This window comes from Tasmannia lanceolata, unplaced genomic scaffold, assembly GCF_043159265.1.
Source record: "Tasmannia lanceolata isolate RefF3 unplaced genomic scaffold, GAP_Taslan_0.1 ptg000026l, whole genome shotgun sequence".
NCBI lineage: Eukaryota > Viridiplantae > Streptophyta > Magnoliopsida > Canellales > Winteraceae > Tasmannia > Tasmannia lanceolata.
The window spans coordinates 6,943,452-7,015,540 of NW_027518703.1; the positions used below are offsets into that span (position 1 = coordinate 6,943,452).

The following is a 72,089-nucleotide window of genomic DNA, read 5'->3' on the forward strand; positions in this document are numbered from 1 at the left end:
AATTTTTAAATTCTTTCCATGTCTTTTCTTACCATATTTGGCATTTCCTATTGTGTAGGGAGGGTCAGGTTCTGCAAAAGCTATATATCACGTTTGAGGATCTCACCATGACCGCAATGACCCTCTCCTACTTGTGTTATCTAGAACAATGAATAACCCACAATGTAGAGAAATATTTCTAGAATTTGCTGGCTCTAATAAGTTTCTATTGATATTACTATTCCAATTTACTAAGGGAAATTTATTTGGACCTATATTTCTATCCACCGGGAAGACGTCGGCGGTGCAAGTGAGTGATGTAAGTTTTGTGGGTGTGCATGGGTCTATATTTAGAAATGATCCCATTCGGCTCGAATGTAGTGAAAATGTTCCTTGCACTGGAATTGTACTACGCGATGTTCTGTTCAAATTGACTGATTCAAAACCAGGATTGCAATTATCATCAACTTGCATCAATGTCCAAGGAACTGCAGATGATCCAGTTTTTTCGAAGGTCCCTTGCCTCAAGGGTACTTAATAATTGATTGTTTAAAGAGATTAGCAAGCAAATTATGTATATATGTAGTAACTTCAAATTAACAATTCAATTTTTTTATCTCTTGTAAATAGTTAATTGGTTTTGTCTCCGTTTGTATCCTCATTTATCTTCGATATGAAGAATATCATAGAATATCTCTCTCTCTCTCTCTCTCTCTCTCTCTCTCTCTCTCTCTGTTTTATGGTTTCATCTTTTCATTTTTCTTTTCTATTTGATTCAAAGTATCAGTGGGCAACAAAATTCAACAAAATTCAACCAGGATTGCAATTATCATCAATTTTCACTGTGACAAATGAATACAAAATTATAAGATGTTAACCCAATCTCCTTTATTCACATCCCAACCACACTATCTATAATCCTCTCCACCAAATGACAAAAAGCCCTTCTCTCACACCTTTCTCTCATTAACTCATGTGAGATCCTGTGTGTAGTGTATGTGATTTTACAAGAAGCCTATAAGTTAGGTTCCCACTCAAAATCCCACGTGTAAAACAATCTATCTTAGATATAATAGGAAACCACCTCTCTACAATAAAACAAACAACTCTACTTCCTTTTAGGTCAGTATGCTTAACGTCTTTCTAATTCTTTAGTCAAATTGATAAGCTTTGAAGAGAGTTCCTCTTAACCCGCTCCCAAAAGAATCTTCTGGCTTTGGAGTTCAGTATTTTCTTGGCTTCATAACGGGAGACTTAGCTTAGAAATTAAAGCCTGCTTTTAGTATTATAGGATTGTGATCGACGGATAGATATACAAGACAAAACCCAACAAACCCGAGTTGAATGTTGACGTTTCACTTGAAGAAAGAAAATGGCATAATTGGGTTGTTATTGTGAATTAAAACTGAGTATTTGACTAAATGAAGAAGAATTTTGCTTACTCGGATTGGATATTAGGAATTGATTGTAACTCTAAAACTGATTATTGGACTCAAAATTGTGTTTAATTTTGAGTCCAATGATCAGTTTTGGACTCAAATCAATTCTCCAAATCCAAAATGAACAGGACATTAGTGAGATAGCGAGAAGCAAACATGGCAGCACATATTCGTTCTAAAGCAAGTTTTTCATTCCACAACCTTGATGGTTGCAACAGGGTTGAGTTTTCTCATATGTAACTTCTTAATCTTTTTCAACAAATTTGGCAGGTGTTCCACAAAAACCCAACTTACCTACAAAAACAAATAAACATTTGGGTTGTGACGATCCGACCCCATTGTGTTAATATTGTTTGGTTCTAGGTCTTCGACCCTCCCCGGTTTTGTTTTCCAGCAGCACTACCATGCCGGCCCAATCCATCCTGCAAGGTCCCTCCCCTTAGATACGCTGAAAACACATCTAAAGAGTTGACGAGAGATCAGTCCGCATAAATAGCCCACCAACTTTTCCTCCATTTCTGATGCGGGATCACACATGGGTGAATGTTAGGGCGAAGAAAGAATATCTTACTGTCATTTTCTAAGGAGATGTGAAGAAAGGAGAAAAAGGTAGATAGACCCAAAAACTATTCAAGATGAATCTAAGGATTGATTGTTTCGAAGCGTTGATCTAATGGATTAGATCCCCATGGGACGGAGTGACAAAAAGATTCTGATCACCAACGATAAGGAAAATGTATGGTGACTTATGCCCGTCCAAAGTAACTTATCTTTGAGGGTTAGCCTCACCTAGTAGGAAAGTGATCATACAAATGTGAGTCAAAGTTGGAACAATAGAGATGATAAGGAATTTTCCCCGAATAGTAAATAACACAATGAAAAAGGTAGAAGGTTTGTGGGCGCTTTCTCTGATATTTGACTGTGGATTTTTGACTAGAAATGTTTCATTCGTGAGGCAGTCAAGGACCTCCTAGCCATGTAACAGATTTTCGTTGTTCATTCCTAGTAGCCACTTTCTGGGCCCCAGAAAGTGGGTCCCAGAAATTGATTGTTGGCATTGATCAAGTTTTTTTTTTCAATTTACAGGTTTGTCCTTATTCCTAAAGTCAAATGAGAGTTGTAGTTTGTCCCTCACATGGGTGCAATCGAAGTCACAAAATGCCATTGTATGGTTTCCTTATATTTCCAGGTGGCCTCCATTGCCTTGCTCTTATTGCAATAAGAATATGAGATTTATGCTTCCTTATATTTCCACTGGCATTGGTGGTTGCTTCCAATAAGATAAAAGAAGAAATTGAAAATTAGATTTATGCTCTTTTTGTTTTGCCCCTATTTCTTTTACGGCCTTCAGATGTTGTAGACCAATTGTCATGGACTGGGAAATCACACCCCCAGTAGGATTATGCGGCCTCCTATTAACGTGATTTGACGTCAAAAAGCATTAAGTCTGGCCACAGTTCACTTTAAAAGAGTGCGCATAATCCTAGGGGCGAAAAAAATCATCTCCCTATTCTTTTCCTGTATTTAACCCACGCTCTTAATTTAACTACCAATCGAACGCATGCATTTACATAATCAAGTCAAGAACACAAAAGTGAATATGTAGCTGCCACAATTGCATCATAGGGCTGCTAGCAAAACAGGAATTCGTTTTGTAATTTTGTACAAAGGGGACCCTCTATTGTGACAGTGTGCGAGAAAATAAGGAAGAGAGCTTGAATCCCCACAAACACCAATATTTCTGCGAAAATATCCAAATCTTTGGCCATTTTCGCATTCGTTGTTTTTTTATATTTCGGAATGGATTTCCGTATTGAAAATGTTTTCCAAAGCAATATTAAGCATCATCATGACCATCCACTTACGAATTAGTAAATAAAAGTAAAAAATTACGAAGCCGCATAACACACTTAGCTCCGATTAAGAACTATATGACACACTTAGCTCCTCCTCATGTGGACATCTAATAAGGTTAATCCTGTCAAGATCTTATATTTTTTGCGTGGGATCCATCAACTTCATATGTTTTTTGTTGTGTCCCACTAGCCACCATCCTATTGCAGTACAGACATGCCACATGTATGGCGGAACCTACAAGAAAAAGAAAACTATGAAAAGGCTCTATAGGGAATTGCTAGCGTCCATCGCAAAAGGCTTTTCGTTGCTGGTCTGTTGCACGTCAGACCAGCCGCGAAAAGCCTTTTGCGACGGACCTTAGCAAATCCCTAATCAATATCATAAAATAGTGCCCCAATGTAAGAACATTACATGTACCATTCTGAAAAGGAGAAGAATGAGAATAGGGCGGAATGGAATCAAAGCAGTGATTCTGCATGGCTTTGCCATTTCTTCCTTTGTCAAATGCAATTCCGTTGATTCTTTTTCCAAGCTACACAAAAGTGATATCAGGGTTCGATTGTGTTGTAGTAACAAGGATTAAATATATAATCCGTTTGACTAAGGTGAACTTTAGGATGATTCGCACCACTGTTAGACCTTGTGTCAAGTGGTGCGAATCATCCTACATGGGGTGCGAATCTATCAGCTCCCAATAAATATCTATTCTGATAAAGGGTTCAAGAATGGCCAATTCGTGTGGAGCCCACAGACTGGGATATTATCGTAGTGGCCCACAAGATGAATGGTGGTATCTCTACTCCCATGGGCCACGTGTAGAGCTGGGCTAGAGACAAAATGATTCCTCCGCGACACGAAATGATATTAATATACCCTCAAAGGATTTCTAAATAACCAAAATACCTGCCGACATTGCCATTTGAAAAGTTGGGGGATTTCAGCCCGGATGGTATTTCCTTTAATTTTAGAACTCACCATGGGTGTTTTGGTCATTTGGATAAATTTTAGGCAGGAATTACTACGAGTACGACCCTCTTCATCCGAACAAATTTTCGGAATTGACCAGGAAATATTTCCGTCTTTGTAAGGAGATGACCATCTAGAAAGAAGGTGAACGGAGGGTACTTTGGTCATTTCGAAGTATTTGTTCTGTCTGATAAAGACACGGTAGCTTTTCGATCATTCTCTCGCCAATGGAATGTCCTCGTATCTGAAAAACAACCATGAAATTTCTAGAATTGACTTATTTGCCTTGCCAAATGACCATATTGCCCTCAATCACTATTGAAAAGTCCAGCGTAGGAGGCTGGTCGGTTTTGGTACAGAGAATGATATTTTCTGGTCACTCCCTTCCACCGTACGAGTGGCACGTGTTGGTTGATCGTAGCCATTGATCTGGTGGGCCAGCAATAAACTCCCACTTATTTGATCCAAGGGCTAGGATCAATCTCACAATCAAAGTACATCTGTCCAATGCTAGCAAATCTGGAGGGTGCTTCAGTCATTTCACTAGTGATGTTTCTAAAAAAGTGCTAGATAATTCAGAATGCTCTCAAATTGGATACAGCTAACGCCCATTTCAGCCCCCCTGAGGGATGAGGATATTTTCTGTCATTTCACGAGCAAATTGCTTTAAAATCTGACATTAAATGACCATAATCCCTTCATTAATGCGAAATGCCCAAGACTTCGGTAACGTTCAGGGGTATTTCAGTCAATTTCCATAAACAGAGAACTCAGATCAGGGATAGTTTGGATATTTAAGGGAAATAAAGGGCTATTTTTGGTGATTCTCCCTATGAGACAATAATGAAATCTGAGCAAAGCTCAATCCACCAAAAGCTATCGTAAATTCTAACACTCAATGTAAATTTAAAAAACAAAAAGCTTGCAGAAGAGAAAAAGAAGGTTTTGGGTTTGGTCTGTAAAACCAGTCTTCTACTCTTCTTCTCTCTTCCCCTTTTAATATTTCAAATTCTCTCTCTCTCTCTCTTTCATTTTTAAAAGACTTCTTTTTTTATTATTTTAAGAAATAGGAATCGTTTGTCTTCCCCAAACCCCATATTTTTTTTTTCTTGCACGCCCTTTTCTATCTCTTTCTTTCTCATTTTCTGTGTGTTATTTTTTTGGGGTTATTTGAGGAGGGTTTTAGAAATCTGCTTTATATGAAGGAGATCGAGCTACATGCACTTAGAATCTGATGAGAAGAGGAATTTCTGACATACATAGAGAGCCCTTTGAGGTCTAGGATTCGGAATCATGTCTCAAACGAACTGGGAAGCGGATAAAATGTAAGCTTTTTTAGCTTTCTATTTTTTTTTCTCTCTCTCTCTCTGTCTATCTCTTTTTGGTCTATTTTTTCTGGGTTCTTTGATTTTGGTTTTGTTTTTATTCTTGTTGCTTTTGGGAAAGGGTTTGGGTTTTGGATAAGCTCTTTTTGTGCTGTTTTTTCCTTCTATTTATTGGGTTTATGATTTAAGTTCTGTTCTTTCATGGGTTTTTGGTATTTTTTTTTTTGATGTTTCTCATTTGAGTGTTGCATTTTTTTTTTTTTTTTTTTGCATTTTAGGGTTTGGTATTTTGCACTTATTCTTTTTGGGTTTTGTTTACGTGCTTTGTTTTTGTTATTGTTGGGTTCTGTTCTTGCTTTGTTTCTTTCCTTTTTCTTTCTGTGGTGCATCTCTGTTTTTTTTTTTTTTTTTTTTTTCTGTTATTATATGTTGGGATTTGATTTATATAATGTTATTTCTATATTGAGGTTTTTAGATTTTATTTTTGTTTATTTTTCTGTAGTGTCTAGGTTTCATTGGGTTGGTTTATGTACATATGTTCTCTTTGTGTGTGTGTGTGTGTGTGTCTATATATATATATATATATATATATATATATATATATATATATATATATATATATATATATATTTCTTTTTTTTTTGCTTTTCTTACTGATTCTACTTTATTGGATTAATGAAAACAGGTTGGATGTGTACATTCATGATTATTTAGTGAAGAGGAATTTGCAACAATCCGCAAAGGCCTTTCAAGTAGAAGGAAAAGTATCTTCAGATCCTGTTGGTAAGATCGCTTCAAAATTTTCGTGAAAAATAGAGAATTTAAACCCTTTTTTGGGTCTATGTTTTTTTAAAAAAAAGGGTTTTTGGGTTTGTGATTCTTTTTCATTTGGATTGTTTTTGATTCTGTGTTTGGTGCGGGCTTTCAGCGATTGATGCTCCTGGTGGCTTTCTATTCGAATGGTGGTCTGTTTTCTGGGATATCTTTATTGCCAGGACAAATGAGAAGCACTCTGAGGTTGCTGCTTCTTACATAGAGGTGAGCTACAGTTTTTTTATTCATCATCTTACTTGTAACTTCATACTTTTGATAGGATATGTATTGTTTTTTATCTGTATGGGTCAAAGTTGCACTGATAAAAAATAGTACAACCTACAAGTTTTCTAGTCATTTCCCTTTCTTTTTCGGAAATAAATGTCAGAGATTGATGCAATTTGGTGGAATGGAAAATTTCAGTTGTATTTTATGTTCAAATAGCTGTTTCAGAAAGGATAGTACTAGAACTGTCTGGAATTCTGATGTGATTCTCGTTTCTCTACGGCAAAATTTTTCCAGTATGAGCACCTTCTTATGGGTTGAGTGATTTTTTATTGACATCACTTGCGAGCGCAGCATGTCATCTCTAGTATTCATTTTGTTGGCTATTTCTAGGATTTAGGATACAAATTCGTGTTTTTTGGAGGCAATTAACTTATATACAGGCGTAAAACAAAATCATCTGGTGATTCTATTCAGAGAAGTGGCTCGCCACCCTTTTTTTTTTTTGAAGCTTACATTTTTGTTCCGTTGGCTGTGAGGATGGGGGAACTTGTGACTTTTTACTGCCCATAGCGATTATTTAGGTAGTCATACAGAGGATTTTCTTTTCATGCTTATTAGCTACTGGAAGTAAAACTATATGGCCTTGCTAGAAAGTAAGTTTTTGACTATAATTCTCATAGTTTTAAAACTCCCCTGAGTCGACTCCCTTTTACCTTGGCTGCATCTGCGTTTTCGCCGAATTTGCCTTCTGGGTTTTGCCCTACAGAGTTAATAAAAACTCCTCCGACTATCCCGAATTATGATCGTGTCAACCGAGTACTCAGCCGCGTCAACTGAGCACTCGACTGCGTCGTGCTGAGTCAACTAGGATTTTCTTCGGCTGTGTTCCGCATTTTAAACACTGATAATCCTGTTGCTATGACTATTTATGAGAGAGTCACTTGTAAAATGGTTACAATGACAGACTCAATTAATCAAGTCTCGAGAGCAGCAGCAACAGCAACAACAACCACAACAGCAACAACATCAGCAACAGCAACAACAGCAGCAGCAGCAGCAACAAATGCAAATGCAGCAAATTTTGTTACAGAGGCAGCAACAACAGCAGCAACAACAACAGCAACAGCAGCAACAACAACAACAGAGGAGAGAGGGAGCTCATCTTTTAAACGGTAACACCAATGGGCTTGTAGGCAATGATCCTCTTAGACAAAATCCTGGTGGAACTGCAAATGCTTTGGCAACAAAGATGTATGAGGAACGATTAAAGCTGCCTCTTCCGAGGGATACTTTGGAAGATGCATCTATGAAGGTATTCTCCTAGTTGGTTGCCAGTTGTTATCTCTGAATTGCTCTTTATCACCCTCTTACTAAAGGTATTAATCTGAGAAATTCTATTACAGCAAAGGATTGCTGACAATGTGGGCCAGCTTCTGGATCCAAACCATGCCTCAATGTTAAAGTCAGCTTCTGCCACTGGCCAACCGTCAGGGTACCTTGCTCTTTAAACACTCCATAGTTCATATGTGTAGCTTAGGATCAGAAACCTTAATTGTGCCATAGTTTTGAATTTTGGCCGAAATCTGAAATTTCGGTTTCAGTCCAAACTGACTGAAACCGAAAGTACATTGAATCGGTTTTTGACATGATTTCGGCTTCACTGAAATTCCGAAATTTACAAGATTTCCACCGAAATTTCTGAAATGACCGAAATTTGAATACCATAAATTTTTTTTGCCAAATTTTACATGGTTTCTGCCGAAATTTCTACAGAAACTGAAATATTTCGATTTCGATGGTGGCCTAAACCAACACCGAAACCAAATTTTAAATCCTCGAATTGTACACATTATTTATGTCAATGTATTGACAAATCTAAAAGCAGACTGTTGATTGCAAATGATCTTATCTTGATTCATTTTAATATCTTTCTGCTATTTCTGGTTCTGTTTTGATTATTTTTTTTATCATTTGATTGATGTTACAATGCACTGTCTTCATCCGCTTGAGATGCGTAATTGCCTAGCCACTGAGTGCATTTTTCAATTTCAGTCAAGTGTTACATGGGACAGCTGGGGGTATGTCAGGGACTCTTCAGCAAGTCCAAGCTCGAAACCAACAACTTCCTACCCAGGTATGCATTTATGAGTACAGATACTTGCTTATTTGTTTATTCTTGTTATGTGTTGGTGTGACTGGAATAGTGAAACAGGACATAAAAAGCGAGATGAATCTGGCAATGACTCCCAGGGGGGGTGCAGGTCCTGATGGATCTTTAATCGGAGTTCCTGGTATTGATTATTCTACCTTGTGGAGTTCATATATATTTGAACATTTTTTTTTTGAATATAATTGCAAACCTTTATTGCAAAGAAATTATCTTCGTCTTATTGGGTGTTGAGCAAGAGGCCCTAGGATTTGGCGGCTGTGATTTGGTGTGATGATGATTGTAGTATATGCCATTTTGTTGTTAACTTGAGTTCATCCTTTTTATTTCTGTTCTCATCACTTTTTCTTCTAGTTCTTGTATTTTGTTTTTCCTATTGTTTTATATGTTCTTATAAAAAAATATGAGCAGTTAGAAGTACATGTGGGGCCCACTTGTTCAATGATCTAGACCATTAATCTGTTAGGCCTTGCTATGCAATGGCCATGTATCAAAATCCACTCCCATAACCCTCCAATTTGTGGCCATTAAATAGATGGTAGGAAAAAAGGAAGCAACAATCTGCATTCACAGACACAAATTGAAGGCTTACGATTGTCCGTTGAGAGTGGATTTTGATTCATGACGTTTCCACAATTTATTTGGATCATTAAATAAGTGGGCCCCACTTTTGTTTCCACCCACTTGTATTTTCCATTGGAAAAATGTGTGCATCAGTGCATCATATAAGAACCCTTATTTTATAACAAAGAGGAAGTTACAACCTGCATGTAACCTTTTGGGCTGTTATCTTCACGACTTTCATAGAAGTGTCAATGGTTGATGGTTATTGCCCTGTTATGGCAGGATCAAATCAAGGGGGTAACAATTTGACTTTGAAAGGATGGCCTCTCGCTGTAAGTTATTTGCGAAGCACTTCATAAGCCATTTCTAGTTGAACTCTCATTATTATTATTATTTTTTGAATGGTTAAACTCTCATTATTTTTTATTGAATGGTACTTGAAATCATATTATGATTACAACTTTTTGGATATTGCTGTCAATGTACAGAACCCATGAACAGTAGTTACACAATTATGGTAGTGCTAGAATAGGAATTTAAGCCAAGTCCGTTAAGAAATGCTCCTAACTCAGTTCTTTAGGAGATGTAGACATGTTTTTTCGCAAGAGAATATGAGCTGAGGAAAGTTTTGGGGTCTGTGTTCTCGTACTGAATTTTAATCTCAATTGTCAAAATTTTCTTGAGCTGAGGAAATGCTCCCTGTTCTTGTCTGCTTTGGATTTGATATGAACTGTACTTCAAAATGTTCTCACTCGTGCAACTTGCTTGGTTTTAAATTTCCACCGAAACTGACACAGAACGTCCGAAATGTTTCTGTTTCCATCCCCGTCGAGACTGAAACCCAAACGACTGAAATGCATATTTGCTTGCTAAATGTTTTTTGTTTTAAAGTTAAAACCTTGGTGACTTATTTTTGCCCTCACGAAGGTTTAGAAGATATTTTATCACCAAGCCTCTTTTCAAAGACTTTCCCTGGTATAAGATAATCAGATTGGGGAAGGTGTTTGCTAGTCTCTTATCATATTTGATTTGAGTCATGTTTTTGGGGTCTAAGACATTGATTTATACAAGTTGGACTTCAATATAGACCAATGATGATATGATAAAAAAAACAAATCCTAATAGCCAGTTAACATGATTAATAAATATAAATCATCAATCAAGCAAGAAACAAATACCTTTTTTTTTTGGTATTAACCAAGTGAGCTTCATGATGTATGGCCTAACGAGACATTTTCAATGAGTGTATACCTACAATCCGAAGTTTTGAAGCCATTGCTCGGATACATTTGGTGTAAAATGGACAACACAGTATAGAAACGTCCAAAAATCGGAGGGTTAGGATCATCCTATGGATATGTGTATTGGGCCACTGCATATCGACGTTAGGGACCAATAAATGAATGGTTTGGATTACCCAAGCATCCTACAATGTGGGCTCTACTGTACTTGTTGGCTGCTTATGTTGCTACACACACAGCCACCATATGAAAACTCAAAATTAAGTAATAATATGACACCTGTAGCAAAGATAACTGTGGCAGATCTGGGCTCGAGTTTCTCTTTTGAACTTGGGGCTTGCAATTGTTCAAGTGTTTGCACTGCAGCACTTTCGTTGCGTACACAATTCCTCCTTGACTTTCACGGATGTCCACTACCTTACCCTCAAGGTTATTGGCTCTTTTGTCCTTGCAAATTATGTGTTGAAGGAGAGACATTATTATTTAGATCCTCACTTTGGGTTATCGAGATGCTGGAAATTTGGGTTGAAGCCCATGCCCGTAGAAAAATACTGTTTAATTGCTGGCTGACTAAGTTACATGGGTATTTGACCAGCAACTTCAATACTGGTCAGCCCTCCTTTTTTCTCCTTTATAAACAATTTTAATATGTGGGGTTCCCTTACTGTCTTTTGCATCTCATATATCTGTATTTTTTGTTCTCCCCTTTCGTTCATAGTTTTCCATCTCTCTCTCTCTCTCTCTGATTGGTTAGTTTACAATCTCGTTGTAGAAAAATATTTAATTTAAGCACTTAAAAGGCAATAATTGCAGCTTTTGATATCATCTAAAGGTTGCGAGACCGGAAATGGTTGTAATTACCTGTAATTTCTAGTAGGATGCATGTGATTTTATAGTGTTTAATGGAAATCTAGTGTTAAGACTTCCTACTATATGACCAATGAAGATATGCATGTCAATGTAAGTTAATGTAAGTTAACTTTTTATCTTTTGCGTCCAATTCTGTTTACTTTGTCGCGCGTCACTTTTTGTAGGGCTTTGATCAGCTTCGCTCAGGGATTCTACAACAGCAAAAGTCATTTATACAGTCTCCACAACCATTTCATCAACTACATATGTTGACTCCGCAGCAACAACAGCTTTTGTTTCAGGCGCAACAAAATCTGACTTCCCCTTCAACAGGTGATGTTGACAGCAGACGGTTGAGAATGCTTCTAAACAACAGAAATATAGTTCTTGGGAAGGATGGTCATTCCAATTCGGTTGGTGATATAGCTCAGAATGTTGGATCTCCAATGCAAGCCGCATGTCCTGGTTTGCCTCGTGGTGACACGGATATGTTAATTAAGGTGCTCTTCTTTTATACCCGCCTTCTCTTTCTTGAATTGCTACTATTATGTATTAGTTTATGAGATAATTTGCTGTTGGTGTGTTCCTTTCTGCTCCCTCTTATCAGTTTCTGAGAGAGTAACCCTTCAGCTCGGTGAGATATCTTCGGAAGTAGTGCTGTTTTCATTACATATTGCATTCTTGGGGGTTGTTTGATTACCTCAAAGTCCTCATGTCATATGACACACGTAATAGGCTTTTGGGTGCCGAATGCCAGTTACAACACCATTGTACATCACTATATGATGTGATCTGCCATTAGTATTTATTTATTTATGGGCATACATGTTTTTTTATTTGCTTAGACTTTATTTAGGGACATAATTCATAATTTATTAAACCTAGATGCGAAGAATGTCCACATCAACATATGGCCCCACCTTTCTCACTTTTTTCCTGAGGCCTATCATTCATTAAATTCTTTTAAACCATTTAATGTCTTTTCTTAAAAAAAATATTTCTTTAATCCTATTGTCTAGCCCCCCCCGCTGGGGCTCACCATTGATCCCTAAAGCCCTCGTCCGTCTAAAGCCCTGAATGTTCTTTCATGGTTCAAATTCCACTCAGCTCTTCCAGACTTGTGTGCAAACCATCCTATCTCCAATTTAAGCTTAATTACCCTTATTTTAGATTATCCCTAGTGCCGTTGTGCAAACCATCCTATCTTCAATTTAAGTTTAATTACCCTTATTTTAGATTATCCCTAGTGCTGTTACCCATATATACAAAGACAGAGAATTTAGTTTATAAAATCTAAGACTTTGACTTAGACACTTCAGATCTTCAGGAGGTCTTCAAGTCTTCAAAGTATTTTCTCTCGAGCAAGGCTAACTTCATGGATCTTCTCTTGGTCTTAGAATCTTCAACTTAGGCTTCACTCTCCGTGGCTCCGAGTTCATTGCCTCCACATTTCAATGTGCTTCAATTTGATCTACAAATTGCTTTCTTAAAAAGCATTGAAACATTAATTTAATCAATTGATATAAGTTTCCATTTTGTGTTTTGTTGTCATCAGAACAGACTTGACGAAGAGACCAAGGTTGAACCCTAGGGCTAACAGTGATTTTTGTCAATTAGGACAGATAGTAGTTGTATAACTTGTATTTTTTAGCGATGCCCTAGGTCGTAGGGTCTATCTCAGGGCATTTAGGTGTCAGTTATGTTGTGCACTATCAATATATTTTTGTTTAGGCATCTTAGTGTCTTCCCGGTGTCCGTACGGTTGTTCTGCACGTCGAATTATCCATTTTGAACTATGGCTAATAGGTCGATTCTCCACATCAGGGGCATGGTTGAGTGCAGCCTAGGGGCATGGCAACGAAGTACTCAGCCTACATTGGATCAACACTCAAACATGTTGGCTAAGAGTGAAGTCACTATGGATTGCATTAGCGAACATGTTGGACTTAGGGCTCTCGGAAATGCAATGACCGCCCATCCTATCAACGTATGCTAGGCAAGGTGAGTTGAAAGGGCATTGATGGAGGCCCCATTGGTTCATCTATTATATGCCGTGGCCAGTCATCTGAACTCTACCCGCGTTCGAAGAGAACCACCAGTAGGTGTGACAAGCACATGGCGTAGATTTCTAAGATTCAAATATCAAAATACCACCTCCAAATATTTTTAATGTGATGAACAATATCACAGAATGCCTAATTGTCCATGCAGTACATTCGATCATCAAACCAACCTAACAAAACCAGTAAATAGCGAAGATAGAACTAACCTTGGTCCTTGAAGGAGGATATGGTCCCTAGATGAAAGTGCTCCCCATGAGGGGGACATATGAGCAATCTCATGCGGGCGAGTGAGCGAGCACGATGAGACCATACTTGATAGGGCTCATATGGGAATAATTTGTGTCACCCAATGCATGGTAAGTTAGCCCATTAAAAGTCTCAAACTCCCAACACAGTCATGTATTCTCTTACAGTCAGAACAACTAGGGGATATCAGTCCATTGTTGTTATGGTTTATAGGTTCCTTGATGTATCTCATTTCATGTTGATTTGTGTAGCTAGTTTATCCGATAGAATTTTTTGTAGGAAAATAGGGATTATATTTCAATTTGATAGTTGGTACCTGTCAAAAAATATTTCAATTTGATAGTACATACTTCAGATTAGATGGATGTACAAAGTGATCGGTCACAGGTTAGGGCATTCGTGAAAGTGCTTAGCCGGTGAGTGATATCATGGATGAAACTTCATTTTATCCATGACAGAGTTTACATACTGTAGTTCTATGATACCTTATATAGCCTTCCCATTCCATGCCTCCTAAACTATACGTCTATATCCTGTCCTAGGAAAGGCACTGCCGAGGCCGACCTGCCGAAGCCTTCTACTTCGATATTGAGGAGGTACATTGAGAGGTGCTAAAGAAATTGAGACAGTTTTGAAGTGAACGAGATGGCCACCGATCAGTTTTAGAGAGCCGGTATTCAATCAATATGACCGAATCATGATTGGAGGCTATAATTATCAGTACCTTGGAATTAAGAACTTCCTCCTCTGTGGTGTTCTCACATAATTTACGCTATACCAACTTTATATTTATACCGTAGTGGTGACCAATGGCATGTAAAGTTCTGAAAACATTTGAGTATGTAACATTTGATGAAGTTCATTTGATTGTTTTAGTAACTGTCAGTACTTATTTCCAGTCATTCCAAGGCCTGCAGGCTTCCTTGATATAATTGCTTTTATTACTTATTTCCAGTCATTATAAGGCATTCAGGCTTCCTTAATATGCTCATTTATGTGTAGTAGAAAATAGCTCAGATGCAGCAGCAGCAGCAACAACAAAACAGTAATCAGCAGCAACAGCTTCAGCAGCAGCACGCACTTTCAAGTCAGCAGTCGCACAGTTCAAACCACTATCTTCATCAGCACGACAAAATGGGCCCTGGCAGTGTCACAGTCGATGGCAGCATGTCAAACATATTTCGTGGAAATGACCAGGTCAGTCTTTTCTACTGGTAAAATGTGCTATGGCCCACATAGCATGTCACCCTATTTTGTTTGGGGATCACAGTTTGGAAATATTTGATTAATTTTGCATAGGATATATCTTTTTTTATCATGCTTTGACAGAGATCCATATTTTTTGTATCACTTTGGCTACTAATTTTTTGTATGCAATTTGAAGGCTTCAAAGAATCAGACCGGGCGAAAGAGAAAGCAGCCTGTTTCATCTTCTGGTCCTGCAAATAGTTCAGGAACTGCAAATACCGCAGGACCCTCCCCAAGTTCAGCTCCCTCAACGCCCTCAACTCATACACCGGGAGATGTGATTTCAATGCCTTCTATGCAGCATAGTGCTGGCTCATCTAAGCCGTTGATTATGTTTGGCCCTGATGGAACCGGAACTCTTGCATCACCATCAAATCAATTGGTTAGTACATCTCTGTTTTCTAGCATTGATTTTTATAAGGTAGTTCGTGTCAAACAACAGTAAAATATAACTTTATTAGAGAATGCGAAAATCCTTACTCGTGCAAAGTCTCATTAGCACTCCATTTTGGCAGTGGGATGATAAAGAAATTGAATTGCAGGCTGATATGGATCGGTTTGTGGAGGATGGTTCCTTAGATGATAACGTAGAGTCATTCTTACATGATGATACTGACCGTCGTGATACAGTTGGACGCTGTATGGATGTCACCAAAGGTGTGAACAATTCAGTTTGTTAGATGTGTGTGTGTGTGTGTGTGTGTGTAGGGGCGGAGCCACATATAGCGTGGAGGGGGCCACGGCCATTCCAATTACTTGAAAAATCCCTTCTATACACTGTAACACAGAAGGGGTTTTTCCGGCGTTCAAGAACGCCACTAAAAGAAAAATCACATTTACTGGCGTTCCTGAATACCGGTAATAGTAAGCGGCCCCCCAAGACCAATGCACTATTAGTCCGGCCCCCCCAAGTGTAAATTCCGGCCCCCCATGGATAGGCCCCATTGGATCATCGTAACCCTGCCATTTGTGGAGGGAAAAAATAGGCAGAAACATGGACACACAGTGTCTGTCCATTTTCCCCTCCACCTTTGATTGGGTTAGGATGATCCAATGGGGCTGATTTTTGGGACACACCCTATCCATGGAAGGGCCTTTCAAATGAATGCTTGTGATCCTCCAAAAAATGTTGGCCCCCACCCTGTTGCTGCACTTGAGTGCAGGTAACTTATCTTCACTCTTGTGCAGGAACACTTTACTCTCTAGATATATTAACAGTTAGACATTTTCAATTGGCGGATGATCTTATTCTTCTTTTTAAGAAATTTCGGAATATATTTGATTCTTCTGCCAGGATTTACATTTACGGAGGTTAATTATATCCGGGCAAGTTCAACTAAAGTTGTCTGCTGCCACTTTTCATCCGATGGAAAACTGCTTGCTACTGGTGGCCATGATAAAAAGGTGAGAACCATCGAGTGGCAATTTTCAGTCAAACTATTATGTGAAATGCCATATAAAGTCGCGAGTAGTGTAAAACTTTGACCTCAAAAGTGAATGAATTGCTTGATGATTTTGCTATGCAGGCAGTCTTGTGGTCCACAGATACTTTAAAGCCAAAGTCTACACTAGAAGAACATGCTCTGCTGATTACCGATGTTCGTTTTAGCCCAAGCTTGCCTCGTCTGGCTACATCTTCTTTTGACAAAACTGTTAGGGTTTGGGAAGTTGATAATGTTAGTGAAAATGCTCTTTCCTCTTCCTGACTTGCTTAGATAATCTTTGTGATAATATATTGCTTAGATAATCTTTGTGCAAGTAACCTTTCTTTTGGAAAATACTTCTTGTGACTATCCCCGCACACGCTTGTCTCTTCTCGTCTTTTATTCCGAGCATTAATGGCGGCTCTTTTATGCCCTTTAGTTTTATCACGTATCCATGGATTCTTATGCACTATGCTACTTTATATGGTTACCATATATAAGTTTTGATTGGTATGAATCACGGGTACTGCATGGCTTTAAGTTTTAACATATAGACTCTTTAAGTTTCAGGTTTTGCCAAGTGCAAATGTCAAATAGGACCCTAAACAGGAATACAGATTTGTTTATATGTTCATATGTATGATGCCATGGCTTGGTGTTTAGGGTTAAGGGGTCTACTGCATATGTGCCACCCCTGTAATTTTTACCAAGGAGACTTCATTTTCTATGCTACAAGCATTGCCATCCATCCTTCGTGGCTGTCTAACTTCATTTTGAACCATTGTGATTATAGGCTTCATATTTTCTTTTTCTTTTTAGAATGTTGTTGGACAGGTCACTGGGTTTATTTTATTCATGATACTTAAATGAGGCATGTCAGGCAATTCGTGTGCTGTGAGAATTTGGCATCTTGGATTGTGGATCGTGGGTGCATATTTTTTTTTCTACTTTTAATTTGTGATAATACTCATAGTTTCTAAACTCCCCTTCATCATCTTGGACTCCCCCGAGTCGACTCCCATTTATCTTGGCCGTGTTCTTGTCCGAGTCCAGGTTTTGTCCGTGTTTTGCACTACATAGTCAATTAAAAGTCCTTTGATCCTTCCGAGTTATGACCGTATCAACTGAGCACTTGAGCCCATCAACCAAATACTCGACCGTGTCGAGCCGAGTCAACTAGGATTTGCTTTGGCCGCGTATTGACCTCCATCCGCGTTTTGAAACACTGATGATACTTGCTTCTTTCTTAACTGGTTGTGGTTGTTATCAAAGTTAATCTGCATATAATTTTGTTGCATTGTAGCTTGATTTTGATCCCATACAAAGTTTTATTTCTTTAGGCTAGATGCCATCAATCAATTATTTTCTGTGTGCTATGCTTGCAAGGCTTTTCTTGACTAGATGGCATCACTGTGCAGCCAGGCTTTTCAATTCGTAATTTTACCGGGCATTCTGCATCAGTAATGTCCCTTGACTTCCATCCAAATAAGGAGGATCTCATCTGCTCTTGTGATGGAGACAGTGAAATACGATACTGGAATATAAAAAATGGTAGCTGTGCTAGAGTCTTCAAGGTATGCATTACTAGTGTTGGTTAATGAGTACAGCTTATAACTGCTAGTTGTTGACTGGTCATGATTTCCTACACTTAAACAGCATTTTATTGTCTTTTAGTTCATTGTCTTAGCTTATTTATGCAGGGTGGGACAACCCAGATGAGATTCCAACCACGTCTTGGCAGGTATCTAGCAGCTGCTGCTGAGAATGTTGTATCCATACTGGATGTTGAGACCCAAACTTGCCTTCATTCTTTACAGGTTAGTTAGTGATGAGTTTTTGATTGGTGACTCTTAATATTTGTAAATCTATGAATCGATGAATGATCAATATTTTTGAAATTATTGTTTAAAAAAAATATTTGTGAAGCTATTGTTTTAAAAAAAAAAAAAACTGTAGTTGATTTTTTATCATACAAAACTAAGAGAGCTTCTTTTGTGAATCTGAGATATAGGCTCGTAAAATCATATTTGGAATTCCCCCAGTGACACATTTGACCACTCCTCTGATAGCACCAGAAGATTTGTGAGCCAAACCAAGGTCCCTACCATCTCTTTACCTCTTCTCATCTTTTGGTCTTTTCGACCAGGCGAAGCTAGCTCTAATATTGACTATTGAAACCAATTCCCAATTGTTATGTCCACCTGGGAAAAGAAGAACGAAATCGAAAAGCAGCCAGATCTTCCTTCTCCTTGGGTTGATCCGGGTGACCACCTGCTCTCTGGAAGTTTAAACCTTGTTGACTCTGACAACAGTCGCGACTATAAACAGACTCGCGACTCTGGCAGGGCGGTACGCTCTGCTCTCTCGCGACCCCTACTCTAATCAAAAGACTAAAGGCCCCTACTGAAGATTCAAAAGGCGAGCACTGAAATGAGAAAGGCTTGTAGACTCGTGACGCAACACGATTTCGGTTCACACTAGAAAGTGCTTCGAATTACGAGCTGCAATCCTTGTTTGTGTGGCTTCGACTACTGAGGGAGGTAGCTTTGTCTTTGAACCAACAGAATGCCAGTGCCCCTTTTATTGGGCTCGAGGCAATTTAATTTTGGCAGAAAAAGGGCCTACATGAGCTTGAGGAGGTGAGGGTAGTCCCATAGCTTCCTTTCTGTGCATTTTCTTGGGGCAAATGCATAAATGGCCTTTTTCTTGTTTTGCTCAAAAAAAGGCCCTTGTTGCAGTAGAGTAGTTGACACCTTGTACTTTCAGAAGCTCTTTGATATTTTGCAGAAAGTGTTTGCTCCAAGTCTGGTTGCAATTGCATCACATATGTGCTAGAGGAATCCGATTATTACTAACAATGATTTTCTTCCTTTATATGCTATCACTATTAAGATTTTGTATTCTAATTATAAATGTCTATTTAGGCATCCTTTTTCTCCGTTTACCTGATTATTGACATGATCTGTTTCTTGTCATTGAGTAACTAATCTTTCATTTTTCCTATGGGTTGTAATGGCAGGGACACACGAAGCCAGTCCATTCTGTGTGTTGGAATCCTACAGGTGAGTATCTGGCATCTGTCAGTGAAGACTCCGTTAGGGTGTGGACACTCGGTTCTGGGAGTGAAGGTGAGTGTGTGCATGAGTTGAGCTGCAACGGCAACAAATTCCACTCCTGTGTTTTCCATCCAACATATCCATCTTTGTTGGTCATTGGCTGTTACCAGGCAAGTCTCCTCTACCATTTCGTGCAATTTATCACTGGCCATTAACCAGTTCATTTATTATATTCATGATTGACATAAAACCTTTTTAACTTGGAAATGTTATTGTTTGCTTTCGTTGTATTATAAAATAAACTGATATAAAATGTCTCATATAAAATTTCGTATGGGCATTTTTTTGCTGGCACATCCCTATATATATTTGAAATATATATGCCTGTTTTCTCAGAGACAGACATGGAACAAAACATGACACAATTCGTTTGTATTTATTTGTGATTTGAAAACGATGTAAATTGAGCATTGTTTGCTGTAAAACGTAGAGATTAGGTGTGAAAAGTAGCAGCCTTAGAAAGCTATACTCGCGCATATTAATCATGTTGTATTGTTTGTCCAAAAATGAAGTCTATATATAACCAATTGTTTTATTAATCATGTTGTATTGTTTGTGTTCTTACAGTCTTTGGAGCTTTGGAACATGGCCGAGAACAAGACAATGACTCTGGCCGCACACGAGGGACTAATTGCAGCCTTGGCAGTCTCGAACGTTACGGGTTTGGTGGCCTCAGCAAGTCACGATAAGTTTGTCAAACTTTGGAAGTGATTGTTATGATATAACAGGGCATCCACAGCTAGTTTCCACTAGGTCTAACATTTACGGTGTTTTGTTTTGATTGCAGAGAGTCTAGCTGGAAAAGGGTTGCTAGACTCCATTGTTGTCTCTTTCTTGTATCCATTTAACAGCAGAAGAGTCCTTTGTTACCTCATACTAACCATGCTGTTGTTTGTTGTTGTAGTTGTAGCTGTTATAATTATAATAGGGAGAATGACTAAGGCATCATATTACTCTTTAATTAGTGAAGGCAATCCATTTGCACAATCTTTTAGTTGTGTACATACTCTTTAAGTATATGCAAATATTTATAGAAATCGTTTTCTGGCAACACCATGTGAACTAAAACATCCTTTTTTTGGATAGGCAAATACTTCCGAGTGTTTTTTGTTTCAATCAGTGATTTTAGTCGTTCTATCATTTTTTGTTCTTGTTCAAGCACACATTGTCAGCTGCTTTGAAGCGAGATGAACAGTTTACAAGAACACCATCTTTTCCGGACAGAATGACAGATATACCTCTACTTTGGTAGACTTGGCAGTATGGGCTCTTGTGCACGGGGTTAGCAATCCTTTTATAGATTCTACAAGGCTGATTGGGTGCAGAAACCCTCTGTTGAATTGGATTGTCTTGTTTTCTACTCTATGTTGGTATCTCCTTTTGCTAGCTACTTAAGTGCAAATTGTTAGTGTATTGTGCCTAGTTAGACATCTCCTTTTGCTAGTTACTTAAGTGCAAATTGTTAGTGTATTGTACCTAGTTAGACTAGGGAGAGGGAGAGAGAAGTATGTTAGTTTGGGTGTGTCTTAATTAAGACTAAAATTACGTCATGAACTTGGAAATAAATAATGGTGAGAGGGGTGTGTGTTGGCAGTGAGATATTTCTCTTGGGATTTTCTTGAGGCGAAACATTTGGAGAAGATTTGTCTCTTGTCTTGGTTTACAATTTTGGTTGAATCTTTTGATTTGTTCCCTCTTACTTCTTTGTGCCTGGTACGATCGAGTTTTTGCCCACCGTCTTACTTCTTAACAACCCTTCAAGGATTACTATCCTGTGCCGAACAGCTCCATAAGAATTGGTTACATGGACAATCTTACAACAATCGTGTTCCATTAGAATGGGTGTAAAATGATGGGCCCTACCATAACAACAAACATGAGCAATTGCTATGCACGGGTGTAAAATGAACAGTGGTGTAAAAGGTGGTACGCACCCTTTGCGTGGTTTTGGGTGTGAATTTTTAGTGTCTGCTTGTGGGGCCGATCGTTTAATTTATTAGTTCCGACTGTGTTAAATGGATCCATAGTAGGGTCAGGATTGTTGCAGGTAATTGTTGGCCTCACTGGATCCTAGTTCTAAACATCAAATTTTATAATCTAATCTAACTACTATATATAGCTGGGATGAAAAGAGGAGAGTTTTTTCGATTTTTTTGAAAATCACATGAGAATTACACGTCACATTTTTTTACTTTTTTGAACAAATGCACCCATTCAACTCATATAATTTCAATCCTTCCCCCCTTTATGCTTTTAACAAAGGCACCCATTGAATCATATAATTTCAATCCTACCCCCTCCTTTATGCTTTTAACAAAGGCACCCATTAAAGCCCTATAATTTTGATCTTACCCCCCTCCTTTATGGTTTTTTAATTAAAAAACTATAGGGTGATCTTGACCATCCGATTTAAGATAAGAGGAATTATGGAAACATCTATAGATTGGAGGGCTAGGATCGGCCTATGGAAATGATTTTTGGGGCACAACCTATTTATGTTGTGTTCCATCACATGGACGGTTTGGATCAACCAATGACGTGGTCCGTACATTTCTTTGTCGGACCGTGCATCGCACGGGTTTTTTACTAGAAGGCGGAAAGGCAGAATCGTGGGTTAAGTTCAACCACCCTTTGCTGTTATTTCCACTTGTGTCTCACTGCCATAATTCCAATTGTATCCCACATGTCAGGGCATTTGTGTCATTTGTCGTTATTTCCGCTTTCGTCCCACCTTTTTGATCCACACGTCAGTATTACCTTTTTACCATTAACCCCTTTGCTGATATCTAACGCCTCTATGAGAAATTATTTGCGGGTAAAATCGTAATCTACATACAAAAAGTACCGACATAAGGTGCTTGTCTATGACAATTACGGCAAAAAACTACCAAGAAGAGGTAGAGACATATGACAATGACGAAAGAACTACCTTATATTACTCATGCACGACACTTGCAAAATATTGATGGATTCCGGGCAATTGAAGAGGAACAACAATTATGGAAACCCTATCGATTGGAGGGCCAGGATTAGCCTATATCGATTGGAGGGCTAGGATCAACCTATGGAAATGGTTTTACGGGCACAACCGATTGATGTTGTGTTCAATCACATTGACGGTTTAGATCAGAGGGTTCAGATTAACCTATGAAAATTATTTTTGGCGCACAACCTATGTAGGAAGTGGCCCATCCAAAAGAAATTTCTTTTCTTTTTATCTGGGATTTACACGTCAGCATTACTCTTTTACCATTAACCCCTTTGTTGATATCTAACATCTATCTTTATGAGAAATTATTTCAGGGTAAAATTGTAATCTACATACGAAAAGTACCGACACAGGGTACAGGTCACACTGTACATTTTAATAGAGTGAGGAGTGCGATCATCCAAATACGGTGAGTAGTGCCATTATAAAATATGGTAGTGAGGACATTAGCACTATATATAATTTCAAACCGTCGTTGTTACTTGGATGTTCTCACGCAAGTCGGGTTCAACCCGAATTTGGGTTGGGTTGGGTCGGGTTAAGCTTTTTCGCAAATCGGGTTAGGATGGGTTGGGAAAAATCAACTCCAATTGAAAATCGGGTTGGGTCGGGTTGGGCTGTCGGGCAACCCGACCCGAAACCTGAATTTTGGTTCCATTTGAAGAACTGTATATTTGTGTTTTTCTTTTTCAACAATGAAATAGTCTCCACAGTTCACAATGGATGGTTTGGATAATCCTATGGTGCGGGCCATACCGTACTTCAATAAAGTGAGGAGTCTGATCATCAAAATATAGTAGTGCGGATAATATTTCCGGTTGTTAATTGTTAGTTCCTGTTTGGTTTGGATTTTGAGAACCGATTGTGAGTTAAAAACTAATTATTGCTGACTCACTATTGGTTCTCAAAATCCAAAACAACCTGGCTTCAGTTGAGGTTCTCAACATGGACGGTTTAGATCAACCTATGATGTGGTCTGTACAATTTCAAAGGGATAATTTAAATGGATAGCACTTGCATTTTTCCTAGTGATCATAATAGGCAAAGGATGGGTCCCAACTTTGGATTGGATTCGCAATGGCCCATAAATTGTGCTAATTGGAGTTTACCTGACCCCTTTTTTAGTTTTTTTTTGGTGAAATATTTTGGGGATTGATATTCTCCCCCCCCCCCCCCCCCCCCCCATCGGGATAAAACCCCCCTTTAACGTTATCCCTTAGGTTTTAAAGGCAAAGAAAAACGTTAAAGAGGGGTAAAATATCATTTCCCAATATTTTTTTACCTAAAAGAGGCATTACTAAAATTTGGAAAAACTATTTTTTTATTTTTGACAAGTTTTTCACCATATTTACATAACTAGGAAATGAATTTACACCTCTTTTTTGCCCTTTCCACCCTTTTGTTTTTTAATTTTATTCTCCTTATCAAATAATTACAAAAAGAATCCAAATTTATGGATGACTGGTAGTTTCAAAACTATGCACTTAATAAGGGCATTGTACTAGCCCAAAGACAATTTTACCCTTTTGCTAGTTTTTTTTTTTTTCCTATCTCTTCCGCTAGTAGTTCTGTTGCCGGAAGAAGAAGAAAAAATAAAGAAAGAAGTTGAATAAAGAGTAACAAGAGAAAAAGAAGAAGAAGAAGCTTCTTACTCAATTTCTTTTGGAATTAGTAACTTGGAGGATTCTTTAGAAGGAAGGCTTGAGGACAGGCCTCCCTATTATTTCACTTAAAACGGACAATGCATTAATGGCCATTTTAAAAAAAGACAAAGTTTTCTATGTTTTTGGTAAATTGGAAAGGGATTTGCTAGGCAGTTTCATAGAAAGCCATTTTGCGGGTGGCCTTTGCATGTGAGAACATCCACACAGGTTGACTCTTTGGCAGATTTTGTCTTATTCATGTAATTCATGTGAGGTGTTAGAAACAAAAGGGTCTGTTAGGTACAACCTTGATGCAAGGGGACAAACAAAAAGGGTGGAAATGTTGGAAAATCATCTCCTTATAAATAATGATATGTGACCAAAGATTAAAGCATTGTAGTGGAGACTCTGCTTAAGAACTAGAAGCTCTTTAAGGTTAGAGGGAGAGAGGCTTCTTTGTTTTCTCTTTTGTCATAGGAATAAGAGAGAATGCCTAGTGAAACACTGTCAAAACTGCCCATCATAGACTTCTCTGGAGAGGAGTTGGAGAGAGGAACAAAGTCATGCGAACGACATCAAGAACAGGTTTTGAATGCAGTGCAACAATTCGGTTGCTTTGAGGCTGTATTCCCTACTGTTTCTACCATCGACCGTCAAAAACTCTTCAGTTTAGTGAAAGACCTCTACACACTCCCTCTTGAAACCATGACGAAGAATGAAGCTTCGCCTCACCAGCCTTTCCATTCATACATTGGCAAGCGTAGGCTTCCGCAGACTCCTTTGTACCAGAGCGTGGAAATCGATGAAGCCAATTCGCAGGAAGGCGTTGAGAAATTTACCCACTTCATGTGGCCTGAAGGGTACCGGGGTTTCAGGTGAGCTCAAGGATTAAAAACTTAGTTCGAGGTATTATCAACAGTTGTTTAAAAACTTCATTCTATCATGATATTACCACAATTCCATAACTCGAAAACTCGACTCCACTTGATAGTGAGTCGAGTCAACTCGGAAGTTTCATCAGTGATTATGAAAACTCATAGTACAGTTGTCTATAAATTTAGTGGTATAGGTATCGAACTTGGACAAATTCCGATGTAATTAATACATGGTTTGAGGATCTCTTAGCCCATGTTTGGTGTTAGGCCTAAAATCGGTAACAGGTTATGGTAGGACTGGGTGGTCCGGGCTAACGAGCCACGGCTGAATAGCTGGTTGAGTCCTGCGCTGCACAGAGTACAGACAAGAAAGAAAAGGGTCAGAGGACCAACCCGGAGTGATACTCCGGACGGGTGCTTCGACACTCAAGTCAGTATGAGCAGGAGTGTAGAGCAATGTCAGAGCAAAAAGCTTAGAGTTTTGGTTCTCAGATTTTCAGGACCCTCACCTTAGAACAAGTGAAGGCTATTTATAGTGATTCTGAGCCACCTGTCTAAGACAGGTGGTAGTGGTGAGACAGGTGGTGGCCTCTGTATGGACCAGGTCTCATGCCTAAGGAGGGCAGGTGGAGGTCCCTGATTGGTCCAGGTGCCACACCTAGGGGAGACAGGTGTTGGCCTTCCAACGGTCCTTGTGAGCGCCACGTGCCAGAAGCTAATTGGATGCTGAGTTCGGATCCCTCAGTGCTGAGTCCGGATTGCTGAGTCCGGATTGCTGAGTCCGGATTCCCTCAGTGCTGAGTCCGGACCCTATCAGTTGCCCCCTGGTTCTTCAAGCCATGAAAGTGGCTAGAAGAAGCAAAGAGAAGGTAAAGACAGTGTCGGGCCGGCCTTAAGACCTCCAGGCAGCTGAGGCCGGGCTCAGACTCAGCTAAGAGAAATAGTGGCTGGACAGGAGATTCCTGGCGCCCTGGCCTGGCCTTGGCGTTTAGCCTGAAGGAGTACGGCCGGGCAGAAGGCATTCGACTATCCAGCATGGCTGAATTTTTGACCAGGGGCCTGGGCGGCCAGGGGTCCTGAACGTCCTTGGTTCAGGAAGTCATGGGGTCCTGCTCGGCTAAGGCTGTGAACGGCCAGCCGGGCAGGTCTTTGCTGGTGAAACTTTTTGTCGTCTAGCGCTTTTGCCGTCTAGCGAACGCGATATTTTCTGTCCGGACAGCCGGACAGGTCTCTTGTCTTTTGAATTATCCTGTCCGGACAGCCGGACAGGTCTTTTATCCTCTTGAATCATCCTGTCCGGACAGCCGGACAGGTCTTTTGTCGCCTAGCGCTTTTGTCGCCTAGCGAACGCGTCATATCCTGTCCGGACAGCCGGACAGGTCTTTTGTCGTCTAGCGCTTTTGTCGTCTAGCGAACGCGCCATATCGAGTCCGGACAACCGGACAGGTCTTTTGTCGTCTAGCGCTTTTGTCGTCTAGCGAACGCGCCATATCCAGTCCGGACAGCCGGACAGGTCTTTTGTCGTCTAGCGCTTTTGTCGTCTAGCGAACGCGCCATATCCAGTCCGGACAGCCGGACAGGTCTCTTGTCGTCTTTTGAATTATCCTGTCCGGACAGCCGGACAGGTCTTTTATCCTCTTGAATCATCCTGTCCGGACAGCCGGACAGGTCTTTTGTCGCCTCTTGAATCATCCTGTCCGGACAGCCGGACATGTCTTTTGTCGCCTAGCGCTTTTGTCGTCTAGCGAACGCGCCATATCCAGTCCGGACAGCCGGACAGGTCTTTTGTCCTCTTGAATCATCCTGTCCGGACAGCCGGACAGGTCTTTTGTCGCCTAGCGCTTTTGTCGTCTAGCGAACGCGCCATATCGAGTCCGGACAGCCGGACAGGTCTTTTGTCGTCTAGCGCTTTTGTCGTCTAGCGAACGCGCCATATCCAGTCCGGACAACCGGACAGGTCTTTTGTCGTCAACCGGACAGGTCTTTTGTCGTCTAGCGCTTTTGTCGTCTAGCGAACGCGCCATATCCAGTCCGGACAACCGGACAGGTCTTTTGTCGTCAAGCGCTTTTGTCGTCTAGCGAACGCGCCATATCCAGTCCGGACAGCCGGACAGGTCTTTGTCTTTCGAATGCCCCATATCCTGTCCGGACAGCCGGACAGGTCTTTTGTCTTCTGGCGCTTTGGGACCTGTGCCTTGTATTTAATGCAGGCGGCGCATTTAATGCGAGCGGCGCATTTAATGTGAGCGGCGCATTTAATGCGGAAGGCGACGTGGCGCACTCCGGCTGGCGGAAATGGGCGGGATTTTTCCCGCTCTTCCCAGCTTCTCTATAAATACAGGAGTTTACTCTTCATTTCTTACTTTTCATCTTTTACTCTCCTCCTCTTCTGTTCGGCTGCTCAAGTTTTCTGCCCGCTTCGGATCAGTGAGCCCGGAGGTCCTCGTCCAACACTCCAGTTCGGTAATCTTTTTTAGCTTTTAGCCTTTCTTTCTTTTTTTTGCTTTTTATGTCTAGCACTAGTTCGGAGACGGACTCCAGTTCAAGGGAGTCCGGTTCGACCAGTACCGCATCGGGGTCCGAGGCATCAGAGAGAGCGGTTCCGGCCTCACCTATAGTGGAGGCCGGTGTTGAGGGCGAAGAGCTAGTGATCATAATAGACGAGGAGAGCGGTGAGGAAATGAGTGTGGACTTAGACACAATCCCGGCCTGTGGGGACGGACCGGACCGGGTAGAAACCAGCGACGATGATGAGGACGTCGAAGCGGCAGTCCCTCAATCGTCGCGCATGCCAGTCGAGGTGATAGCGGAGGCACAGATGGAAGCCAACCCGCAGTATAACATCGGGGCCCTATACGAGGTGAACCATCTGTGGCCGAACAGGCTTCAGATCGTCAGGGACAAATACTGTATTCCTAGCCGGTACATTCTGAGGGCGGCTGTCGAAGGGGATCGGGCCAGCAACGATAGCGCAGACCTCTGCGTGTATGAGGAGGCCTTCCGGGCCGGGCTTAGGCTCCCCTTCCACCCCTTCTTTGCGGATGCACTGAATTACTACGGGCTGGCAGTTACACAGGTCGTCCCGAACTCTTGGAGGACACTGATCGGCTTCTTGTACCTTCTTGAAGTCCGGCTCCGTAGGAACCCCACCGTGCCCGTCTTCAGGATGTGTGCGCACCTGAAGAGGCATAAGGACGGCGGCTGGATCTACATTAGCCAGAGGCCTGAAATGAAAATGATCACTGGGATACCTTCTTCCATTCACACATGGAAGAACAGGTTCTTCTATGTAAAAGACACCGCGCCGGGCTCGCAGTGGCCGTTCTCATTACAATGGAGAACGCCAGACACTCGCCGCCTTAGTAAAAAACCAGCTCTCGAAGACTATGACCATATGACCTTCGCTCTGATCAAAGAAGAGCTCAAGCGAGGTCCAGTTCACTGCTCAGAGTTCGAAGAGGAGGCCGAGCTGGTCGCACTCGGGGTCAGCCGTGCGACGCCGGCACGTACGTAGACACTATAGGATAGCATTTATTTTTCTGAAGTATTTGTCAACTTTCATATTGCTGACTGCGCTCCGTTCTCTTTTGCAGAAATGGTGAAGCAGATGTCCCTCTTGGACAGAATCAAGCAGTCTTCGGGCGCGTCTCCAGCGCAGGAGCAGCCCCAACCAAAGGGCAAGAAGAGGAAGGTGCCGGAGTCGACCCCGCCGATGGTCGCGCTGGCTAAGCCTCTTAAAAGCAGCCGGGCGACGCATAAGCTTGCCCTATCTAGCCGGGCAGACACCACGGGTCAGAGCTCCAAGTCCGGAGCGGCGACGGGGTCAAAGCACGGCGGGGCAGTACTGGGTATGCCGGCTACGGCAATGGTTGGAGGCGACAACGTCTTCCGCCCGAACTGGGCCGTGCAGAAAACGGACACCGGCCTGGGGGATACCCGGGTGGCCGCAGAGTTGATGTACAAGGGTGTCCTCGCCCGCGACCGGCTAGCGGTAGAAAAAGAGGTGCCGGAGACCTGCGAAGCGGCAATCAGCTCCGCCCTCTATCAACTCCAGGTGTACTCAAGGGATATGGCCAAGAAGCGATATCTCTTTTCTGAGACGATCACAAGGATCGAGTCCGAAAAGGCCCAGCTCCAGAAGGAGAACGGCGAGCTTAATGAAGCCGTCCAGATCAAAGAGGCCGAGCTCAACAGCTTACAGGACGAGCTGCAGAGGGTCAAAAACCAGGCCGTGCAGGATCTCCTGAGTGCGGCTGAGCGGGCCGGAAGGAAGGAAAAGGCGGCCGTGGAGGCGGCCGTGAAGGAAACTGAGGAGAGGAAGGAGGCCCAGCACTTCGACTTAGGCCTCCAGGCCTACAGGGCGGGTTTCCTTCTCTGCTCCGAGCAGGTGAAGAGGATTCACCCCGGCATCTCCTTGGACGCGCTAACCGTCCCGTATGCACCTCCGGAGGACGAGGAAGATGAGGAGGAAGACGAACCGGACTCCTCCCGGCCTATTGAGGTGGATGCGGAGGTGACTGTGGCCGCCGTCTCCTCGGCGGAGGGTGGCGAGCTCGCAGCCCTTACTCCCGAAGGGGTCGTCACCGAGGTGGTGGCCGACGAGGAGGCCTGAGCAGCAGCCTTCTTTCTTTTTTGTTTGCACAGTCGGTAACGCCTATTCTTTGTAAGCCAGCTCGGCGAAGAGAGCAATTTTGTAATACGAATATGAATACTGAATACAAATACATTTTTTGTTAAACTGTCTGTACAGCATTCTTATTTTTTTGTACGTATTATTTCTGTGCTTCATCGAGAACCGAGCTGGGAATATTTGAAGGTGGTTTCCACTAGGGCGTCCTGGCTGGAACTGATCTCCAAGCCACTAGGATGAGCCGGAGTGCACCACTGCTGCTCGTCCTAAGTCTGCGAGAGAACGGAGCTGGAAGCTTGGTACTCAAACACTTAGGAAATATTTGGAGGTGGTTTCCACTGCGGGCGTCCTGGCTGGAACTGATCTCCAAGCCACTAGGATGAGCCGGAGTGCACCACTGCTGCTCGTCCTAAGTCTGCGAGAGAACCGAGCTGGAAGCTTGGTACTCAAACACTTAGGAAATATTTGGAGGTGGTTTCCACTGCGGGCGTCCTGGCTGGAACTGATCTCCAAGCCACTAGGATGAGCCGGAGTGCACCACTGCTGCTATATACTGATGGCTAAATGAGTTACTCAAAGAGGGACAATTATTTGGGAAACTTATTTTATTCATTGCGGAATTCGGATGATTACAGCAGTTCTTTACAAGCCTATGAAGGCAAACAAAATTACTGATAGTAGATCCGAAGATTTCTAGAATTCCAAGCATGTGGCAGCATCTGTTCGTCGAGGGACTCTAACCGATAGCTTCCTGGGCGGATGACTTCCTTGACTCGGTAAGGTCCTTCCCAGGTCGGAGAGAGCTTGCCCACGCTTCTTGGCTGGGAAACGGAGGCTTTCCTCAGGACTAGGTGGCCAGCGCGGAATTCTCTTGGTCGGATCTTGACGTCATGATATCTGGATACTTTCTGCTTATAGGCCGCCGACCTGATCTGAGATTCCTCACGGACTTCTTCAAGCAAGTCAAGGTTGGCACGGAGTCCGTCCCCGTTGAGCTGCTCACTGAAATGGACGATCCTTGGGGAGGGGACGCCGATGTCGACCGGGATCACTGCTTCTGTTCCGAAGGAGAGATTAAAAGGCGACTCGCCTGTGGCCGTACGCGGAGTAGTCCGATACGCCCAGAGCACATGATACAGTTCGTCTGCCCAACGCCCGGCCTTGCCATCCAGTCTCTTCTTTATCCCCTGCAAGAGGGTCCTGTTCGTCACCTCTGTTTGCCCATTCGTCTGAGGATGTGCCACAGATGTGAATCTTTGCTCTATGTGCAGGTCAGAACAAAACTTTCGGAAATTCCTCGAGTCGAACTGCTTGCCATTGTCCGTTATGAGGACCCGGGGGATCCCGAACCTGCACACCACCGATTTCCAGAAGAAGTTCTGTACATTCTGCTCTGTGATCTTGGCCAGAGGCTCTGCTTCCACCCACTTGGTGAAATAATCAATGGCGACAACGACGAACTCACGGCCTCCTGAGGCCGGCGGAAAGGGGCCCAGAATATCCATCCCCCATACTGCGAAGGGAAGAGGACTGATGATCGGGGCCATCGGAACGGGTGGCTGGTGGACGGCTGGAGAGAACTTCTGGCACTTCTCGCACTTTTTCACAAGGCTCAGCGCGTCCTTCCTCAGCGTAGGCCAGTACAGACCTCTCAGGAGGATTTTAATGGCCAGGGCCTTGCCCCCGAGGTGCTCTCCGCAGATTCCTTCATGGGTTTCCTGCAGGGCTAACAAGGCATCACTGGGGCGAAGACACTTCAGATACGGGAGGGTATACGACCTCTTGTATAGAGTCTCGCCATCCAGTGAAAACCTCGCTGCCCTCTGCGTGACCTTACGGGCCTCCTTTCTGTCTCCCGGGAGCTCTCCGCTGCGCAGATACCTGATTATCTCATCCATCCAGCACGGCTCCTCGTCTATCTGCATCACCACGACGGACTGGGCGTCGATACTGGACCTCTTCAGAAACTCCATACGAATTTCTCTGAGGGCGGTGTAACCTGAGGCTGCGAGCTTTGATAGCACATCTGCCTTTACATTTTCTGCTCGGGGGATTCTGACGACCTCAAAGCTCTTGAAGTAAACGGCCAGACTGCGAACCTTCCCCAGGTACTTGATCATTCGCTCTTCACGGGCTTCATATACTCCCTGGATCTGACAGACGACCAGCTGTGAATCGCAGTACGCCTTTAGCCTCTGGGCACGGGTCTGCACAGCAAGATTCATCCCGGCTATGAGCGCTTCATATTCTGCTTCATTGTTGGACGCACGGAAACCGAACCTCAGGGCATAGTTCAGGACGAAGTCCTCTGGTCCAGTGAGAACTAGTCCTGCACCACACCCTGTCTTGTTCGATGACCCGTCCACATAAACTTCCCAGATCGGCTCTTCATCAAAAACTGGGTGCGAGATGACGGTCTCAGGCCCGGGGGGCGGTGATGTTATGGAAACGACCCGGGGATCTGGCACGGCCAGCTCTGCTTCTGGAGATGGAACTGCTACTAGCCCGGGGTCTGGGTCCGGAACTGTGCACTCGGCTATGAAGTCAGCGAGGATCTGGGCTTTGATCGCCGGCCTGGGTAGGAACTTGATATCAAACTCACTGAGCTCCACGGCCCACTTGACAAGCCGGCCCGAAGTGTCTGGCCGGTGGAGGATCTGTCTGAGAGGCTGTCCTGTCAGGACCTTGATTGTGTGCGCCTGGAAGTACGGCCTTAGCTTCCGGGCCGCCGTAATGAGGGCGCACACGAGCTTCTCTACTCTCTGATATCTGGTCTCTGCATCATGGAGGACCTTACTAACATAGTAGATCGGCTTTTGCTGATTAGATTCTTCTTTGATCAGTACTGCTGCAACCGCCAAGGGTCCCGCTGAGAGGTACAGAATCAGCTCTTCTCCTGGCTCCGGCGTGGACAACAAGGGTGGGGAGGACAAATACTGCTTCAGCTCCTCGAACGCTGCTTGACATTCCGGAGTCCAGGGCGCGGTTTTTATACCTCTGATCGCATTGAAGAAAGGGAGGCATCTCTCGGCGGATTTTGAGATAAACCGCCCCAGAGCTGCCACCAGCCCGGTCAGCCGCTGTACTTCTCTGATAGTGCTCGGAGGAGTCAGCTCCATTACCGCCTTGATCTTCTCCGGGTTCGCCTCTATTCCTCTCTGGCTAACCATGAAGCCCAGGAACTTGCCCGCTCCGACGCCAAATGTACATTTGGTCGGATTAAGCTTCAGGTTGTGTTCCCTCAAGACTTGGAAGGCCTCTTCGAGGTCGGAGACGTGGTTGGAAGCACTTCTGCTCTTCACTAGCATATCATCAACGTAGACCTCCATGTTCCGGCCAATCTGATTTCTGAACAGCTTGTTGACGAGACGCTGGTAAGTGGCTCCCGCATTCTTCAGTCCGAAAGGCATCACCCGATAGCAATACGTCCCCTGGTCGGTAACGAATGATGTCTTCGGGATGTCAGACTCGTACATTCTGATTTGATTGTATCCCGAGAAAGCATCCATGAAACTGAGCAGCTCGTGACCTGCTGTAGCGTCAATGAGCTGGTCTATTTTTGGAAGTGGGTAGCTGTCTTTTGGGCAGGCCTTGTTCAGGTCTGTGAAGTCTATACAGGTCCTCCACTTCCCGTTGGACTTTTTTACCATTACCACATTCGCGAGCCAGTCCGGATACTGGATCTCACGAATGAAATCGGCCTTCAAAAGCCTCTCCACCTCTTCTCTGATGGCTCTCCGTCTCTCCGGTGCAAAGTGTCTACGCTTCTGCTTCACGGGCTTGCAGGTCTGATCGACACCGAGCTCGTGGGTGCTAATCGACGGGTCAATGCCGGGCATGTCTGAAGGAGTCCAGGCAAAGACATCTGCATTGGCCCTGAGGAATTGAGCGAGGTCCTGCTGCGCGGCCTCTGGCAGGGCAGAGCCGATCTGGACAACCCTCTGTTCATCATCGATGTTCAATTGAATGGAGATGAGGTCCTCTGCGGGCTGGTTTACTGTGATCTGCGCTTCGTCTCTCAGATCGTACAGCTCGATTGGAAGAGACTCAGACGCATTCTTCCCTCTCAGTGCTACCGCATAGCATTGTCTTGATTGGGGCTGATCCCCTCTGACTTCACCTACGCCTCCTGGCGTAATGAACTTCATCTTCTGGTGATAAGCGGAGGGAATCGCTCGGAGGAGGTTCTGGCCGGGGCGTCCTAGAATGGCGTTATAGGCCGACTTGGCCTTAACCACCAGGAAGGTCACCATTGCGAAGGACTGGCAGGGCGGCTCCCCGATCAGAACTGGAAGCTCAATCTGCCCTTCGACCTTGACAACTTCTCCCGAGAATCCGAACAGATCTGAGTTGGCCGGCTTCAGACGGTCAGCTCCGATCATCATCTGTTCGAAGGCGTGGTAGTAGAGGATGTCGGCGGAGCTCCCGTTGTCGACCAGGATTTTCTTCATTTCCCAGTTCGCCACTAGCATTGTGACGACCAGGGCATCATCGTGGGGGAGGATCAGACCATCAAGATCTGCCTCCGAAAAGGATATCTCATTTTCTGGCTCGGCCCTCTTGCTGCAGGCATGGACGGCGTTGACCTGCCGGGCATAGGTTCTGCGGGCCGATGAAGAGGTCCCTCCCGCGGTCGGCCCTCCTGAAATGGTACCAATAACACCATGAGGTTGGAGTTGAGGTTGAGGTACCTGAGGAGGGAGAACGGCCGGGGCTGGAGCCTGGATGCGGTCGCCCAGGGGTTGGGCGTCTCGAGGACTTCTGCCTCTGGATCTCGGGTTGTCCTGGCGCTCCCTTCTGTTGTCGTTATTTTTTAAGTACCTCCCGAGGTACCCTCTGCTTATCAGCTGCTCGATTTCCTCCTTCAGATGGATGCAGGCGTTGGTGTCGTGGCCGTGGCTCTTGTGGAACCGGCAATACCTGGACATGTCTTGGGTGCCTGCCTCCGACGTCTGCTTCTTCGGCCACCGGATGAAGTCTTCTTTCCGGATGGCTGCCAAAATTTGAGCCCTAGACGCGGTGAGGGGCGTGTAGCGCTCCCTCACCGGGGGGCTACTCTCCTTTCGAGGCCGGGGGGAGCTCCTTTCCTTCCGGGACGGACTGCTCTCCTTCCTCTGGGGCCTGTCATCCCTACGCTGCTTGGCGGGGTTCTTCTCCTCTGGTCTTCTCTTGCTGACGGAATCCAGGGCAGCGAGAGTCTCCTCGACGGAGATGTACTCTTCCGCCCCGGTCATCAGATCTGCCAAGGACTGCGGATTTCGCCGGGCGACTGCTCTCCGGAAGTCGGTGGACCGGGCTCCGGCCAGAAGAGCATTCGTTGCCGCGGAGGGATCCAGGTTGGGTACCTGAAGGGCCTCCCTGTTGAACCGGCCAACGAACGCTTTTAAGGCCTCACCGTCTTCCTGCCTCAGGGCCATTAGTGAAGCCGTCGTCTTTCGAGGCCTTCTGCTGCTCATGAAATGCCGGGCCAAGTCGTCCCCGAAGTCGTCGAAATTGTCAACGGACTTGGGCTTCAGCCGTGAGTACCAATCTCTCGCGGCTCCGGTTAATGTGGTGGGGAGTGCCCTGCAAAGGAACCCGTCCGACGCCCCGTGGAGAAGCATCGTGGTCCTAAAGGTCTGCAGATGATCCACGGGGTCGGTGGTCCCATCATACTGCGGGATCTGCGGCATCTTGAAGCCCAAGGGGACTGCCGCACCGAGTACCCGATCTGTGAAAGGGGGATTGCTACTAAAGATCCTTGAAGCAGGGCGGCCATGATCTCTAGCCAGCTCCTCGATTCTGTTATCGATCTTCTGGATTCTTAGCAACATCGGATCATCCCTCTGTTCGGCCAGACGGGCAGGTCTACTTCTTACGGCTGATGGGCTCCTTGCGGATCCGGACTGGCTGAGGGGACTCCTTCGCCGGTGCCGCGATCCCTCTCCGTGCATAGGGTCTCTCTTGCTGCCCCGCTTCTGCACGGAGGGAGATCGTGACCGGTGATGCTGTCGACGAGGCTCAGGACGCACGCTCCTGTCCCGCGAGTGGTTGTTTCTTCGAGTGGAGTGACGAGTTTGGTCGCGGGGTGGAGACGCGCGTTCTCTGCGGGAGCTTTCTCCCCTCTGAACAGGTCGAGAAACCTCGACGGGGTGTTGCTGGAGTGCGGGAGCCGCATTCCTGAACTGCGCAACTACAGCGGTCATTTCCTGAAAAAGGGCCCTCATCTCCCTCGGGGTCGGGGTGGGGTCTGAACGGTCCGAGTGGGGCGAAGTCCGCTCCACGGCCGCCCCGACCTCCACCTGTGAGGCCAGACGCTCACTTCGTCCTTCACGGGGGGCCGTAGCCCGGGTAGCCCGAGAAGTCGGAGGTGCTCGCTTGCCGGTCTGTCCTACCATTTTTATCTGGGTGAGATTTCGAACAGCTTTTTGTTGCGAGGTCCCACGGATGGCGCCAAATCTGTTAGGCCTAAAATCGGTAACAGGTTATGGTAGGACTGGGTGGTCCGGGCTAACGAGCCACGGCTGAATAGCTGGTTGAGTCCTGCGCTGCACAGAGTACAGACAAGAAAGAAAAGGGTCAGAGGACCAACCCGGAGTGATACTCCGGACGGGTGCTTCGACACTCAAGTCAGTATGAGCAGGAGTGTAGAGCAATGTCAGAGCAAAAAGCTTAGAGTTTTGGTTCTCAGATTTTCAGGACCCTCACCTTAGAACAAGTGAAGGCTATTTATAGTGATTCTGAGCCACCTGTCTAAGACAGGTGTTAGTGGTGAGACAGGTGGTGGCCTCTGTATGGACCAGGTCTCATGCCTAAGGAGGGCAGGTGGAGGTCCCTGATTGGTCCAGGTGCCACACCTAGGGGAGACAGGTGTTGGCCTTCCAACGGTCCTTGTGAGGGCCACGTGCCAGAAGCTAATTGGATGCTGAGTTCGGATCCCTCAGTGCTGAGTCCGGATTGCTGAGTCCGGATTGCTGAGTCCGGATTCCCTCAGTGCTGAGTCCGGACCCTATCATTTGGCAACCTTGATTTTTATTCCCATAATGTTAGATTAACAAGTGGTGTGAGGGAGGCATAGGGAGAGAGTTGAGAAGGCAGGAGATAGTGCCAAGGTGCTGAAAAGCAAGGAAAACAAAACCTATATTTTGAATAGACTTTTTCTTTTCTTTATTTTAAGCCACTTTTCACCCTCTTCTCAACCATGCCCTCTATATTCTATTAGCCTGCCCCCTCCTTGCCCCCCTCCCACAACATAATTAAATTATATTCCATGAAAATTCTTTTCATGGTTGACAAACATGGCCTAAAAAGAAATATAAAGCTTGAACTTTGTCAATCAACTATTATGCACACGTATTACCTTGTGTTTCCATTTAATCTTAAGTCGATCGAGAGCTTGTTCACCAGGCATCTGACTACCATTCAATGTTTTGGCAGTGAAGAAGTCTACTTCAGAAGTTAATTGGTCTTGAAAGGATGGTTCGAAGGATGATTTTGGAAAGTTTAGGGGTGGACAAGTACTACGATTCTCAAACAGAATCCTTGAGAGCCGTTTTCCGTTTGATGCATTATGATCCTACAGGTGGATCTGACTCGGCCTTGGGTCTTGGCCCTCACACTGACATTAATTTCTTCACAATTTTGTACCAAAATGAGGTGAATGGCTTGGAAGTTTTTACCAAAGAAGGGGAATGGGTGCTCATGCAACCATCTCCCAACTCCTTAATTGTCTTCACAGGTGATACATTTATGGTAAGTTTTGGGAATTTCCATCATCTCAATTTATATTATAGAAGTGCTACAATCATCATTAAGATATATTAAATTTGTGAAGGCTTAAAATTTTGAGTTCACTACCCAATCAATCATGTTTAATATATAATCTTAACGATCAACATCAGGCCCCCGCATAGCATACATGTGTGATCATGACCATTGAATTGGTGAATGCCCTTGAGGCGACCTACATGATCATGGTCCCATGCCTCATAAGTGCCCAATCTGTTGGACCCGATTGGATGGATCGATCGATTATGCAGTGTTGTGATCATAAGAGCATGGTAATGGAGCTTAAGAGATACATCCAAGTTAACAAAGACGCCTTTGTTGCTATTCATGTGGTTACTACAACCACTATCAAGGTACCACATCTCATCACTATACGGGTCCTTTGGCCATGCATCTACCCAGCTCTCTTACCTTGCTCATATGCATTTAACACTGGTTAATAGATCATGGATCAATTACCAATGGGGGACAAAAATTAGGTGAAATTATCAACAGGACCCATGCTTTTCAGAAATTATCAACGGGGGACAAAATATGTCTTGTCATTAAAAGCTGGACGAAAATGCCCTTTTCTTAAGCAACACGTTTTGCTTTTCCACTTTTCCCTCTTCTCTCTTCTTTCCCTCTTTTTTTTTTTTTCACTTTTTCATTTTCAACTTTGTTTTTTTCTACATTACCAGTCATCTTCTTCATCATTTAGCCACCATTGGAGGTGGGAAAACTAAAAAATTTGAAACGTGAGTTCATTCCCATCTATCTTCAATATCTAGGTTTTATTTTTCATTTGTTTTAGGGTTTTGCGTTTCTCCTTCTCCCTTTCAATGGAGGATGAGGAAGATGAATCGTACGGTAGAAAGAAAAAAACGTGAAAATGAACGAGTGAAAAAAAAACAGGAAGTAAAAACGTGTTCATAAGGGACTTGATAAGCCCATTCGGAATTTGGTAACCCCATTTTGATACTGGATAACCCCAACCCCAGAGACTTGAAAACCCCCTTCCAAAACTCCAGTACCCTTGGGCAATTTTAAGGGACTTGATAAGCCCATTCATAAATTGGGAACCCCATTTTGATACTAGATAACCCCAATCCCAAATACTTGAAAACCCCCTTCCAAAACTCTAGTACCCTCGGCCAATTTTCAGGGACTTGATAAGCCCATTCTGAAATTGGTAACCCCATTTTGATACCTGATAACCCCAATCCTAGAGACTTGAAAACCCCTTTCCAAAACTCCAGTACCCTCGGCCAATTTTCAAGGACTTGATAAGCCCATTCAGAAATTGGTAACCCCATTTTTATGCTAGATAACCCCAATCCCAGATACTTGAAAACCCCCTTCCAAAACTCTAGTACGCTTGGCCAATTTTTAGGGGCTTGATCACCCCATTCGGAAATTGGTGACCCCATTTTTTATACTAGATAACTCCAATCCTAGAAACTTGAAAACCCTCTTCCAAAACTTTAGTACCCTCTGTCAATTTTCAAGCACTTGATAAGCCCATTTTGATACTAGATAACCCCAATCCCAAATACTTGAAAACCCCCTTCCAAAACTCTAGTACCCTCGGCCAATTTTCAGGGACTTGATAAGCCCATTCTGAAATTGTTAACCCCATTTTGATACCTGATAACCTCAATCGTAGAGACTTGAAAACCCCCTTCCAAAGTCAAAACGTGTTGTATATGCCAAAGGGTATTTTCGTCCAGCTTTTACTGACAAGACCTCTTTTGTCCCCTGCTGATAATTTTTGAAAAGCATGGGTCCTTTTGATAATTTTGCCTAATGTTTGTCCCCCATTGGTAATTGGTCCTCATCCAATTGAGGCTAATATCTGTGCCAACCCTATGCATGTAACAGACAATTTTGAGGTTTCATTTTTACTTTTGTATTGAAGGCATGGAGCAATGGAAGAGTCCATTCAACTCGTCATCGTGTGATGATGAGCAAAAAAGAGAGGTTGTCAGTGGGGCTGTTCATGGTTCCCAAGGACAGTTGGATTATAAAGTGCCCGGAAGAACTTGTGGATGAACAACACCCATTGCTTTTCAAGCCTTTTACATACTTGGGATTCAATCGTCACTACTTCTCGGATTTTAGTAAGGATGGTCTCACTGCCTTAAAGGAACATGCTGGAATATAAGCTTTTATCTCGGCATCCAACTTTGCTGATTGTCTGGCACGTTTCATTATGCCCTTTTGCCGGTGTATTGTGTTTCATGTTTACTAGATAATATATGATGTCTATTTCTATGATAATATACATTTAAACAAGCGCTAAGAATACCATTTTTAGTGTTGAAGTGTGCAAATTATCTTACAATGTTGGTTTTTTTGCATTGTTGAGGAACAGCTTAAATCTCGTTTTCGGAAGGTTATTACTGAACCAATTAGAGTAATCTTTTTATGCTCTACTTTCCACTGTGAGAGAGAGAAAGAGAAGGAATCAGTCAGGGCTTATATAGGGCACTTCAAGTGATAAATTTGGGAAGAGATAAAAATAAGCTATAAGGAAATAATCTCAATCTAACACAGTTGCCTTCTCATGCCTACGTTTCTCATCTAACACCTAATACAATACTGAGATCTCAACCGAATCTAATGTGAGATATAATGAGATATCACATATTCTAACATGCCTCCTTAAACATGTGTGGATTGAAAAATTGACCTATTGTTTGATTAGAATATAATATAATTTATCAGTTAAGAAATATAATTAGAAACTAACAACGTGATGCACACTGGTGAAGAATAGTGACGATGTCCGTTGATGATCGTAACTAATGCCTCTTGCCGAATGTTAGCCGATGAGGATGACATATGATGATTGCCGAAGAAGATACATCTTGTTGATGCTGCAAAGAAAGAGGGCTTAGAAGAGGAAACTGATCATAACAGATCATTGGCTCAATCTATTGGATGTGACTTAAGCCTCGATGGGCAATTCTTAATGGGCAGGCTTTGGATATCGATCCTCATAAGAATGGGTTACATCAATTCATCATGAAAGTGGGAATTACTCTCCCAAACACGTCATTCAAATTTTTTTAAGGGATTTGCTAGGGCCCATCGCAGAAGGCATTTCTCAGAGTCTGTTGCATGAGAGAGCAGCCGCCTCAGATGAATTAAATGAATAGGACAAAATCTGAGCCTATGTGGCTGCTCTCTCATGCAATAGACGCTCTGAGAAATTCCTTCTGCGATGGTCCCTAGAATTTTTTTTTTTAATGATTCTTATTTTCTATATTTTGGCATTCATCTCTCTCAAGTCTCAAATCAACTCCTCCACCCCCCCTCCCCCCCCCCCCCCCGCCCACTTTTTTTATTTTTTTTATTTTTTTAATGGTAAATAAATCACCCTCTTCTCTTCATTTTCTAACAATTAACCCTAAGTCTCTAACCCACTGTGTCGCCACCTCTTGCCCCTAGTCCTCATTCGGCCGCGCACTAACAATTAACCCTAAGTTACTAATCCACTGCGCCACCTCCTTTTGCCCCTAGCTAGCCCTCACTCGGTCACGCCTGTGCTCGAGCTCGCCATTAACCCGAAGTCCCCATCCCACTGCATCCCCACCACTTACCCTCTCCGTTGCTGCCCGCCCCTGCCATTGCCGATCGCGCTCGTGCTCTCACTTGCCCTCGCCCTGACCCTCTCACCCACGACCACTTTATTCTTGTATGTAATTTATATTAGTTTTATTGTTACAAGCATTATTTTATTTATTTAGAAATTTAGATTAGTCATATATAAAGGACATATTTATCTTAACAATTTGCACACACGCTAATAGTGAACTGAACATTCTAATTTCTCTTAAAAATTCTAACGGTGCAAAATGTAAGTAGGATATACTAGGACACCCTATGAACTGTCCGATTTAAAATGATCATGATTGAGACACAGGAAGTTTGGGCCCAAACATCTACTTAAATGAAGAAGGTTTATATGACTGTGGGCAGGAGCAAAGTTTTAACAGTGATTCGACGAATTAAATTTCAGGAACTTAAATCACTAATTCATAGGAAGATTAGGACTGCAGTCAATGAGGCATCCTAATCTAAATAATGTTGATATGTAATAGATCAATTTCAGATCATTTTAAATGAAGTTAAAGATGATGATGACCAACAAGAAGAAAAACAGGAAGAAGTGAAAAACAGGAAGAAGAAGAGGAAGAAAACAAGTGGAAGAATAAGTAAAAACGAACCGAACCGACGTCGGAAAAATGTAAAGGGCTAGAAAAATAGAAGTCGTCGGGAAAAATAGAAAAGAAGAGGAAGAAGGAAAATAGAAGAATTTGCAAAAGAAAATTAATAGGGTCAAATCGACCAAAATTGACACAAATCCTGTCAAATCGACGAAAATTGGGTCGAATCATCGAAGATCCGGTCGACTCGGCAAAGATTGGGTCGAATCGAGAAAGGATCAGGCCAACTTTTTATCAAGATGATGCGACTTTTATGCAAGTGGCCCGATCTTTTGCCGAGTTGACATGATCTTTTGTCGAGTCAACCTTATCTTTTCTTGAGTCGAATCGATCTTTCACCGAGTTGACATGATATTTTCCCGAGTTGATCCGATGTTTTGCCAAGCCACCTGATTTTCATCTATTCAACCTTAATTTTGTCAATTTAACCCATTTTGGCCTATTCTTTCTTCCTTTTCCTCCTTGTTCGTTGTCTTCTTGTTTTCCATTTTTGGCGCTTTCTATTATTCTGGCGTCGATTCTTTCTTTTCCTTCCTCCTCCTTCCTTCTTCCTTCTTCCTCTTCCTCTTTGTTCTCTTTTTTTTTCTCTCCCTTTTCATTTTCTTCTTTTTCCTCTTCCTCTTTCGAGTTGCAATCGCGGTTAGTGGTGCAAGAGATTAAAAAAATAGAAAATATAAGAGCACCCTGGAGGGACAAAATAGTCTTTTGGATTGTACGGCGCCGCTCTTCTGGGGTGCAAAAATTGAAACTACCAGCCAGGCAGCCATCCATAAATTCGAAGTCGAAATGCAATTTATTAACCTTTTGTTTGGCCTAATCAAATTTTCTATTGAAATAAAAATTTGTTATCAAATTTTCCATTAAAAAAATGAATGATAAATGACTTTAGTGTATACTACACCTGATTTACCAGGCAATTTCATGAAAAGCCATTTTGCGGATGGCTTTTGCATGATAGAACAGCTACCTCATGGAAAGCCACATTGGTAGCCAAAAAGTCAACCACTGTGGCTATCCCACAAAATTGCCTAGCAAATCGATTATATATATATAAAGCTGGATGTGCTACGTTGAGGGTGAGCCATGTGGCACCCCCTCTGCAAACCGCGTTCAACCTTATTTTTGTGTCTAGATATTTACAATGCATCTATTCAACCAAGTTTCTATTAAACATTTTATCCGGTTTCCCGATTTCAAATGTCACCACCATGTTTCTAATAATCGTTTCACACATCTCTTTATTCCTCGAATTGCAACGGTTAGAATGTGAAGAGTCTTTTTATAGATAGATATATATCCAAAACGTATCACAAATAATCCTAAAATCTCTCTTTCACTCATTAGCGTTTCTACTTCGTTGCTCTAAATCTCTCTCACCTATAAGAAAGTATTGCCAGGCAATTTCTATTTTTATTTTTACAATCACAGATTAAGTTTTGTTTAGTTTTGGTTTTTATTTTCTGTTGATATAAATAGAAACAAAATTTTGTTTTCGTCTCAGCCAGTAAAACTGAATCCTTGACGACGTGGTTGCGCCCCGTGGCACCCCACCTCCATAAACGTAAAACTCTCTCCAACAATTTTATCAAAATAGAATTCTCCTGCATAAACGCAAAACTCTCTCCAACAATTTTAGCAAATTAGAAATCTTTAAAAGGATATATATTAATGGGATTCTTTAGCAAAATAGAATTCTCCTTATCTATCTATAACCATAAATATATACTGATTTTTATAATTACTAAAAATAAGGAGACAAATAAGGAAGCAGAATTGGGAAAAGAAACTTCGCGATATTATTTACATGCCACGTTGGGAGGCAAATCGAAGAGGGACATTGCTTCATAATTTTGAGATTTTATTATTAATTTTCGGAGGATTTGTAGCGTACATCTTTATGAGATTTTATTACTAATTTAAGAAAAGAGTGAGTCGTTTGGGAAGTAGAGGGTTTTAGGAAGAGAAACCGTTTGGCCTATACTTATGGGAATAGAGAGGGGAAAACGTTAGCCCGAAGGTTTGGGCTATATTTATGGGAATATGCATGCTGATTTATCAAGTTCATAATTTTTCCTTCGCGGCCCCGTGCATCGCACGGGACTCTAACTAGTCCCTCCAAATAGGCGGATAAGTTCTTTGTGTTTGTCACGTACCAATCAAACAAAAGGAAAGCTCATCAGCAACAAAGGAAACATATATATAAGCGATTATGACGGTTTGTAAGGCATAGTATAATACAAAAATAAATTATTGGCACATAGCTGTAGCCGATTAGACATTTATAATCGCAGGAAAGAGATGGACTAGAACTGTGGATTGGATTGGCGGTGGGTCATAAATTGCACTGCTTAGACAATCCTATCCGTTCGGTTATGAGTGGCATGGTGTTGGTGTCTTGGTGATGATGACAATGGCAACCATGAAAGCTTCTTCATAGGTAAAGATTATCTATTGAGAAATTGCCTTGTTAGTTTTGTACCCTTTTTTTTTGCTGAAATTAGTTTTACGTACCTTAGAAAAGGCATAACTAAAATTTGCGAAAGAGTTTTCCAATGAATGTTTTTGGGAAAATTTCACCTTATTAGTTATTACGTAACTGGGAATTGACATTTACACCTCTCTTTTTTGGCCTTTTCCACCCATTTTGTTTTTCATTTTATTCCCCTTAAAAATAAGGGGTGCAACTCGGGCGGGCTCAACCAGGGGTGCAACTTGGGCAGGCTCAACCCGGAAAAAAGTCGGGTTGGGTGAGTTCAGGTTGGGTTCTGGTTCAGGTTCGGGTTCGGGTCGGGTCGGGTTCGGGTTGGCCTCAACCCGACCCAACCCGACCCGAGTTGCACCCCTAGGCTCAACCCACCGGTTGGGTTGAGTTCAAGTCGGGTTCGGGTTGGGTTTTCTCAACCCGGGTTGAGTTCAGGTTGAGGGCTTGGGCAACCCAACCCGAGTTCAACCCAAAATTTTTAAGCTTAAAATCTCGGTTCAGGTTGGCAAAAAGGGTTGCTCGGGTCGGGTCGGGTTGAACCTCGTCGGGTTGGAACTCGGGTCGGGTTCGGGTTGAGTAAATGGTTGCTCCTGAACCCGACCCGCCCGAGTTGCACCCCTACTTAAAATAACTGTAAGATACCAAGTAATTACAGAAAGAGTGTGAATTTACAAATGGCTTGTAATTTCAAAATTATTTACTTAAGAAGGGCGTCCTATGAGCCAATAAGACAATTTTACTCCTTTTATTGCTTTTCATTTTTCATTTTTTGTTATCTTCAATTGCTCTCCTCTTCTGGTCACTTTCTTGATGATCACCATCGCCCTCCATCCGTAGAAAAAGTGCAAGAAGAAGAAACTAGGCAAAAAATAACATAAAATCAGAAAATAGTAAATAAAACAGTTTGAATGAGCAAAAAATGGTGTTGAATCAACAAAAATTGGATTGAAACGTTAATAATTTATGTTGAAAAGGTAAAAAAATCAGGGCTGAATTGGTCAAAATGGGTTAAATTGGTAAAAAAAAAACTCGGCATAAATTGAAAGGTGGGGTTCAATGGGTAAAAATCGGATTGAATTGGTAAAAAATACCGATTTAAACCGATTTTTTAATGTTTCAACCCAATTTTTTCTTGATTCACCACAGTTTTTCATGATCGAATCCAAGTTTTACTCATTCAACCTGACCTTTTTGATTTAACCCGTTGTTTACCAATTCAATCCGTTTTTTTTTTTTCGCTTATTCAACCTGATTTTTTTGGCAATTCAACCTGATTTTTTTGGCAATATAACACAATTTTTAACACAATTTTCACCAATTCTTCTTCTTTGTCTTCATCTTCTTCTTTCATATTGAATTTGTGGTCTGGGTGCAACAAATACAACATCAGGAAGTGATGAATAACAAGGAAAAAAAATGATAAAATGATTCAAAGATGGAAAAATGGATTTTTGGACCGTAGGAAGCCCCTTTTTGATTTTTTTGATCGAAAATGGGGACTAGGGGTGTAAACGGATTGAATTCGGAGCGGATATGGCTATATCCGAATTCGATTATAGTATACACGATTCAAATTCGGATTCGACGGATATTTAATATCTATTACCGAATTCGTATCCGTTGGATATTGTTTGAATTCAGATATTATCCGTATCCGTTTATCCGGTAAATTCGAACATTTTATTGCAGCACTTTATCTTTTTTCTCCTACTTACTCGAATGAATTTTCCAAACCCTAAAACTAGACCTCTACATTCTCTTCACAAAATTAACTCTTAAACCCTAAAATATATGAGATCCTCTTCTTCCTTTTAAAACAAAGGCAGAGAGAGAGAGGGAGGCGATAGGGATGGGGATGGGGATGGGGATGGGGATAGGGATGGGGATGGATGATAGTGTTGGTAGTGGTCTTTGGGTTTTTCCTTTTTTTTTTTGTATATGATGGAATGGGTTTGGGTTATTTTGATGGAATGGGTTTGGGCTATTTTTGTTTTTATTTTATTTTTTCTAAAAAGAATATTCACTTTTCTTATAGAAACAAAAGATAGTGTGTCATTACTAAAAATAAATATTAATGATATTATTAATAATAAATAAAAAGGATTTACTTCTCGGATTCGGATGTTAAACGGATCGGATATGCCATTTACCAGATTCGCATCCGCTAAGAGCCGGATATCTCATAAACGAATTCGGATAATATCCGCTTGAAACGGATTCGGATAATATTCGCTTTAAACGGATTCGGATGCGGACGGTAATCGAATTTTCGAATATCTATTTACACCCCTAATGGGGACAATGTGTCGAAATTAATATGGCAGTATTAATATAACGCCTACACAGATTCCAGGGATCTATACAAGAAATATTTGTACCCGTGGCAAATACTCCTTTGGGAAACCCCTCCTTGGTCAGTATAGTTGAAGGTAACTAACAGCCATAGATAAGTTCAAACTATTTTTAAAATTATTTGTGGAAATTTACTTAAAGTTTTTCCCTTTTTCTTTTTTGGAAATAACTACTTGGAGGGTATGATCGTAATGGGCATCTTCCGGACGGCCCTCCCTGTTACTTTACTTATGGACATTGCATTAATGGCCATTTTAAAAGGACAAAGCATCATATTTCTTTAGTAATTTGAAAACCATACTCTTATTTAGGTACAAATGGCAGTAGTCAGAGGGCTATCTGGGACAAAACTTTGTACAAGCAGACAAACAAAAGGCGTGGAAATGTTAGGAAACGGAGTGGAAATATCATATGATCCTATAAATAATTGTGTGAACAATGCTCAAAGAATTATAGTGGAGACTATGCTCAAGAACTAGAAACTTTGTAAGGCTAGAGAGGGAGAGAGAAAGAGGCTTCTTAGTTTTCTCTTTGTCCTCTGCAGAAGAGAGAATGCCGAGTGAAACAATTCCAAAACTTCCCACCATTGATTTCTCTGGGGAGGAGTTGGAGGCTGGAACGAAGTCATGGGAAGGACTCCGAGGTCAGGTTTTGAGCGCCGCACAACAATTTGGTTGCTTTGAGGTTGTATTCCCTACGGTTTCTACCGTAGATCGTAAAAAACTCTTCAGTTTAGTGAAAGATCTCTATGCACTCCCCCTCGAAGCCATGGCGAAGAGCGAATCTACACCTGACCAGTCTTTCCCCCAATACATCGGCAAGGGAAAGTATCCAACGGCCCCTTTGTTCCAGAATGTGCATATTGAGGATGCTGATGTGCGTGAAAGCTTTGAGAAATTTACGAGCATCATGTGGCCTGAAGGGAACCCAAGTTTTAGGTGAGCTCAAGGATTAAAAACTCCGGCCGAGTTATTGACAAACGTAGTTTTAAAACTCCTCCGCGTCATCGTGGACTTCCCCGATTCATTTTCCTTTTCACTTGGCCGTGTTCTACGTGTTGCCCTACAGAGTCAATAAAAATTGCTTAGACTCTTAACGTCAAACAACTACTAAGCCGCATCACTTGAGTACTTGACCACGTCCTGCCGAGTCAACTTAGATTTTCTTTGATTGCATTCTGAACTACACCCGCATTTTGAAACACTATTGACAATGGTGAAAAACAACTAAATACTCCAAAAGCTTAAGCCGTTCGAGATCGTGTTAATTATTTAATCATTTACACTTCAACACTCACTCTCACATGTGGCCCCTCTTGTTTTGAAGGTTGGCCGCATGAGGCAATAGCTCTGATACAATGTGAAAACAACCAATTACTCCAAAAGCTGAAGCTTTTAGGGATGGTGTTATTTAATCATTTATACATCATCTACAACAGGTGCACAAATACCATAGGTTCTATCATGATAAAATCATAGTTCAAAAAGGGGTTTGCTAAGGACCTTCGCAGAATGCATTTCGTGGACCGGTTGCTCAATGAGAGAGCAGACACATAGGCACAATTTTCAACAGATTTTGTCTTATTCATTTAATTCGTCTGATGTGGCTGCTCTCTCATGCAAGAGCCAGTGCCCGAAATGCCTTATGCGTTGCTCCCTAGCAATTTTTTTCTATGTATAAATTGAGTACCATATATAGGCATCTAACATTAACTTGGTCAAATTCCGATTTAATTAATTAATGTGGGCCCATATTTGGGGACCATGAAGTTTTTTACCCGAGAGTATTAATTTGCCAAGTGGATAGAGTAGAGAGGATCAGAAAGGGTGCATGGAAGAGGGAGAGAGAGAGAGAGGTAGTTCACTAAGCATCTCACTACTTTTAATGTTTTGGCAGTGAAGAAATCTACTCATTTGTTCAGAAGTTAATTGGCCTTGAAAGGATACTTCGGGGGATGATTTTGGAGAGTTTGGGGGTGGAAAAGTACCTCGATTCTCAAACAGAATCCTTGAGAACCGTTTTTCATATAATGCATTACGACCCTGCAAGTGGGTCTGACCCGGCCGTGGGTCTTGACACTCACACCGACATAAATTTCTTCAATATTTTGTGCCAAAATGATGTGGATGGCGTGGAAGTTTTTACCAAAGAAGGGGAATGGGCCCTCATGAAACCATCTCCCAACTCCTTCATGGTCTTCACTGGTGATTCATTTGTGGTAAGTTTTTCTAATTTATATATATTTTAGGGAGATGATAATTTCGCACCCGCAGTAGAATAATTCGCACCCCTTATAACGTGAATTGTGGCAGGGTGTCCTACAGGGGGTGCGAATTTATCATCTCCCATATTTTATGCTAGATAAGTGCTATCAGGACGGGACGGCTGGGATGCCAGGCCCAGTGGCCCTCTAAGCTGGCTTGGGGTCCCACCTGATTTATGCAAACTCTAGTGGCTTCGCTTGGATTGCCGGAATTAGGAATCGGAATCAACATCATATTCAGATTCCTCTTGGGGTGGGAAAGAGATTCTGGCATTTCCCCCTTTTAATTCCACATGGTGTCAATTATTCCCCGTTGATTCTGTTATTATTATTATTTTTTTAACCCGAGCCTGAAATGCACCCATATGTATTTTTATGAGGTAGAAACAAAGGGAGAGGACTTAAATTTATGAGTTCACTACCCGATCAATCAATTTCAAGACATAATCTTAATGATCAACATTGGGTCACACATAACATACATGTGTGATCAAGATCATTGATTTGGTGGATCCCCCTTGAGGCGATCTGCATGATCATGGTCAAAAAGCCACATATGTGCCCATTCTGTGCCAGACCTATGCTTGTAACAAACAATTTTGATGTTTCGTTTTTGCATTTTTTTTTTGCAGGCATGGAGCAATGGAAGAGTCCATTCACCTCGTCACCGTGTGATGATGAGCGAAAGCAAGGAGAGGTTGTCGGTGGGGCTGTTCATGGTTCCGAAGGACGGATGGATTATAAAGTGCCCGGAAGAACTTGTGGATGAAGAACACCCACAGGTTTTCAAGCCTTTTCAATACTTGGAATTCAAGCGCCACTTCTTCTCAGATTTTAGTAGGGATGGCCTCACTGCCCTAAAGGAACATGCTGGAATATAATCTTCTTCTTTTTCTCGGCGTGCAGATCTTCCCATTTGCCTGTGTTGTGTTTCATGTTTACTAGACAATCTATGATGTTTGTTTATGTGATAATATATATGATGTTTTTACAAACAATAAGAATACTGTTTTTAGTGTTCAATTTTACATCATATAATGTTATCATGTTGGTCTCGTTGCTTTTTTGGGAAACAGCTTTAATCCTCGTTTTTTAAGTGTGTAATACTGAATTTAAATAATCTCTTGAAGAGGGATGATAAACTGAAGGGCAACGTTGCAAAAACCAGCTACAAGGGCGCTCCCAATGGTCAATGTCAACAAAGGGCATTTACAAGGGCATGTATAAAAATGGCTAAGAAAAAATGTCAACTTAAGGATACGTTTGGCTACCATGATCTTCCGTGATAAATTGGTAGCTCCAAGTGGAGATGCTGGTAAAATGGCTAAAAATCAGAAAACAAAAAACTCTACTCAAAATAGGATAAACTTTTTCCTGACTTTTAGCCACTTCTTAGGCTCATCTCAATCGTGCCCTCCCAAATCTCTCTTCTTCTCCCACTACCCTACTCCTCTCTTTGTCTCTCACCATTGGAAACACCGATTTACCATGACTAAAAATCCTTGACAGCCACACATGGCCTAAAGGAATAATAAATGCACTATGTTGAGGGCGTCCATCTGGAAATGTTTATTCAACCTCTGACATTAGAAAGGTACTGGAAAGAGATTTGTAATAGTTGGGAGAGCAATGAGGCTGTTGCCCCTAGATGGACCCCTAAACCTAGGTCGTTGAAGCTAAATTTTGTTGGATCTGGCTTGGGCAACCCAGGACCCTCAGGTACAGGAGGTCTTCCAAGGGATGAGAACAATGTTACAAAGTGGGCTTTTTCAAGACGATAAGAATTAAAGATTCCAATGAAGCAGAAGTTAGAGCAATCCTTCAAGGCCTGAGACTGATGTCAGATGGAGATATGCATAATCTCATAGTGGAACAAGACTCCTTTTTTTTTTGAAATGGTTTGAGGTTTTTCTCGACAGGAACAAGACTCCTTAAACGTCATTAGGTGGTTGGATGGGTGATCTACTCCCTAGTGAAGATTTTTTGAGATCTTTGATGAGATGCTAGATCGAGTTGAGGGTCATAGAGTTTTCTATCATCATGTTAGGAGGTCAGCAAATGATGAGTCATATCATCTTTCTTTCACAAGAGCAGCAAGAGCTGAACTAGATTTTTTTTTTCTTCCTCCACGAGGAGCTCTCAACCAGTGTAGCTATTCTCATGTGCAAAAGACAGCCGCTAAATGGCTTTCTGCAAAATTGCCTAGCAAATCCCTCCAAATAGGAGGATGAGTTCTTTGTGTTTGTCACTTAGCAATCAAATAAAAGGAAAGCTCATCAGTAACAAAGGAAAAAGTTATATAAGCGATTAAGACGGTTTGTAAGGCATAGTATAATACATAAATAAATTATTGGCATATAGCTGTAGCCGAAGAGATAACATGTTCTTTAAATTTTTATCATAACTGAAAACTGTAATTTAATTACATAATTCAGAAAATTACTTCTGGAAGGCAGATAAACACATATCAATGGAAAGAAATGGTTAGTTTAATGGTTTTATTTATCAGATTAGTGTGAATTTTAAGTTCCGTCTGTGTACGATCTAATGTTTTATTAGTTATAATTGTGATAAATGTACCAACTGTATGGTCAGGAATGCTGGAGGGAACACTTTGGATGGCCTCCTTGTTGGGGTTCCATGCCAAAGCAAATAGTCTCACATCGGATAAGTGAAGTGGATGGGGATGGATTATGAGGGAATGGGCACCCTCCCTATAATAGCTAGCTTTTAGGGGTGAGTTCTACCCGGTTAAATCCCCGGGTCCTGACAAATGGTATCAGAGCTCAGGGCGTGGTAACCCCAATTTGCCTCCAAGGGCGGGAATGTCCCTCGAGGAAGATCTCGGAAACCCCGGTGTAGTTATCTGGTGGTTCCCACGTTGCCGCCGCATAGGGGCGAGATGGTCCACGCTTATTTGTTCGGGGCGAGATGGTCCACGTTGCTTCTGCGTGGAGGGGGAGATTGTCATGCAAAAGCAAATAGTCTCATACCGGATAAGTGAAGTGGATGGGGATGGGTTATAAGGGAATGGGCACCCTCCCTCTAACGGCTAGCGTTTAGGGGTGAGTTTGACCCGGTTATATTCCTGACACTAATCGTAGCAAAGAGATGGGCTAGAACTGTGGATTGGATTGGCGATGGGCCATAAATTGCACTGATTGGACAATCCTTGTTAGTTTTGTACTCTATTTTTGCTGAAATTATTTTTACCTACCTAAGAAAAGGCATAACTAAAATTTGGAAAAAAGCATTATTCAATTTTTTTAGGAAAATTCCACCTTATTAGTTATTACATAAGTGGAAAATCACATTTACACCTCTCTATTTTTGCCTTTTCCATCTATTTTGTATGTCAATTTATTCCCCTTAAAATAACTCTAAAATACCAAATAAAAACAGAAAGAGTGTGAATTTACAAATGGCTTGTAGTTTCAAAATTATTCACTTAAGAAGGGCATCGTATGAGCCATAAGACGATTTTACTCCTTTTATTGCTTTTCATTTGGCATGTTTTTTTGTCTTCAGTTGCTCTCCTCTGCTGATCGTTGCTGTTACGCCACTTGATGATCACCATCACCCTCCGTCCGTAGAAAAAGTGGAAGAAGAAGAAGAAGAGGAGGAGGAGGACTAAAGAAGAAGAAGAAGAAGAAACTACAAAAACTGGAAAAAAATTAGGGAGATGATATTTTCACCCCCTCTGTTGTAACCATTCGCCCCCCCCTTATAACGTGAAATGTGGGCAACTTTAACACTTTTTGACGTCAAAGGCGAATGCGTACTGCAGGAGGGGTGAAAATATCATCGCCCACAAAATAACCTAAAATCAGAAAATTGCAAGTAAAATGGTTTGAATCGGCAAAAAATCAGGTTGAATCGTTAAAAATTTACGTTCAACAGGTAAAAAAATCCTAGCTGAATTGGCAAAATTTGGTTAAAAATAAAAACTTGGCATAAATTGAAAGGTCGGATTCAATAGGTAAATATCGGGTTGAATTGGTAAAAAAATACTGACTTTTTTTTTTTGGTTCAACCCAATTTTTTCTTGATTCACCAAAATTTTTCATGATTGAATCCAAGTTTCACGCATTCAACCGGACATTTCGATTTAACTCATTGTTTACCAATTCAATCCGTTTTTTTTTTTTTTTTTGGTCAATTTAACCTGATTTTATGACAATTTAATCTCGATTTTTGCCAATTTTTTCATTTTAAGACAATTTTTGCCAATTTTTCTTCTTCTTCCTCCATATTGAATTTGTGGTCTGGGTTTAACAAATACAATCTTAGGAAGAGATGAATAATAGGGAAAAATGATAAACGGATACAAAGATGGAAAAATGGATTTTTGGACCGTACGAAGCCCCTCCTAGTGTTGCGGAATTGGGGCTCAAAATTAGCCCTACGCGGTGACCCGTTAACAATCCGAACACGAGTGTGTTTCCAGATTTTCGTGTTAAGAATATACACAGCGTTGCCGAAGTAGATTTGCAAGAACAAATAAATAAAAATGCAAGACAAACCAAAAATAAAGCACAAAAGAACACCAAGATTTAACGTGGTTCACCACACAATGTGTGTGGCTACGTCTACGGGAGAAGACTTCAAAAGATTTCACTATGTGGAAAATAAGTGGATTACAAGAAGCACTCACCGGATTACAAAAGCCCATAGCTTTCTCCGGATTACATAAGAAATAATCCCTACGCCGTCTAGGATCCAAGCGCCTTCGCTCCCTAGATGGATGTGCTTCACCTTCTTCTTCAAGATATCCAAATCTCTTATTCAAGTCCTTCACAAGTGCCAAGAATACACTCTTTTCTTGAAACTTTACATGAACCTCTGTAACCTTATTTTTTCCCAAAGATAACACAACACCTTTTTGCGTATAAGGATAACCTCTCCAAATCGGTTTCCCCGTTGCCAGTGCTCATCGGATGCTTGGTTTACATCTTAATATAGTAGTCCTAGAAGACTCCACCACCGACATCAACAAGGTGTTAATAAAAAACACCTTGTGCAAGAATCCTAATTGAAGACAACTACAACATTCTCCACCTTGGCTTGAATTTGGTTCATCTGCCATTTGAAAATATATTTCATCACAATGTCTTCTCCACCACACCCTGAAGGGTGCTAGCTCGACCTAACATGTCGAACGTTAATTATGTCCAACCAATGCTTGAACTTCTCCGTCGTCACAGGCTTAGTCAACATATCCGCGGCATTGTTTCTTGTGTCAACATTTTCTAAAGAAATTTCATCTCCGTCTATAACCTCTCGAATGAAATGGTACCTCACGCTTATGTGTTTTGTCCTCGCATGAAACACTTGATTCCTTACCAAGTCCAATGCACTCTGGCTATCGCAATACACACAAGTGTTTCCTTGCTCTACCCCAAGTTCACTTACGAGTCCTCTCAGCCATATGGCTTCTTTCACTACTTCTGTTGCTGCCATATACGCTGCCTCTGTAGTAGACAAGGCTATAGTCGTCTGTAAAGTGGACCTCCAACTGACATGTCACCCAGCAAGCGTAAAAGCGTAACCTGTAGTGGACCTTCTCTTGTCCAAATCTCCAACATAATAGGAATCCACATTGCCCATGATATTTCTTTTTCCAACACTGCTCATGTCAAACAAAATCCCAAGGGACGACATACCCTTCAAATACCGAAGTATCCATTTGACTGCTTGCCAATTTTATTTTCCTGGGTCTGCCATGTACCTGCTAACAACACCCAGTGCTTGTGCAATATCTGGTCTAGTACAGACCATGGCATACATCATTCTGCCAACAACATTCACATATGGAACCTGAGACATGTACCTCATTTCTTCATCTGTAGTAGGTGACAACTTAGAAGAAAGTCTAAAATAAGCACCAAGTGGGGTAGCTACCGGCTTTGCTTTATCCATCTCGTACCTTGAGAGCATCTTCTCAATATACTTCTTTTGAGATAGCCACAACTTTTTCTTTTTCCTGTCTAGACGAATCCCATACCCAAACTCTTCCTTGCAGTGCCTAGGTCCTTCATTTCAAACTCATTGCTCAACCTGGCTTTCAACTTATTAATTTCCAGCATACTTTTAGCAGCTATAAGCATATCATCAACATATAAGATCAAAATATTGATAGAGCCATTACCAAAGTTTTTGAAATAAACACATGAGTCATACTCACTTCTGTAGAAACTCTGTCCAATCATGAAAGTATCAAACCTCTTGTACCACTGCCTAGGAGATTGCTTCAAGCCATACAATGACTTCTTCAACTTGCAACTATGGTCTTCTTTTCCTTCTACTTGAAACCTTCTAGTTGATACATGTAAATTTCCACTTCTAGTTTCCCGTGCAAAAATGCCGTTTTCACATAAGTTGCTCAAGCTCAAGATCAAATAGTGTTGTCATGGCAAATAATACTTTTATCGAAGTATGCTTCACTACTGGTGAAAATATCTCATTGTAGTCTACTCCCTCCTTTTGAGCTTATCCCTTTGCCACCAAATGTGCTTTATATTTTTCTCCACCATTTTCTGAGCTTCCTTCCTTTTTCTTGTAAAACCACTTGCACCCAATTGCTCTTTTGTCCTTTGGTAACTCCACCAAATCCCAAGTTTGGTTCTTCTGAAGAGATTCCATTTCTTCACCCATTGCATCCTCCCAATAATTATGGGTCGTTTGGATATGCGGATTTTAGAATCCAGGTTTTAGTTTGACAATAGTATAAAAGACGGTCATGATTAAGCTGCTGGTATGCTGTCCTGGCAGCGTTTCTTGGATTTTAAGTAAGAAAACCAGGTTTTAGAAATCTCTCCCGCAACCTGCGATTTTTTAGAAATTTCTCCCGCAACCTGCGATTTCTAAAACCTGGAAACATGGGACGATCGCCAGCTCTCTTGTTGTCGGAAAGAAGGGCTAGAAATCAGAAAATGAAGGCTGCTCTCTTTCTTCTCCCCTCTCCCAACTACAATTTTGAGAAAATTCAGGATTCTAAAATCCATGTATCCATACGGCCCCTTAGAGTTTTCACATGCAACTGCTTCTTGAAATGTAGCCGGATCTTCATTTTCTGTTACCAATGCAAAAGCCAACATATCTTCATAGCCATATTGTACAGGTGGATTATGAGTTCTTTGAGATCTTCTAACCTGTGATCCTGACTGATGCATCTGCTAATCCTACTCAGGTAGTCTTGCTTCAGGAAATTCAACTTGAATATTTTCTTTCTGCACTTCTCTTGGAGTGTCAACCTCCACCTCAATGGTCTCACTTGTGTCATGTTTTCCTTCTTCACCAATCTGCTTATGTGACTTTAGCACAGAAGATTCATCGAAAATAACATCTCGACTAATGGTGTAGACACCCCATTTTGACCGTACCCCAATCCCTCCAAGTTTGAGCAAAACCTAACCAAACCTATGTTCTAAAATCCCAAATTTCCACCCTTAGCTAGGTTAGGGTCCCAGCAAGGTCCCTGCAAAATCTCGTCAAAATCCGAGTTCGTTTGCCTAGCGAACGAGTAGAGCAAAGTCGTAGTGCAAGTTCATATAGGGGGGGTGGATTATCCGAAAGGTGGTTGTTCAAATAAGAAAAAGAGATCGAATTTATCATTTTCTTATAAAAGAATCCATCGTGCAAATGCAGAAAAAAAGTTCATTTTCGTCAAAAAAATTTTGGGGAAAAATCTCAGAGAGAAAAGGGAGAAGAGCTGAAACCCTAACCCAAACCTAGCAATTTCCGATCAAGCTTACCTTCCCCGATCTTCTTCTCCGGTAGGATTACCGGAGTTTCGGCCAATTTGTTCTTCCTTGAATCATCTTATGGTCCTCTTTTAATTTTGTTATTTTCAAGCGGTAAAACCTCAGATATAGAACCCAAACCCTAACCCACCGGTCATCTTCTTCGGCAAATATCCATAGATTCTAGCTATCTACAACTAGATCTGTCAGTTTCTTAAATTCCAGTGAGATTTGCTCATTTCTAGGTAAGATCCGATCATCTTCTCCGGTGAGAAGTAATTTTTTCGGCCATGTCTTGTATAGATCCAAGATCTGAGGTCTGCAAATCTACAGAGAGAGGGAGAGAGATTTAGGATTTCTTCCCCAAATCTCATCTTCTCAGACAAGATTCCGATCTCCGTACAAAATTCCAGGGTTTTTCATTTTCTCCGGCAGTGCTTTTCCATTTCCGGTCATCAAATCGGGGCTCCGGTGTGGCTTCCGCACTTGTTTATCATTATTATACTTGCTCTAAATCAACTTCAAATCTCAGATCCGACCGGGATCTATTCCTTCTTCAATTGAAACATGAATTCATTTCCTCCGGTTTTTCCTTCTTCTTCGGCCAGTTATTTTCACCAGAGATCCAGCTTCAATTCTATTTAGCACCTTAATTCATTCAGATCTATCTCCAGATACTATGATCTCTTTCATAAGTTGCAATTTCTGTAATTCCGTGTGACTCTGTCTTCTCCGGCGAAATCTGCGACTTTCGAGTCTATGGAATTTGAAAGATTTGCTTAATTCCGGTGGCGAGGTATCGAGGGATACTCATTCCGAGCATTGAACAAGAGAAAAGGGAAAAGGTGAGGGAGATCACATCTTGCAGGTATTCTTCGTCTATTCTATCCTCCCAAGTCTGTAGAACAGTTTCAGATTTTGATTAATTTGTTGTTTCATTTTATTTTTATCTTGAAGTCAAATATCTGGAAATCAAATCTCATTCAAATTTCCATTATAATCTGAATTTACTCTTGATTATATTGAATGTTTATAAACGAAATTTCTGATGCTACAGATTTAAATTTTTTGTTTTAGAGGTGATTGGTAATTTCAATTTATATTTTAGTTGTTCATGTCGATATGTCTTTTGCTATTTTATCCAACATTATTTTAATGGTGCAAAAATGTATTGATTAAAACATATTCATAGGAAATTCTGATCATAAACTTGTCTAATTCTTGGACAATTAACTCTAAGAAATGTGATAGAAATTCTAAATTTTGATTTGGTTTATAACTGGTCATTTGGTGATGGCTGTATATGCAACTGGTAAAATTAGGCCATCATTTTATTTTCCTATTCATGGAACAAGTGCTTCATACATTAACCTCAATATTTTATACATTACTGCTGTGTAAGGCTATATATCCTACCTGGACTATCTTTATAATTCCCTATTCATGTATTAGAGTTGCATTATGATAGTCTTGAAGGTTGCTTGATGATGTAAACTGAAATAGATTAGGAACAATTCTCATAACATAGTACTGTTCCTGGTAATGAATTTTCCTTTGACCTCCATACCACCAAATCTTAGTAATCGTGCAGCCCTTCACATTTAATGGCAGTCCCCATGATGCCTCGGTTACTTGCATATTGTTGTGTGCGCACCTTGTTGTCCCCTGTTGTGCACAAATAAGTCCATATTTTAACCCATTTGCTTGGTACAAATAAGTTCACATTTTGGCCCCACTGTTGGCACAAATCTGCTTATATTTCACTCTCACAGTTTTTACATTTGAGTCTGCACAAGTTGATGCCCTGATTGTATTAAAATTTGTACAAATTGAAAATATCATTTAATGTGTTTCTATAATCTGTTGGAAATTTAATACTTATCTTTCATACTAAGCTCTGAGTTAGGGTTCGAAGACGGTAATAAATGGATTGTTCAGGTGAGATTATCTCAAAGCTTATTATACTCATTCCTATTTATTTAAATAAATTGTTAATAGGAAGAAGGAGATCAGATGACTACTCTGGTCAATATTATCGACATGAGTACTGTCTGATCTCAAGGCGGGATTAGAAATATTATCATGTGTATTTGATATCAGATGATTACTTTGGCATCATCTGATTTCATTGGAGTCCCCGTATTGGGGTTTGTGGTTGGTTTTTGAAGTGTTTAATATTGTTTTTACTTTATTAGGCTATCCAGCGGCTGGTCTGGACTAATTAATGTTGTTATCATTTTATAATTGCTATAGATCGTGTATTGTTCTATTGAAAATTTTTCTTTGTTTAGTACTTGATTTATTTTTATAAGAATAGAATGGAATTTGTGATTATCTGGTAGACTTTTCTTCTCTCTTTGATAGACTAACACAGTCTTTTAGATTTTTGTTGAATTCTTTAGATACTAGAATTCCCTCTCGTTGCAAGGGCGATGAAGGCGCTAGCGTAAGCCCATCCTTAGGGGACTCGCTTAGTCCAAGTAGCACTCCTCTCATTTATTTAAAGACTTGTCCAAGTCTTTATGGTGTGTATCCCCTAGAAATTAGAAATCCATTAATTGCAAGGGCAATGAAAGAGTTCTCTAGAGCTCTCTCAGGGAGACAGGCTATGTCTCAGACAGAGAAAGTTGTATCCTTTAAAGACAAGCTTTGTCTCATTAGTGAGTCCATCCTTAGGAGACATGCCATGTCTCGTCAGCACCTCTCTTGGAGCTCATCTTTGTGTTTAGGAGTCTCACCCAATCTCATTCTCTTGTTAAACCCCCTCTTTGTGCGTCTTTTGGTTTTGGGAGAACACTTTACTCGGCTTGGCATCATACCCCGACCCTTATGGGTATTGGGTTGCACATTTGTTGCACCCTAGGGCTAGGTAGCTGTCCGGCCCGGCTGGGTGTTTTACCTTTGCCAAATATGCACAAGGTCTCTTTTTCCTTGTTAACATTTTTCTCTATCCTACCTATGTGTCTAAGAGACTTACCCAGTCTCATTCTCTTACTAAACCTCCTCTTTGTGCGTCTTTTGGTTTTGGGAGAACACCGTACTCGGCTTGGCATCATACCCCGACCCTTATGGGTATTGGGTTGCACATTTGTTGCACCCTAGGGCTAGGTAGCTGTCCGGCCCGGCTGAGTGTTTTACCTTTGTCAAATATGCACAAGGTCTCTTTTTCCTTATTACTTGTTGAGCTTTATCTTAGTTTGATAGCCCACTAGCATAGGAATCCGTCCTTAGTCTAGAGAGTCAGTCATCTTGTTCAGGAATCAAATTCCATCATCATAGGGGTTAGGATTTTATCCAACTTCTCATCGTATCATGTTTTTCTATCCGCTCCTGCAAGGTATAGGATGCTGTCCAACCCTTGCAGAGCTGTGTTTCTGTTCTTTTCCCCCGCAAAGCATAGGATGCTGTCCAACCTTTGCGGGATATCAGGAGTCTGTCCTCCCCTTATGATGATAGGATTTGTCCCCCTTGAGTCAAAAACACTTAAAAACAACAAAAACATCTGAAAAACCAAAAATCTCAAAAATCTTGAGTCATTAGGAGTAGTTAGGAAATCTGTTCCGAACTACGTTGGCTTGATCCCTTCCACAGGGTACGTAGTGCAGCTTGGGATCTTCATCCCAAGTCCAGCCAAACCTTTAAAAATAAGCATTTTAAATCTTTCAAAATTACAAAAAAAAAATCTTTCAAAATATTGTTTTTCCGAAAGGATCTTCCTCTAGAGTTAGGGGGTTGTCCTAGTTAGAGAGTTTTTGAGTCGGGAGTTGCTCCCTCGTTCGTTGTTTGTTTGTTGTGTGTTTTATTTGTTTGTGTTAGAGTTAGGAGTGAGTCCTAGCTAGGAGTTTTACGCCTCCGTCCGGTCAGTTGGCGATCCACATCGCCAATTGATGACTAGGTCTAAGATGCGATAGATCCTACTGTTTTTCTTAGGATATACAGCCTAGCTACACATAGATTATAGGAACCACCTGCATTAGCTTAGGGCTAACCTGCATTTAGTTAGGGCATATAGGGTGTCCTAAAATCTACAATCCATTGGAATTTAAATAATCACACAAGAAGCTTTAAGAACTAGTCCGGTCTTTTAGATCGAGTCTAGGATAAAGGTCTAGATGTCTTAGGCATCATAGCTTAGAATAGGTGCGAAGAACTACGTTGCCTTGATTCTCGTGGAGGCGGGGATACGTAGGCTTCTTTGGATGAACATCAGATCATATAAAGACTCGGGCCTAGGTATAGATTAGAGTCTTAGAGTTGTATGGTATCGAGTCATTTTCTATGTTTTGCAGTGTTTTCTTACTTTATTGCGCAGACCTTATACTTTTTTGGTGTGTCATGCATGTGTTTGTTCTTCAGAACTTAGACACCCATTAGGCATGTCACTTATAACCTAGCTATGCTTAGGTGACACATGTTTCTTTTATTTTATCTTGTGTGCCTTTGATTTCCTCTCCGAGATATGCATGATTAGATAGACGTCTTCTCGGAGATATTCATTCCCATTTCATATGACTTTCGCTCAAAATTCTTTAAAAATCAATAACAAATGGCATAAGAGACCAGGTGCTTGCACTTGGGCGGATGAGGTGCTCTTCAGACCTTCCGAATTCGTAACCAGGCACGAACCCTATTTTATATCTCTGGTTATCCGTTGCAACAGAGCATAGTATGGGATCCTTGGCCCACTTTCCTTGGATGGCGACTCTTCTTTGTTTAAGGTACGCCTCGAATCTGGGCTAGTCCCCGAATCGAGAGGTATCTCACCTTTGTATCGCCACTCATGCTGTGAGAGGCATTTTCTTTCGAGAGTTCCTTGGTAGAGCTCTCCATTCACGTGGATGATCCTGAGACTGTTAGCGCGTGGGGGCACGTCCCTCGCCGCGCCGCCTCGCTCTCGGATCGGGGTCCACAATGGTTAGTTTGTTAGAAGAAGGATCCCACACTCTAAATCCCTTGACCCCACTTGCATATCCAAGAAAGATACACTTTTTAGATTTTGGGTCAAATTTAGAGGGTTGATCATTTTTAATATGAATATAAGCAGGACAACCAAATATTCTCAAAATAGAATAATCACTAAGTTTACAGACCATACCCATTCTGGAGTCTTACAAGAAATTACTGTCGGAGGTAACCTGTTGACCAAGTAACATGCTGTATTAACCGCTTCTGCCCAAAAGTCCTTTTCTAATCCTGCATTGCTCAACTTACTACAAGCCCTCTCTAGAAGAGTCATGTTAAGCCGTTCTACAACTCCATTTTACTGCAGAGTTTCTGGTGTAGTAAAGTGGTGAACTATGCCTTCACCCTTACAGAACTCAATAAACTTGTATTCTCCTCCATTGTCTGTCCTCAAGACAGACACTTCACCTTCTTGCCAGTTTGCTTCTCAATCATGGTTTTTCATTGCTTGAATGTAGAAAACACCTTAGATTTCCTCTTTAGAAAGTAAACCCATACTTTTTTATAATAATCATCAACGAACGTCACAAAATAGAGGCACTGTCCTTTGAAGCAACAGGGGCTGGTCCTCGCACATCTGAGTGCACATAGTCTAATTTGCCCTTGCTGCGATGATCTGAAGTTTTGAAACTCACCCTGCACTGCTTTGCGAATACACAATGCTCACAGAAGTCCAACTTGAAACTTTTAACACCCTTGAGTAGATTCCTTTTACTAAGCTCTCTCAAACCCTGCTGACTCATATGCTCCAACCGCATATGCCGAAGCTGTGTCAAATTAGTCACACTATCTTCTTCTGTAGAAACGGCTGTTCCACCTACCACTGTATTTCCCATCAACTCATATAAATGATTTTTGACCATCTTTGCCTTCATGACCACAAGAAAACTCTTTACAACCTTCAGAGTTCTACCATCTCCAGTAAATCGACATCCACTGGTGTTTAAAGCGCCCAAAGAAATCAAATTTTTCTTCAGCTCTGGAACATGTTTAACTCCTGTCAAGGTTCTAACGGTTCCATCATACATTTTTATATTCACTGTACCCATCCCAATTGTCTTGCAAGAGTTGCATTCCCCATCAAAACTGAGCCACCATTCAATTGCTCATATGTAGAGAACCAATGCCTATGTGGGTACATATGAAAAGAACATCCTGTATCAAAGATCCATGCGTCATGATAACGATCAATACCTGATGATGCGGTGAGCACCTTGCCGTAGTCTTCATCTGAGTTTTCATCTGCCACACTTGCCTGTCCAGAAGCCTCTTCACGCTTCTTTTCCAGATCTTAATTGTGCTTTCGGTAGTCTTTCTTTATATGCCCAATTTTATGGTAATGAAAATATTTTATCTTGCCTTTTCCTGTTTTGGATTTTGACCTAGACCTGCCTCGATTATTCCCATTCTCTTTTTCTAGTGGTCTACCTCTGGCAACCAAACCTTCTGCTTGCTTTCCACCCGTAGGCCTCTTTCTCATCTCATTAGAAAGTAGACTAGCAGTACCTCCTCTAATTCTATGGTATCCTTACCATAGAGTAGTGTTATAACCAAACATTCATAAGATGGAGGTAGAGAAGTCAACAAAATCAAGGCTTTGTCTTTATCATCAATTTCCACATCAATATTCGATAATTGACAAATTATCTTATTATAGGCTTTCAAGTGATCCATCAGTTAAGTCCCTTCCTTTATCTTCAAGGTGTATAATTGTTGTTTTAAATACAACCTGGTTGTGAGGGACTTTGTCATGTACAAACTCTCAAGTTTCAACCATATATCCGCTGCAGATTTCTCATGCATAACATAGTATTTGACATCGTTTCCCAACAACAAGCGAATAGAGCTCATAGCCTTCAAATCCATGTTATCCCAATCACCATCTGACATATCTGGAGGTTTCTTAGCCTTCCCTAACAGTGATTTATGTAATCCTTGTTGAACCAACAAATTACGAACATTGACTTGTCACAAATTAAAACTATTTCTTCCGTCAAATCTTTCCACTTCAAACTTTGCACTAGAAACTGTCACCTCCATTATAGAACAAAAGCTCTGATACCACTTGTTGCGAAATTGGGTCTCAAAATCAGCCCTCCGCAGTGACCTGTTAACAATCCGAACACGGAAGTGTGTTTTTGGATTTTCGTGTTAACAATACCCAGCGTTGCCGAAGTGAATTTGCAAGAACAAATAAATAAAAGTGCAAGACAAACAAAAAATAAAGTACACAAGAACACTAAGGTTTAACGTGGTTCACCACACGATGTGTGTGGCTACGTCTACAGGAGAAGACTTCAAAAGATTTCACTATGTGGAAAATAAGTGGGTTACAAGAAGCACTCACCGGATCACAAAAGCCCAAAGCTTTTTCTTGATTACACAAGAAATAATCCCTACGCCGTCTAGGATCCAAGCGCCTTTGCTCCCTAGATGGATGTGCTTCACCTTCTTCTTCAAGAGATCCAAATATCTTCTTCAAGTCCTCCACAAGTGCCAAGAATACACTCTTTTCTTGAAGCTTTACATGAACCTCTCTTGTTCCCTTATTTTTCCCCAAAGATGTACGCACCACCTTTTTCCGTATAAGGATAACCTCTCCAAATCGGTTTCCCCGTTGCCAGTGCTCATCGGATGCTTGGTTTACATCTTAATATAGGAGTCCTAAAAGACTCCACCACCGACATCAAGAAGGTGTTAATAAAAAACTCCTTGTGCAATGGAATGATCGTAATGGGAATCTCCCGGATGGCCCTCCCTGTTACTTTACTCATGGACAATGCATTAAGGCCATTTAAAAAGACAAAGCATCATATTTCTTTAGTAATTTTAAAACCATATTCTTATATAGGTATAAATGGCACTAGTGAGTGGGCTGTCAGGGACAAAAATTTGTACAAACAGACAAACGAATAGGGTGGAAATGTTAGGAAACGGAGTGGAAATATCATATAATCCTATAAATAATTGTGTGTGAACAATGGTTAATGCATTATAGTGGAGACAGTGCTCAAGAACTAGAAGCTTTGTAAGGCTAGAGAGGGAGAGAGAAAGACGCTTCTTAGTTTTCTCTTTATCCTCTGCAGAAGAGAGAATGCCGAGTGAAACAATTCCAAAACTTCCCACCATTGATTTCTCTGGGGAGGAGTTGGAGGCCGGAACGAAGTCATGGGAACGACTCCGAGGTCAGGTTTTGAGCGCCACACAACAATTTGGTTGCTTTGAGGTTGTATTCCCTATGGTTTCTACCGTCGATCGTAAAAAACTCTTCAGTTTAGTGAAAGATCTCTTTGCACTCCGCCTCGAAGCCACGGTGAAGAGCGAATCTACACCTGACCAGCCTTTCCCCCAATACATGGGCAAGGGAAAGTATCCAACGGCCCCTTTGATCCAGAATGTGCGTATCAAGGATGCTGATGTGCGTGAAAGCTTTGAGAAATTTACGAACATCATGTGGCCTGAAGGGAACCCAAGTTTTAGGTGAGCTCAAGGATTAAAAACTCGGCCCCAGTTATTGACGATCGTAGTTTTAAAAGGTGAAAAACAACCAAATACTCCTAAAGCTTAAGCTGTTCGAGACAGTGTTAATTATTTAATCATTTACACTTCAACACTCACCCTCACATGTGGCCCCTCTTGTTTTGAAGGTTGGCCGCATGAGGCAATAGCTATGATACCATGTGAAAACAACCAATTACTCCAAAAGCTGAAGCTGTTTGGGACGGCGTTATTTAATCATTTATACATCATCTACAACAGTTGCACAAAAACCATGGGTTCTATGATGATAAAACCATAGTTCAAAAAGGGATTTGCTAGGGACCATTGCAGAAGGCATTTCGTGGACCGGTTGTTTCATGAGAGAGCATACACATAGGCACAATTTTCAACAGACTTTGTCTTAGTCATTTAATTTGTCTGATAGGCTGCTCTCTACTGCAACAGCCAGTGTGCGAAATGCCTTCTGCGTTGGTCCCTAGCAAATTTTTTCTATATATAAATTCTGTACTATATATAGAGATCTAACATTAGAGGAATGATAGATACAAGGGAGCCCTTGCATAAAGAGCGGCAAAAGGGCTCATGATTGGATCCACATCATCACATGTAACTGATTTTTCTTTTTCAACCGATTTCAAAATGTAACTGAAAATGGCGTGGATCCAATGAAGAGCCCTTCTGCCGCTCTTTATGCAAGGGCTCCCTTGCATCTATCATTGCTCTAACATTAACTTGGTCAAATTCAGATTCAATTAATTAATGTGGGCCCAGAGGTGTCATTCTAAAAAAAATGAGGGCTAGAGGGGCCCGAATAAGGGGAGAGAGGATCTGAAGTTCACAAAATAGGGGTATTTTTTGCCATTAAAAAAAAAATAAGGGTATTTTTTCTTGCTAAGATTGCATAATTTTTTGGCCATATCTGGGGACCATGAAATATTTTTTCCCGAGAATATTAATTTGCCGAGTGGATAGAGTAGAGAGGATCAGAAAGGGTGCATGGAAGAGGGAGAGAGAGAGGTAGTTCACTAAGCATCTCACTACTTTTAATGTTTTGGCAGTGAAGAAATCTACTCATTTGTTCAGAAGTTAATTGGCCTTGAAAGGATGCTTCGGGGGATAATTTTGGAGAGTTTGGGGGTGGAAAAGTACCTCGATTCTCAAACAGAATCCTTGAGAACCGTTTTCCATATAATGCATTACGACCCTGCAAGTGGGTCTGACCCGGCCGTGGGTCTTGGCACTCACACGGACTTAAATTTCTTCACAATTTTGTGCCAAAATGATGTGGATGGGTTGGAAGTTTTTACCGAAGAAGGGGAATGGGCCCTCATCAAACCATCTCCCAACTCCTTCATGGTCTTCACTGGTGATTCATTTGTGGTAAGTTTTTCTAATTTCCATATATCTCAATTTATATATATTTTAGGGAGATGATAATTTCGCAACCGCCGTAGAATAATTCGCACCCCTTGTAACGTGAATTGTGGCAGGGTGTCCTACAGCGGGTGCGAATTTATCATCTCCCATATTTTATACTAGATAAGCGCTATCAGGACGGGACGGCTGGGATGCCAAGCCCAGTGGCCCTCCATGCTGGCTTGGGGTCCCACCTGATTTATGCAAACTCTAGTGGCTTCGCTTGGATTGCCGGAATTAGGAATCGGAATCAACGTCATATTCAGATTCCTCTTGGGGTGGGAAAGAGATTCTGGCATTTTCCCCCTTTTAATTCCACATGGTGTCAATTATTCCACGTTGATTCTGTTATTATTATTATTTTTTGGACCCAACTCTAGAATTAGGCAAAATTGGAATCAGATGTCAATTCTAGAGCCTCAATTGCACCCATATGTATTTTTATGAGGTAGAAACAAAGGGAGAGGACTTAAATTTATGAGTTCACTACCCGATCAATCAATTTCAAGACATAATCTTAATGATCAACATTGAGTCCCACATAACATACATGTGTGATCAAGATCATTGATTTGGTGGATCCCCCTTGAGGCGATCTGCATGATCATGGTCAAAACGCCACATATGTGCCCATTCTGTGCCAGACCTATGCTTGTAACAAACAATTTTGATGTTTCGGTTTTGCATTTTTTTTTTGCAGGCATGGAGCAATGGAAGAGTCCATTCACCTCGTCACCGTGTGATGATGAGCGAAAGCAAGGAGAGGTTGTCGGTAGGGCTGTTCATGGTTCCGAAGGACGGATGGATTATAAAGTGCCCGGAAGAACTTGTGGATGAAGAACACCCACAGGTTTTCAAGCCTTTTCAATACTTGGAATTCAAGCGCCACTATTTCTCAGATTTTAGTAAGGATGGCCTCACTGCCCTAAAGGAACATGCTGGAATATAATTTTCTTTTCTTTTCTCGGCGTACAGATCTTCCTATTTGCCTGTGTGTTCTGTTTCATGTTTACAAATCAATCTATGATGTTTGTTTATGTGATAATAAATATGATGTTAATACAAACACTAAGAATATTGTTTTAAGGGTTCAAGTTTTCATCATATAATGCTATAATGTTGTTCTACTTGCTTTTTTGGGGAACAGTAGTGGTGTAAACGGATCGAATTCGGAGCGGATATGGCTATATCCGAATTCGATTACAGTGTACACTATCCGATTTCCCCGGATTCGAATTCGACGGATATTTAATATCTATTACCGAATTCGATTCCGACGGATATTGTTCGAATTCGGATACTATCCATATCCGTTTATCATGTAAATTTGAACATTTTATTGCAGCACTTTATCTTTCTTCTCTTTCGTACTTCTCGAATGAATTTTCCATACCCTAAAACCAGACCTCTATCTTCTCTTCTCAAAATTAACTCTCAAACCCTAAAATATATGAGATCATATTCTTCCTTTTAAAACAAAGGCAGAGAAAGAGAGAGGCGGTGAGGATGGATGGTGTTGGTAGTGCTATTTGGGTGTTTTTTTTTTTTGTATATGATGGAATGGGTTTGGGTTATTTTGAATAGGAGAAGTGGGAGTGCTGATGGTGAGATGGTGATTGGGTTAGAGAAGGAAGTGACTTGCGGTGATGGAGGTGACCATGACTCGTGAGAAGGTGGAGAGGAGTGGCGGTGGATTTTGGTGGGGGTTGGGGGCACCAAGAAATGCAAGAGATGGTGTCTCGGCCTCTTCCTTTCTCTTCTTTCTTGTTTCTCCTTGCAAACCTTAAAAGTCTCATCTTTTAATTGCATTTTGGGTTTTTTATATAACCCTAAGTTGGAAAATTGACCCGGGCCGTCCATTTACCATCAATGACTTATATGGCCTTTTTGCTTTAGAATTCTCTAGAAGCTATGCCATCTTCTTTCAATCACGATCATCCATTTGTCTCTTTCATCCTACAACCCACATGTGTTGCTTTATAAAGAAGCCATGTCAAACTCTAAGAATGCCCTTAAAATGAGATTACTCCATTTCCCACCCAAAACTGTTTTTGTTTTTCTAAAAAGAAAATTCTCTTTTCTTTGGAAACAAAAGATAATGTGTCATTAATAAAAATAAATATTAATGATATTAGTAATATTAAATAAAAAGGATGTACTTCTCGGATTCGGATGTTAAACGGATCGGATATACCACTTACCAGATTCGCGTTCGCTAAGAGCCGGATATCTCATAAACGGATTCGGATAATATCCGCTTGAAACGGATTCGGATAATATTTGCTTTAAACGGATTCAGATGCGGACGGTAATCGATAGGGCTGCAACTCGGGTCGGGCGGGTCGGGTTTTGGAGAACCCAACCCTACCCGAGAAATATCTCGGGTCGGGTCGGGTCGGGTTTTTTTTTCGGAAAACCCACGATTCCCAAACTTGGCCCTACCCATGATAAATCTCGGGTCGGTTCGGGTCGGGTCGGGTTTTTTCACGTTGACGCAATTTTTTAAGGAAAATTCTTGTTTGGCAAGGCAACTCAACTCATAGAAGCAGAAATTACACTCACATTACACTTGAATCAAACAATGATGTAATTACACTCACATCACACTTGAATCAAACAATGTTGTAATCAAACAATGTTGTAATTACAATCAAACAATGCTGAATCAAACACTGGAATCAACTCAACTCATAGAAGCAGAAATTACACTCACATACAGTAATAGTGGGTGCGTGGATTTTCACTTTTAACTTTGGGATAATTACATTTACACCCTCTCTAGTTTCTGACACATCCACTTCCACCCCTATAGTTTAAAACGTGACAAATACACCCCTGTAGTTTCAATTTGTTTAATGTTTGCCCCCTCAGCTGAAGGTTCATCCATAGATTGAAGGGTTAGGATGATCCGATGGAGCTGATTTTTTGGGCACACCCCTATCTATGTCAGGACCCATCAAATGAACGCTTTGGATCATCCAAATAATGTGGGCCCCTACCTGAATCCAAACACTACCAAAAAATCATCCAAATAATGTGGGCCCACATTGTTTGGATGATCCAAAGCGTTCATTTGATGGGTCCTGACATAGTTAGGGTGTGCCAAAAAAATCAGCTCCATCGGATCATCCTAACCCTTCAATCTATGGACGAACCTTCAGCTGAGGGGGCCTACCTTAAACAAATTGAAACTACAAGGGTGTATTTGTCACGTTTTAAACTATAGGAGTGGAAGTGGATGTGTCAGAAACTAGAGGGGGTGTAAATGTAATTATCCCTTTAACTTTTAACTAACAATAGAAAAAAATGTACATACTATAACTTATGTAACTCGGGTCGGGTCGGGTCGGGCCCCTTCAAACCCGGCTCGACCCGAGATTCATGCGGGCTTTTGAATGCTGAACCCGGCTCGACCCGAAACCCATGAAACCTGAACCCGACCCAGGCTATTTTCGGGTCGGGTCGATGCGGGTCGGGTTTTACCCGGCTCGAGTTGCAGCCCTAGTAATCGAATGTTCAAATATCCATTTACACCCTTAGGAAACAGCTTAAATCCTCATTTTTGGAGGTTGTAATACTGAATTTAAATAATCTCTTGAAGAGGGATGATAAACTGAAGGGCATCATTGCAAAAACCAGCTACAAGGGCGCTCCCAATGGTCAATGTCAACAAAGTGCATTTATAAGGTCGTGTATAAAAATGACTCAGAAAAATTGTCATCTTAAGAGCACGTTTGGCTATTATGAATTTTTTTTTTCATGATAAATTGGTTGCTCCAATTGGAGATGAGGTGAAGTGGCTAAAAATCAGAAAACAAAAAACTCTACTCAAACTAGGATAGACTTTTGCCTGATTTTTAGCACTTCTCACGCTCATCTCAATCGTGCCCTCTCAAGTCTCTCTTCTTCTCCCGCTTCCCTACTCCTCTCTCACCACTTGGAAACACCGATTTACCATGAAAAAAAATCAATGACAGCCAAACATGGCCTAAAGAAATAATAAATGCACTTTGTTGAGAGCATCCATCTGGAAATGCCTGTACTTAACTACTTATAAGAATGTGGTCAAGAGTGCTTCCTTCTCCTTCTATAGGATTATCTCTTTAGTGATCTCATGGGCGAAAATCCTTCCCGATTTCTCTCTTTATTCGACCTCTGACCCCTCCCTCACCCCAATCTGAGTGGTTGAAGCTAAATTTTGATGGATCCAGTTTGGGCAACCCATGACCCTCAGGTATAGGAGGCCTTCTAAGAGATGAGAATAATGTTACAAAGTGGCCGGCTTTCTCAGGCCAATAAGAATTAAAGATTCAAATGAAGCGGAAGTGGAAGCTATCCTTCAAGGCCTAAGACTGACGTAAGATAGAGATATGCACAATCTCATATTGGAAGAAGACTCCTTAAACGTGATTAGGTAGTTGGAAGGGCGATCTACTCCGCCGTGAAGAGTTTTTGAGATCTTTGATGAGATAGTAGACCGAGTTGAGGGTCATAGAGTTTTCTAGGTGGTTGGAAGGGCAATCTACTCCCCCGTGAAGATTTTTTGAGATCTTTGATGAGATAGTAGACTGAGTTGAGGGTCATAGAGTTTTCTATCATCATGTTAGGAGGTCGGCAAATGAAGATGCATATCATCTTTCTCGAGCAAGAGTGGCAAGAGCCAAACTAGAATTTTTTTCTTCCTCCTTCATGAGCTCTAGTGCTTGTACTCTTGTCTTTTTTTGCTCTCGGAGACTCAACCGATTTTAGAGGCTATGATTTTGTCTTATTCATTTAATTTATCTGAGGTGGCTGCTCTCACATGCAACGGCACATCCACTAAATGCCTTCTGCGATGGTCCCTAGCAAACCCCTTTATTTTTATTGTTTAGGGAAATGATATTGCATAGGCTGGGGTCCGATCCCATATATGGACTCCTCCTATGGCGTATGTGTATGGTTGGTAATGGTCATTTGGTCTAGTTGGCCTCGGCCTGTATATGTGGAGAATGGAGATGCCCTCAAACATGTAGCGTTGAATTCAGATTTTCAAACGTCATCTTTAGTTATATATTAAAAAATATATATAAGGAAAATTAGATTTACACCCCCTCTAGTTTCTGACCCATCCACTTCTACCCCTATAGTTTAAAACGTGACAACCACACCTCCTGTAGTTTCAATTTGTATAAGGTAGGCCCACTTAGTTGACGGTTCGTCCACAGATTGAAGGGTTAGGATGATCCGATGGAGCTGATTTTTTGGGCACACCTTATTTATGTCAGGGCCCATCAAATGAATGCTTTGGATCATCCAAACAATGTGGACATAATTGAGATGAGCTTGAGAAGTAGTTAAAAGTGAGGAAAAAGTAAAGCCAATTTTGAGTAGAGTTTTTTGTTTCCTGATTTTTAGCCACTTATCATCACTTAGAGACGCTAGTTTCTTGTTTTCTTGTCTCTTGATGTTTAGCCACTTCAACCTCATCTCCACTCGGAGACACCAATTTATCCTGAAAAAAATAAAAATAAAATTCATGGTAGCTAAATGTGCCCTCAAAGGCTGGTTGGTTTAGGTTTTACTTGAAGCAACTAGCCAACTCGGGTTGGGGCGGGTTAGTGTGGAGGTTTTGGGTCTTTGGATCAGGCAAAGGATTGGCCTTAACCTGGCCCAACTCGACCCGATCGACTTACACTACTATCATGCTTTCTTCATGAATTGAGGCCTTCCTTTTTTTTCTTTTTCTTTTTTA

At 41.7% G+C, this 72,089-nt stretch overlaps 2 protein-coding genes and 2 pseudogenes across 3 annotated transcripts; all 4 read left to right on the top strand.

Moving 5' to 3' along the window:
- Window positions 1–5,115: 5,115 nt before the first annotated feature.
- Window positions 5,116–20,512, top strand: LOC143858413 (transcriptional corepressor LEUNIG-like). 2 transcript variants are annotated; one of them, XM_077369067.1, is made up of 18 exons: window positions 5,116–5,566; window positions 6,252–6,349; window positions 6,495–6,604; window positions 7,572–7,919; window positions 8,011–8,099; window positions 8,660–8,741; window positions 8,820–8,898; window positions 9,621–9,670; window positions 11,614–11,928; window positions 14,743–14,934; window positions 15,122–15,367; window positions 15,501–15,642; window positions 16,280–16,389; window positions 16,512–16,661; window positions 17,828–17,983; window positions 18,110–18,226; window positions 19,429–19,635; window positions 20,093–20,512. In XM_077369067.1, exons 1-18 carry the CDS (start codon window positions 5,535–5,537, stop codon window positions 20,234–20,236), a joined length of 2,667 nt encoding a protein of 888 aa, XP_077225182.1. In that variant the 5' UTR covers window positions 5,116–5,534; the 3' UTR covers window positions 20,237–20,512. The 2 variants fall into 2 exon arrangements, with proteins under 2 accessions (XP_077225182.1, XP_077225183.1); XM_077369068.1 differs by having other exon boundaries at window positions 15,528–15,642.
- A 4,134-nt stretch (window positions 20,513–24,646) lies between these two features.
- LOC143858463 (putative 2-oxoglutarate-dependent dioxygenase AOP1 pseudogene) lies at window positions 24,647–39,572 on the top strand (annotated as a pseudogene).
- Window positions 39,573–47,026: 7,454 nt separating this feature from the next.
- On the top strand, window positions 47,027–49,618 carry LOC143858464 (putative 2-oxoglutarate-dependent dioxygenase AOP1 pseudogene; annotated as a pseudogene).
- Window positions 49,619–64,408: 14,790 nt separating this feature from the next.
- Window positions 64,409–67,419, top strand: LOC143858789 (putative 2-oxoglutarate-dependent dioxygenase AOP1). Its single transcript, XM_077369503.1, has 3 exons — window positions 64,409–64,921; window positions 66,001–66,322; window positions 67,059–67,419. The coding sequence occupies exons 1-3, from the start codon at window positions 64,536–64,538 to the stop codon at window positions 67,305–67,307; spliced, it is 957 nt and encodes a 318-aa protein (XP_077225618.1). The 5' UTR covers window positions 64,409–64,535; the 3' UTR covers window positions 67,308–67,419.
- Window positions 67,420–72,089: the final 4,670 nt, after the last annotated feature.

Coding starts and splice junctions, on each gene's coding strand:
- LOC143858413 (XM_077369067.1), top strand. CDS start 5,535: ATGTCTCAAACGAACTGGGAAGCGGATAAAAT. Junction 6,605..7,571: donor TTGCTGCTTCTTACATAGAG/GTGAGCTACAGT, acceptor TTACAATGACAG/ACTCAATTAATCAAGTCTCG. Junction 18,227..19,428: donor CTTGCCTTCATTCTTTACAG/GTTAGTTAGTGA, acceptor TTGTAATGGCAG/GGACACACGAAGCCAGTCCA.
- LOC143858789 (XM_077369503.1), top strand. CDS start 64,536: ATGCCGAGTGAAACAATTCCAAAACTTCCCACCATTGATTTCTCTGGG. Junction 64,922..66,000: donor GAAGGGAACCCAAGTTTTAG/GTGAGCTCAAGG, acceptor ATGTTTTGGCAG/TGAAGAAATCTACTCATTTG. Junction 66,323..67,058: donor TCACTGGTGATTCATTTGTG/GTAAGTTTTTCT, acceptor TTTTTTTTGCAG/GCATGGAGCAATGGAAGAGT.